At 42.0% G+C, this 72089-nt stretch overlaps 1 protein-coding gene across 1 annotated transcript; it reads left to right on the top strand.

Moving 5' to 3' along the window:
- Positions 1-30294: 30294 nt before the first annotated feature.
- LOC124622225 (para-nitrobenzyl esterase-like) lies at positions 30295-71309 on the top strand. Its single transcript, XM_047147878.1, has 10 exons — positions 30295-30408; positions 31892-32026; positions 35299-35581; positions 41789-41974; positions 46865-47085; positions 49183-49348; positions 54032-54210; positions 62289-62412; positions 66417-66537; positions 71094-71309. Exons 1-10 carry the CDS (start codon positions 30325-30327, stop codon positions 71242-71244), a joined length of 1650 nt encoding a protein of 549 aa, XP_047003834.1. The 5' UTR covers positions 30295-30324; the 3' UTR covers positions 71245-71309.
- The last annotated feature ends 780 nt before the right edge of the window (positions 71310-72089 follow it).

Genomic DNA, 72089 nt, shown 5'->3' with positions numbered 1-72089 from the left:
ACGTCTACCTTTTGAGTCAGTGTGGCGAAGTCCGATTTTATCTCAATTCTGAAAGCTGCACTGTCTGTCATTAATTGTGTGAATTTTTCGTCATTATCTTGCTTAATATTGGATATGCCTTCCAAAATTGAATTCAGTATAGCGGCAAAATTTTGATTGCAAAATGAGCTTGCCCCCGCCGCGTCATTAGACGTGACGTGGTCTCTCAGGTTTGGTTCTGAATTGCTCCTTTCGGCGTTTGTGTGTGTGTGTGTGTGTGTGTGTGTGTGTGTGTGTGTGTAGCGGGTTATTTTGATGTGTTTGCGTGTCTGTATTAATTTCTTTGTCTGAATGTGTCTGTGTATCCATATTTGCATTACTTGATTGTTGTTCCATTGTGTACTGGTGTCGAGTTTTTACCATATCGTGAATAAATTGTGTGCAAGAAAAAAATTGTTTAAACTCGTAGTGTGAAAAAGTACTGCCTATGTGTGTGTTTAAATGACTGAGAATGATTGAGAGATGACTTTAAAGATCGGAAGTAGCATACGTGTTAATGGTGATTAGCCATGTTGCTTGAATCTTGTACAATGTCGACCATATTGTGCAATGTAACTTGCGTATTGTTGGATCGGAATGTAATCGTCTGAATAATGAGATTTCGTGGAATTTGGAAAAAATTACTGAATGAAAACTGAATATTGAATTTAATGCTGAGAAAAATAATTTTGAATGAAAAATGTGCTTGGAATCAATTGTGGATGCGCGAGTGCTGCGTCTTACCGTACGTGTCGTCTTGATGCGAAGATTGCATTTCCAGTCCAAATTGTCTCCAAATTTTATTCGTTTTCTTCAATATTCTCGTCACATAGGTTGTTGCCGGTCAGGATGTACATGAAAAAGAACAATTAGTTGTAGTACAATAATGAGTCCTGGCACACAGTCGCCAGTTTAACAAATAAAAATAAAATAATAACATATAATAATAATAATAAATTGTAATAATAATAATAATAATAGTAATTGTTTGTTTGGATAGGTAATTGAGAGATTAAAATTTACCCCGTGAATTTATCGAGCTTCGTACGTCCGAAGATGTACGGAACGTAGCCAGGGCTCATTATATATTTTTTTGTAGACAAAGTTTGATATCTGACCTCAGCTTCAATCATGACAATGGAGTGACTAAAACTACTAAAACAGAGAAAAGCATACGAGTAAAAAAAAAAAAAAAAAAAAAAACATGTATTCGTTTCGACATGTACATTACGATATGAATGACACTTACGTAAAATTCTAGGTGAATAATTGCAGATAATTCGCAAATAAGAGCGACTTATTAATTCTGCGCCGCTTTTCTGCAAATAAGTATCAATATGGCTACTGTGGAGCCACACAAAATATTACGTCCATCTAGGACAACGAATGATGTAAGTGTGTAGATGCCTACTGGCTGCGACAAGAGAGCGATGTTAATTCCTTTTTTTGCTTTCTCTTGTCTTAAAAAATCGATACCTATAATCTAAGTTAAGTAAATTAAATATCGTCTGTGCTCGAGTGCAAATGGTTCCTTAAAATAACAACAAGTGCACTGCTACTGGTCGAGTGTGCGAGACTATGAATCACTATGACTGGTCGCGGCACTTGGTGGTCATAGTTGCAACTAGACAGTGGCGCTGTGACTCTTGGAAATCGTGCACCCGTAATCTGGACATTAATGCTACCGAGTTCGGTACTCGTGCGGTAATTTGTTTCCTTCTTATAACGTGTTAAAAAGGGATAGTTTAATTATAACCACCCAGTAAAAGAAGTAAATGTCGTGTGACTAGTGCCTACCGTCGTGTAGACCGATCGCCGGGTGGAAGCCTTTCGATTTGACGCCACTTCGGCGACTTGCGCGTCGACGGGGATGAAATTATGATGATTAGGACAACACAACCCCCAGTCCCTGAGCGGAGAAAATTTCCGACCCAACCGGGAATCGAAACCGGGCCCGTATGGTTAACGTTCTGTCGCGCTGACCACTCAGCGACGGGGGGCAGACACCACCCGCTGCATATGTAGAAACTAAAATATGATGACTAGACTAGTTTCAGTTGTCAGTGCAACCACCCTCAAACCGTGCTCATATGAGAGGGAAGCTGAAAAAAAACTAGATGTACTAGTAAATAACTATGTTATACAGTATATTGCACCTCTGCATATTACGATCATTACTGGCACATGCACTATTTGTTCAACTTGCGCCTCATATGAGCATGTTCTTGGTTGCACTGAAACCAATGTAGTCGCATTTTAATTTCTATATATGTACGTGATCTGGACAATTAAAGCATCCTGATGATTATGCGAGAAATGTTTATAACAAGTAAATAAAGATCAATGAACAGGGATGTGTGCCAATTAGAACAGTAATGGACAGAAAAAGTTTGTTGCTTTACCTTCCTAAGGTATTTTTATTACTAAAATTTCTCTGATTTTCAAAAAAATTAGGTATGCGCTCCTCATTTTCAATTGAAGATAGGTTCCATAAATTACTAATTAATAATATACAGAAATTTAATTTTTTGCAAGAGTCAGTTGTTTACGGATTACAGCGTGCCGACTGTAACGTTGTTTGTGTGGGACAGACATGGAGAAAATTCGAAAAAGGTAACGTGAGCGTGTTGCGCTGGATAGGAGGGATGTTGCTAATAGATCAAACGTGGGGCACATTTGATTGGCACGAACCATGCTCCTCCTAATTTGACATCGTAGCTTAAATTGCTACATAGGGGAGAAACAAGCAGATATCTCGTTTCCTTGAGGAGATGGAGATTTTCTGATATTTGAAATCTTGTAATTGCACGTTGGTTACCGAGTAGAAGGTGACGTTAGGTGCTCATTTCTGAGCCACTTTGACAGCCACCTAACACACGGCAAGAAAATCAGCAACGAGACGGAATACTAGCTTGTTTGTTTTTTTCCCCTATATTGTTATTTCATATACTTGCCCAATGTGGGCAGGAATGGGTTGGCAGTGACACAATGCGCTGCTTTTCAACCAAGATACTACATATAACAACAAAGAGGATAGAAGGTGAAGTTTATTCGTGTGAGGGGTAAAGAATAGGAGTTAAAATATACAAAAAAGGGGTATTTTCATGAGGCACGTTTACATAAAATCCACATTAATTAAAATGCCACTAGATGAAGATGTAGCACATAAACAATGGCGCCACGAAGAGCACAATTAGAAAAGGCGTTCGCATGAATGAGAGCGACACGGGACGACGACACTGAACACAGACTGCACTGATGTTATATACATGGTGAGCATAAGAACACTAGAATGTAATTGGAATGAAATCTGAAAGACCTGCCAAGGGAGGCGAGGTTAGAGTGGAGGAAGAGATGTAAGATATTAGGGGGGTTGGCAGAAGAGGGGGGAGGCAGGAAGGGGCAGAAAGGCGGGAATCAGTAGCATACCAACGGACCAGAGACAGGGAGGGTGGGGACAGAACAGCCAAGGATAGAGCACAAGGACTGAGAGAGGAAAAGTGAGAAGACAGTGGTGATAGGAGGGACGAAATAGCAGTGGGGGAGGGTAGGAGAAGGAGCCCAAGGAGCAGCGTCAGAGTTTGAAGGACGGATGAATATCAGTGTGAAGCATATTATCTAGGATGGGAAGATGTTGGAAGTTCCTTTGGGAAAGGAGGTGGAGTGTGTGGAGATGGAGAGAGGGTGGGAAATATCGGTAGCGGCGCGGCAGCAGGCGCTGAGTGGAGAGGGAAGGAGATATCAGGGGCTGAGTGTGAACAAGGCGACAACTTGTGTAGAGGATATCGCTGTGTTCAAGGAAAAGGAGGGGCTGTGGGAAGGGGACAATGTCATAGAGGGTTCTAATGGCGGACATGGCAGAGCACATGGCATTCAAGGATTTGAAGGTCCTTATAGAATTTAGGAGGGGCAGAGATCCAGGCAACTGTGCTGTAGCAAAGGATGGGGGTGATCAGGGATTTGTAGGTATGAAGGATGGTGGAAAGATTACATCCCAATGTCGAGCCAGACGGGAGTTTCAGGAGGCGGAGTCTACTGCTGGCTTTGCATTGGATGGTAAGGAGATCGAGAGTCCAGGTGAGGTGACGTTCAAGGATGAGGCCGTGGTGTTTCAAGATGGGGAGTATTTGAATAGAGTGGTCATAGATGGTGAGGTAGCAATCATGGAGCCAGAAGAAGGCTGTGGTACATCCTATAATGTTTGCCTGGGTTTTGGAAGGACGATTCGAAGGAACCACTGGTTGCAGCAAATGGTAAAGTGGTTTAAATAGGCTTGGAAGGAGCGATGGGACCATTGAAGGGTAGAACAGAGGGCAAGAAAGGCAGTATCATCGACATATTGAAGGTGATGGATGGATGGGGGTGGTTTTGGCATCTCAGTAGTCTACCGGAGAAACAGGGGAGGAGAAGGGACAGGGCCATGGGACACACATGTGTTATGTTAGAAGACACTGGAATTGGTATTATGAGTGGTGACATAGGAAAGACGGCGAGAGAGGCAGGAGGCAGTGAGATGGATGAAGTTGATAGGAAGGGTGTAAGTCTGGTGCTTAAAAAGGAGCCCAGGATGCCAAACATGATCACAGACGTTCTGGAGGTTAAGGGAAACAAAAATACCACAGCGACGGGAGTTATGTTGGAGGGAGACGAGATGGGTAAGGTTACGGAACTGGTTGTCGGTGGAGAAGGGGGTCGGAAACAACACGCGATAAGAGGGAGTAAGTGGTGCTTTTGTTCTTTATAGGTCCCCTAACTCTGACATCAGACATTTCTGGTCAAACTAGAGAGGATTCTTGATTTACTTTATAGGAAGTACCAGAAAATAGTTAACTGTGGTGAGCTCAATATTAATTTTATATATGACTGTGCAAGAAAAAGTATGTTGGTAGATCTCCTAAATTCGTATGATCTGATGCAGAATGTTTATTTTTTCAACTAGGGTGCAGGGGAAAAGTAGCACAGCCATAGAAAATATTTTTATTCATTTTTCATTACTAGATGGACATTCAGTTAGTAAAAGAGGAAATGGACTTTCAGCCCCTGATGCACAAATTATAACACTAACAGGCTTTTGTACTAAAAAAACTGTTACATACAATTATAAACTATCTAGGAAAGTAAATCCAACGGCAGTAGCCGGCCAGTGAGGCCGTGCGGTTCTAAGCGCGTCAGTTTGGAACCGCGTCACCGCTATGGTCGCAGGTTCGAATCCTGCCTCGGGCATGGATGTGTGTGATGTCCTTAGGTTGGTTAGGTTTAAGTAGTTCTAAGTTGTAGGGGACTGATGACCTCAGTAGTTAAGTCCCATAGTGCTCAGAGCCATTTTTGAACCAACGGCAGTAGAGAGTTCTTTAAACCTCGTCAAGGAACAAAAGTGGCAGGATGTTTATAGTGCCGATGACATAGATGACAAATATAACGTTTTCCTTAAAACATTTCTCACGCTCTTTGAGAGTTACTTTCCATTAGAACGTTCTAACGAGATACTAGCAGTAAAAGGCAGATTGGGTGGCTGACTAGCGGAATAAGGATATCATGTAGAACGAAGTGGGAATTACATCAAAATGTTGGAAGTAGTCACAATCAAGCTACAGCAGCCAGTTACAAACTGTACTGTAAGGTGCTTAAAAATGTTATCAAGAAGGCAAAGAGTTTGTGGTACGCAAATAGAATAGCTAATTTACAGGATAAAATTAAAACCATATGGTCAATTGTGAAGGAAGTGTCTGGTCAGCAGCACAAGGTCGACAATATAAAGTCAGTTAGTAGTAAAAATATTTCTGTTACTGATAAATCAGATATATGTACAGTATTTAAGAATCATTTACTGAGCATTGCTGGTGAATTAAATAAAAATTTTGTTTCTACAGGGAATCATATAACTCTCTTGGCAAATGCCATACCGAGATTGATGTCCGAAACATTCTTCTGTGACACAGACAAGGGGGAGATTGAGTCAAGAATTAAATCCTTGAAGACTAAGGAGTCTCATGGATATGATAGAGTGCCTAGCAGAATATTAAAGTACTGTGTTGCGCATGTTAGCCCTGTATTTAGCCATATTTCTAATTTTTCCTTTAGAGACGATCAGTGTCCTGAATGATTAAAGTACTCAGTAATAAGGACGCTTCATACAAAATGGTTCAAATGGCTCTGAGCACTATGGGACTCAACTGCTAAGGTCATTAGTCCCCTAGAACTCAGAACTAGATAAACCTAACTAACCTAAGGACATCACAAACATCCATGCCCGAGGCAGGATTCGAACCTGCGACCGTAGCGGTCTTGCGGTGCCAGACTGCAGCGCCTTTAACCGCACGGCCACTTCGGCCGGCCGACGCTTCATACAAAGGGAGAAAGGGATCATGTAGACAATTTTAGACCTATTTCTATGCCATCAGTGTTTGTTAAAATTATTGAAAAGACTGTGTATGTATGGATAATTTATCATTTTTATCACAAACGTTGATATCAAATGTACAGTTTGGCTTCAGAAGTCGTTTAACAACTGAAATTGCTATATTTTCTTTTCTCTGTGAGGTACTGGATGGATTAAACAAAAGGTTTCGAACGCTAGGCGTATTGATTTACATAAGGCCTTTGATTGTGATGATCACAAAATATTGCTTCATAAGTTGGACAATTACGGAATATGGGGAGTAGCTCACAATGGGTTCACCTCTTACTTTAGCAACAGACAGCAGAAGGTCATTATTCACAGTGTTCAGAATGCCTGTGGTGTGGGGTCTGAGTGGGGTACAATCAAATGGGGGAGGGGGTACCCAGCGATTAGTGTTGAGGTCACTCCTGTTCCTTATTTATATAAATGATATGCTCTCTAGCATTATGGGTAACTCTAAAATATTTCTGTTTTTACTTGGTAATAAAGGATGTTGTGTGGGCTCGGTTTCAAATAGCGCAGTTCATGACAGAAGTTCAGTTTCCAACACACAATTCGACAAAACCCGACGTCTCAATTTCACAGAATGGGCATGAGATTGGTGAAACTGAATAGTTCAAATTTCTAGGTGTTCAGATAGATAGTAAACTGTCGTGGAAAGCCCACGTTCAGGATCTTTTTCAAACACTTAATGCTGTCATTTTTACTATTCGAATGGTATCTGAAGTGAGTGATTGTCCGACACGAAAATTAATCTACTTTACTTGTTTTCATTCGCTTATGTGTATGGCATTATATTTTGGGGTTACTCTTCCCATTTCAAAAGAATATTTTTGGCTCAGAAACGGGCGGTTCGGGCAATAAGTGGAGTAATTTCGCAAATCTTTTGTCGACCCCTGTTTAGTAGTCTGGGTATTTTGACATTGGCCTCCCAATATATGTATTCTTTACTGTCATTTCTTGTTAACAATATCAGCTTATTCCTAAGAATAAGTAACTCAGTTACTACTCGACAGAAATCAGACCTACATTTGGATCGGACTTCTTTAACTCTTGTGCAGAAAGGTGTGCAGTATACTGCTGCATCCATTTTCAATAAGCTACCACTAGAATTACAAAGTCTTAGCAATAATCCACGCGCTTTCAAATCGAAACTGAAGAGTTTCCTCATGGGTCACTCTTTCTATTCTGTCGAGGAGTTCCTTGAAACATTAAGCTGATTCTTCTGTTGTATTGTTGATTTCGTTTACGTAAACTTTACTTTTCTTGGGTTCATAAACATTTTATTTTCATCTGTTATTACTTTTACGTTGTTATTTCAGTTACTGACACGTTCCATGACCTTGGAGATTCGCTTCTCAATACAGTCATACAGAACTTGACGTGTAAATAAATAAACAAATAAAATGGATACTGCAGGAGAGGATGGACTCTAAGACCTTACTGAACACGCAGGTGAGGCATATGGGGCGATAGGAGTAGATGTTGGAAGGGGGCTTGTTAGTTTAAAGAACAACAGAATGTGGGAAGTCTTCCACAGATCAGCGTAAAGGCCAGTGGAGAGTATGGTGTTGTAAAAGGTGGCAAGGGTGGCGAGGAAGAAGAGAGGGCATTCCTTGAGCTGGCAGTAGGTGATGCAATCGTGACCAAGGGTGGTGTTGCATTTGGAGCAGAGGATGAGTTTAATGGCCGGCCACAGTGGCCGAGCGGATCTAGGCGCTTCTGTCCGGAACCGCGCGACTGCTACGGTCGCAGGTTCGAATCCTTCCTCGGGCATGGATTAGTGTGATGTCCTTAGGTTAGCTAGGTTTAAGTAGTTCTAAGTTTTAGGGAACTGATGACCTCAGATGTTAAGTCCCATAGTGCTCAGAGCCATTTGAACCATTTTTTTGATAAGTTTGTCTTGTACTGTGATGGGAATGTACAGTTCTGAAGGCGGTAACTGGTCCAAGTACTAGAAGCTCAGAGAAAGTCTCTGGAAAGTGTTATTGGTGCAGTCAAGGACATCAGGGAAGAGGAAATAATCAAACTGAGGATCATTGGGTATGGAGAAGACTTCAGAGAGGTGGGAAGCAAAATGGTTAGCTTTACTGAGGTTGTCAGGTAAGGGGCACTTGTCATGGAGGATGGGGTAATGCAGGGCGGGATGGCTACCAATAAGGCGGTAGAAGGAGTTGACCGGGAGCGTGACATTGACTCGTGTGCATATATGGCGTCAGTCTCAGCGTTTCTTTGCTGTCAGAAGGTTTCGAAGTCTCAATGTTTCTTCGCTATCAAAAGGTTTCAAACATGTCTTTGTAATTGACGGTGGTAAAAAAGTGTGTCCCAGTCAGAGTGTGGTGGACGGAATAGTAGAGCCGGTGGGATTCACAGAGAACGAGTACAGTCTGTGGAGGAAGGTTAGGACTGTGGAAGTGGGTAAGTTTAGTCGGAATGTGGGTCACCACAGCATCAGAGACTGTGTCCTGGAGGAAGGACAAGGCGTGAGTGATGTCGTCAGGACCGTGAAAGGGTATGGGTTGCCTTCCAAAGACCTGAGTGTTGATGGTTTCCTAGCAGGCATTCCAGTCAGCACGGTGGTAGTCTTGAACGACCTTGTGAGGGGCGACAGGGTGAGAAGCCAGGGAGGACGATGCGCAAAGGAGATGGTGAGAAGCACATGGAGGTGGTCACTTCCAAAGGGACTGAGGACTTCCATGGTGTCTGCAGCTCGTGGTCTAGTGGCTAGAGTGGCTGCCTCTGGATCACGGGATCCAGGGTTCGATTCCCAGCTGGGATGGGGACTTTCCCTACCTGGAGACTGGGTGTTTGTGTTGTCATAATCCCATCATCATAGCGAGATTGGGAATGGAAAGATTGGGAACTTGTATGGGCGCTGATGACCATGCTGTTGAGCACCCCCAAATCAATGTCGCCATCATCATCATCATCATTATCATCCATTTCCATGGAGATACACTCAAGGAGTTTGGGGTACATGAGAACAACATTGCAGGTTGTGTTACTTTAAGGACAGGAATGCTGAGGGAGGGGGACAAGGTCGCCTTGGAGGGTGGAAAGGAACTGATGCCAGCACTGGCGGGTGGCAGGGTCATGGATGTGGCAATCACATAGGTGAAGAAGTTGCAGCCAATATGGGAGAGGAATTCATAGGGTATGGGAACAGCAGGACAGACATGTATGGTGGCACAGTTGCGGGTGAGGGTAGGGATTAAAAAGCTGAGAATCAAATGTTTGGTAGGATCATTAAGAAGGGGCTGTGCCAGACGGTGATAAACTTAAGGAGGCCTATAGTGATAGGTGTTGGAATTAGCAGTACGGTAAAGCACATGGGAGAGGTGTAGACAATATGGTAAGGATGGTGGAAGATTACATTGAGGATGAAAGCGTCAACCTGGTGCTGGGACAGGCTATGCAAGAACAGGGGCTTACTGCCAGGGAAGGAGCAGCTATTTGGATAAGGAAGGTGATACTGTCGTCGTGCCAGGAAGGAGAGAGAGGAAGGAGTGGGTGGGCGAGAAAGGCTTGGACGAGGGTGTCGAGGCAGGTAAAGATGAAGATAGATGGCGTAGGTGTTCAGGTGGAAAACGGAGCAGGCAGTCAGGAAGATCTGCTTGAGAATGCGTGGACACTAGAAGGTGGAAGGTGTGGATATTTTGAAGGCCAATGGTAAGGAACCAGATGATGTCTTCGGCTGCGGTCGATGGGCGGAGGGAATAGTTGGGGTAGAGGGGTTAATCAAAGTGATGAATGGGAACGGTGAGCTCTGGTTTGGTTGGGGGGGGGGGTGGGATTGCCTTACATATAGAGGAATAGGTGGGGTAGACTTCATTACATGTATTACAGGAAGGATAGGGGGCAAGTTTTTGACAGTGTTCGAGGAAATGAGAGGCTTTGCAGTATGGATAGGTGAGAGATTTTTACAGGCAGAGGTAAGGTGATCGTTATAGACTAGGAACTTTTGGCACTGGTAAGACTCGGAAGGAGAGCGGAGAGGGTCACCAGGTTGGCGGCGCTTATAAATAAGGGCTCTCTGCATGAGTGGATGGTCGGTGGAGCGGGATTTGGTGAAGAAAAGCATAAGGAAGGTGGGTCCGGAGTCATTGTAGATGCGGTAGGCGTTTAGTTGCGCCAACACGTCCGCTTCCGTGACCGTAGGACTGAACTTCGTGATCATAGCGGTAAGGAATATTAGCCGGTATCACGCTCTTATACACTGCAAAACGCTGTTTCACTCGGTGCGCATTTTGGCAATCCTCTTCTTCAGTAATTTTTGCTATGAGGTTTTTAACACGTTCCCTAACAACAAATGGTGGATATTAGTTTATTTTTGAGCAATATTTGTAATATATATTTAGCATATGTATATCTATTCATTGAAGTTACCAGAGATCTCGCTTTGTCGTAATTGAAATTTAACGTCACTTGCTCACATGAAAAATAGTGATATTACAGGTCTGGTAGATTATATGGCAGACTATTGTATTTTTGTTAATGTTTTTTTATTACTTTTTAAATGTCCCATACAAATTTACGCTGATAATGCCAATCATTAGGTTGGTCAACTCTTAGAGTATGATAAGAGAGGCGGTTACGACTCAGTGTACACCGTTAATGTTTTAATATGCAATCAAGGTTTTTGGAAATGTAAAAAGGCTGTTTCTGACGTTAACTTTTCTGTATTTGTTTTTAAGAAATTACTATGTGCTTTCACGTCAGGTATATTCCCATAAAAATTTTGTCTTGTACTTTACGTCAGAGGGTGTAACTTTATTGTATTTTTCTATTATGCCTGTACCGCGTTTTTATAGTTTTGCTATAGCTTCTGACGGGAAAAAGTCGTCATGCGATTTTATCTTTTTGTTTAAGTTTTGGTTTTTCTGTTGATGGTATTTGATGTCTGCGTGGTTGTACGCTTTGGAATATAGAAGGCATTATGATGCTTGTTTTTGCAATACTGAGCGTAGTTAGTTGGCTGTGTAAACAACAAGGCTCACTGTACGTTGGATCGGCAGCTGCTAAGGTTTCAAAATTTTCTGTAAATTTAAAATTATTGTATGCAGTAAAAGTGAAGATATCTGTTGGAAGTAATCATCACAGTACATGTTGCATCACGTAGAAGATGTTGTGTTAATATGATGTTAGCCTACAAGGTTCGAATAATTTAGTATGAACGAATATCTGTATATTTGTATATATTTTCTGCTTCTGTAGTTTTTGAGGGCGGTTACAAACAGGGCCACATTTATGTTAAGATCTTCATGTCTGACGGTTCTTGTGTACTTTTGGTACTGAAGATGATCACACAGTGACTGAAATCGATCTGTAAAATAAAGGATTTCAATATTTACAATCGATGCTGCCATTTATCGAAAATATATGGACGTGGTGCACACGGTTAACACTGGACACAACAAGTATCTTTAAAGGTTATCTACGCTGCAAGAAACATCGCTTTCCAGAGGCTTTCAGTTGAGGTGTGATGAAACGATTGTAATCAAGCACCTCCCTCGTCATGCTCACTATTTCTAGGTAAAAGGTTGACTGGAAGTTGATCGTTATCGACTCACTTGTTCGGTGCATGAGAACCAAAGGCATTTAATGACGCAGATTTGTTTGTACTCGCTTTTGAGCTTGTCGCAGTTATCAACACGTTATCGCAGCAACCGTGGAAGATGAGATTAGCAGTAAATGTCATCTGTACCATGCTGGTGGCGACTGCTTGGAGACAAATGAAGCCACATCGTCCTTCCATAATGACGGTTGAACGATATAAACTAGTGATAATGCACTCAGTTGAGAATGAGTAACAAACACATGACAAGGATTTGAAAATATTTTTATTAGCTTAACTTTACTCTCACGGGTTTAATATAGTATTTTAGTGAGTAGTGTGACAAGGGTCTTTTTCACCTGATGTTTTACGTATATCTTATATGTTTATTGCATACCGTCCTCTTGTATGACATACTACTGTAATAAAGACGTTGTGGCTCTGTCTCACGTTACAGCAGACATACATGCTCGAAAAGAAAATGGTGGGATAATGAACTCAGACTACGCAGTACTCGCTTGAACTTACAAAATTGCGATCTCTATTATTATAAGATTGTGTTAAAATATTTTACCTTCGTAAGAAACATTGCGTTGAGTAGAGCTTATTTTTCGGATTACATTGTTAACAGAAGGGCATTTTATTCCTAACTATGAAGGTGCTTCAGAGTTAATTTTACGTATGATAAGAGAACATATAACTAATGGAAACGACATAAATGCTTTTAAAAATACTTTTTACCATTAACACACGTTATTTTCTTGCTAAAAAGATGCTAGAAAATTAGATGAAGTAGATTGCTTACACCAATTCCATTCATGTAAATGATAATACGTGTTTCTGAAATTTCATCAAGACAAACGTATCGTATTACTGTGAGTCATATGATTTACTGTTTCTGTAATATGATACTATTAACGTTAAATGATTTTAATTTAACTTTCTCAGTGAAAATGATGTCTAAGTGCCGGTATAAGGTCGAAATCAGTGGAATTTGTCGTAAATAGTAAATGGTTTCATGTTGAAAGGAACTGAGTCATAAGAACAGTGATAAATCCAGTGGAGCAACGTTTCAGAATTCAAAACAGATTTATAATGGAGCAGAAAAGGGGCATCAGTACCCCTTGTTCGAAATTGGAGGAAGGTAAGAAGAAACTGCATACGTCCATGACAGAGAAATTATAATGGAAAGTAGCAGTTGGGGCAATGGGGAGAAGCGAAGATTGGTTCGACATACCACCAAGGATAAAGACTCCCAGTTTTATATCATATTGAGGACAATTATGGAGCAATCAACACATAATCATTGGCGATGCTACAGTCCTTCTTCGATGATGATATAGCAGCATCAATTACATCTGTGGATTTTTGGCACCCATTTGGCAGATGGGGAATTTTGTTACCCAGATTAAAATTTCAAGGATTCAAAATATTCAATTATTCACTAGAAAATTTTTGTAGCTAGACCGATAGCTTCTCATTAAATAATTGAGAAGTGTAGGTACCATCGTGTGACCTCTTGGAGCCGCATAATTACCTTCTTATACTAAGCCAGCATTGGCGGCCGAAGACTTCCGGCATAAGAAGTCAGCCTCATTCTGCCAACGGCCTTGTCAAAGAGGGCGGAGGAGCGGATAGAGGTTCAGGGCACTCCCTTGTCCTAGGGGTGGGAAATTGCCCCTAAAGGTGGAAGAATCAGCAATGATCAACGACATGAGGCAATGGAAACCACTGCATTAAAGACACGTAACGTGTATCCACAGGACATGTGGCCTGTAATTGAAGAAGTGTCATGATGATCTCTCCATTGGCAAAAGATTCCGGAATAGTCCCCCATTCGGATCTCCGGGAGGGGACTGCCAAGGGGGAGGATACCATGAGAAAAACATTGAACAATCAACGAAAGGATAACTTTCTACGAGTCGGGGCGTGCAATGTCAGAAGCTTGAACGTGGTAGGGAAACTAGAAAATCTGAAAATGGAAATGCAAAGGCTCAATACAGATATAGTAGGGGTCAGTGAAAAGAAGTGGAAGGAAGACAAGGATTTCTGGTCAGATGAGTATCGGGTAATATCAACAGCAGCAGAAAATGGTATAACAGGTGTAGGATTCGTTATGAAGAGGAAGGTAGGGCAGAGGGTGTGTTACTGTGAACAGTTCAGTGACCAGGTTGTTCTAATCAGAATCGACAGCAGACCAACACCGACAACGATAGTTCAGGTATACATGCCGACGTCGCAAGCTGGGGATGAACAGATAGAGAAAGTGTATGAGGATATTGAAAGGGTAATGCAGTATGTAAAGGGGGACGAAAATCTAATAGTCATGAGCGACCGGAATGCAGTTGTAGGGGAAGGAGTAGAAGAAAAGATTACAGGAGAATATGGGCTTGGGACAAGGAATGAAAGAGGAGAAAGACTAATTGAGTTCTGTAACAAGTTTCAGCTAGTAATAGCGAATACCCTGTTCAAGAATCACAAGAGGAGGACGTATACTTGGAAGAGGCTGGAGATACGGGAAGATTTCAATTAGATTACATTATGGTCAGACAGAGATTCCGAAATCAGATACTGGATTGTAAGGCGACCCAGGAGCAGATATAGACTCAGATCACAATATAGTAGTGATGAAGAGTAGGCTGAAGTTCAAGACATTAGTCAGGAAGAATCAATACGCAAAGAAGTGGGCTACGGTAGTACTAAGGAATGACGAGATACGTTTGAAGTTCTCTAACGCTCTAGATACAGCAATAAGGAATAGCGCAGTAGGCAGTACAGTTGAAGAGGAATGGACATCTCTAAAAAGGGCCATCACAGAAGTTGGGAAGGAAAAGATAGGTACAAAGAAGGTACCTGTGAAGAAACCATGAGTAACAGAAGACATACTTCAGTTGATTGATGAAAGGAGGAAGTACAAACATGTTCCGGGAAAATCAGGAATACAGAAATACAAGTCGCTGAGGAATGAAATAAATAGGAAGTGCAGGGAAGCTAAGACGAAATGGCTGCAGGAAAAATGTGAAGACATCGAAAAAGATATGATTGTCGGAAGAACAGACTCAGCATACAGGAAAGAAATAACAACCTTTGGTGACATTAAAAGCAACGGTGGTAACATTAAGAGTGCAACGGGAATTCCACTGTTAAATGCAGAGGAGAGAGCAGATAGGTGGAAAGAATACATTGAAAGCCTCTATGAGGGTGAAGATTTGTCTGATGTGATAGAAGAAGAAACAGGAGTCGATTTAGAAGAGATAGGGGATCCAGTATTAGAATCGGAATTTAATAGAGCTTTGGAGGACTTACGGTCAAATAAGGCAGAAGGGATATATAACATTCCATCAGAATTTCTAAAATCTTTGGTGGAAGTGGCAACAAAACGACTATTCACGTTGGTGTGTAGAATATATGAGTCTGGCGACATACCATCTGACTTTCTGAAAAGCATCATCCACACAATTCCGAAGACGGCAAGAGCTGACAAGTGCGAGAATTATCGCACCATCAGCTTAACAGCTCATGCATCGAAGCTGCTTACAAGAATAATATACAGAAGAATGGAAAAGAAAATTGAGAATGCGCTAGATGACGATCAGTTTGGCTTTAGGGAAAGTAAAGGGACGAGAGAGGCAATTCTAACGTTACGGCTAATAATGGAAGCAAGGCTAAAGAAAAATCAAGACACTTTCATAGGATTTGTCGACCTGGAAAAAGCGTTCGACAATATAAAATGGTGCAAGCTGTAGGAGATTCTGAAAAAAGTAGGGGTAAGCTATAGGGAGAGGCGGGTCATGTACAATATGTACAACAACCAAGAGGGAATAATAAGAGTGGACGATCAAGAACGAAGTGCTCGTATTAAGAAGGTGTATGACAAGGCTGTAGCCTTTCGCCCCTACTCTTCAATCTGTACATCGAGGAAGCAATGATGGAAATAAAAGAAAGGTTCAGGAGTGGAATTAAAATGCAAGGTGAAAGGATATCAATGATACGATTCGCTGATGACATTGCTATCCTGAGTGAAAGTGAAGAAGAATTAAATGATCTGCTGAACGGAATGAACAGTCTAATGAGTACACAGTATGGTTTGAGACTAAATCGGAGAAAGACGAAGGTAATGAGAAGTAGTAGAAATGAGAACAGCGAGGAACTTAACATCAGGATTGATGGTCACGAAGTCAATGAAGTTAAGGAATTCTGCTACCTAGGCAGTAAAATAACCAATGACGGACGGAGCAAGGAGGACATCAAAAGGAGACTCGCTATGGCAAAAAAGGCATTTCTGGCCAAGAGAAGTCTACTAATATCAAATACCGGCCTTAATTTGAGGAAGAAATTTCTGAGGATGTACGTCTGGGGTACAGCATTGTATGGTAGTGAAACACGGACTGTGGGAAAACCGGAACAGAAGAGAATCGAAGCATTTGAGAAGTGGTACTATAGACGAATGTTGAAAATTAGGTGGACTGATAAGGTAAGGAATGAGGAGGTTCTATGCAGAATCGGAGAGGAAAGGAATATGTGGAAAACACTGATAAGGAGAAGGGACCGGATGATAGGACATCTGCTAAGGCATGAGGGAATGACTTCCATGGTACTAGAGGGAGCTGTAGAGGGCAAAAACTGTAGAGGAAGACAGAGATTGGAATACGTCAAGCAAATAATTGAGGCCGTAGGTTGCAAATGCTACTCTGAGGTGAAGAGGTTAGTACAGGAAAGGAATTCGTGGCGGGCCGCATCAAACCAGTCAGTAGACTGATGACCAAAAAAAAACTAAGCCAGATATGCTACATAGGGACTGCTGTTTCTGAAACAGCAGAAAGGTGCTGTAAGTTTTCAGTTACTAGTTAGTCTTAGGTAAAATTACTTAACTAATAAGTACTCCAACTAAAGATGATTGTCTTCCAGGTTTAGCGGAAGACTATTATCTCAAGAAAACAATTAATTCAAATTATAACTTCTCATGACATAACAATTACCCTAGTATCCCCTGCTACCCTAATGGAGCCATGTTCGACAATTGCTCATTGTCCCATCCTTTTGCGATCGTGTGTAGGTTGTCCACGAACGTCAAAATATCTTCTCTTGACTTACGCAATAAAGAAGGAGCTAATGTGGCGGGTTTAGCGTCTAGGATGGGTAGAGAAACAGTAGGAGAGGATTCTTCCCTTCTCATCTTCCACAACCTGTGTAGTTCGTTATGCAATTGTAAACTGTCTGCTCGCTTTTGAACGGCTTGATCAAGTAAGTGTGGGATCCATTCCTGACCAGACACCTCACCACCTTTATTACCAGACACCCTCTTGCTCAGAATGTATTTCTACCTGAAGCCAAACGGGAAACCATTACAATCAGAATACCGTCAAGCGAAGAGAGAGGGAAAAAAACGATCCTACAAGCGAACGCAACGATTACAAAAAGGCTCAAATGGCTCTGTCACTATGCGACTTAACTTCGGAGGTCATCAGTCGCCCAGAACTTAGAACTAATTAAACCTAACTAACCTAAGGACATCACACACATCCACGCCCGAGGCAGGATTCGAACCTGCGACAGTAGCAGTCGCTCGGTTCCAGACTGTAGTGCCTAGAACCGCACGGCCACTCCGGCCGGCGCAACGATTACAATCGGCAGTCAACTGCACCATTATAATGAATACTGTTGCTGGCCCAGCCATTGGTGGTCTTTAGCTTTCATGTCTCCGATGTTGGACTTAAAATCTAGCCCTCACTAGTTCTTCTGAACCAAATGTATTGGAGTCGACGGTGCTCGGTAACGTCGACCACTTTGGAGGGGGAGGGGGTTCAGAAGCAGACATAGCAGGGCGACCACTATCACCCTCTCACCGTAAGCGAGCAAGATATCCAATGGGAGCAGGATCAAATCCACTGAGGTTGGAACTGATTCGCTTCTTTGGTTCAGCGTATGTCACAGACAGGATGCTCACGTCCAGCAGACCAGAGTGAGCGTCGAACCCATGGTCCTTGGAAGCGGTGGCTCCCAGGATCCTAATCACAGGCGTAAACAGTGCAATGTTGCCCGGAATGGTGGGGTCTTCGTAGGCAGTCACACGGTGCGGCTGACTCTCAGTCAGTGATGCAGGTGCGACAACTATATGATGTTGCTGGCCTACATGGTGAAGGCTTGTGACGAAGACGTTGTAATCCAGGGAGCCAACTCCAGCCCCTGATGTCTCGCTGTCAGACCGGGTGACGAATATACTAAGCAGGTCGGCAGCTAGAAGGGTCGAAATTTCACCCTTGGTCCATCGGATCTGATGCTGGATCTTACGCCAGCCAATCCTGTAGGATGACGAGCGATTGTGACTGCACCAGTGGATGGTGATAGAGCGGCAATGCTTCTCTGGACCACAATATTCGCCGACTTGAAGCGCTTCGCTTGCTGGGCGGCCAGTGCTCACACACGCCAGGCCGAGGCGTGTCGACACGCAGTTGTCCCCAGGCGTCACCTGCCTCCACTGTTGCAACGTTACAGGAGCGATGATATACCGATAACGGTCATGAAGGTGAAGCCTTAGCCAGGTCTGCAATCAGCTCGGTTACTGGAGCGGTGAGTTGCTCCAGCTAGCGGCTCAACGTTTATTCCCTCTTTAAAGAACTCTTACCCCAAATTAATTGCTGCTGTTGAACCTGTGACTGTCTGGACTATGACTGTATACTTTATATACTGTTCATACTGCACACAGTTTTCGGATACCTGTTTACAACAAGCACTATTTCACTTTATTGTTTGTACAGGCAGGCAACTTTCCTGGGCTCGCAGGTACTGATGAATCAGTTGTTATATGTACACTGATCAAATTACTAAATAATTACAGATTCTCCTTTGGGTTTTCCCAGTTTTCTTGTCACCTATAATGATGAAGGCAAAAGAATTGGCAGAAGTTCTTAATTTAAGGAGTCGACACTGATACTCTCTGCGATACTGCCTGTATCAGAGTATTAGTTCCACTGAAATGCGAAAACTCTGAATTGTTATCGCTTGGTGCAGGAAGGAGAGAAGTTATGAGTCCAAAATTTTGTTTAGCTATTTTAGCTTCTCACTCGGCAGTATCTAGAAAGAAGCATAATCGGGTAAGTAAAGCAGTGAATATGTCAGCATCTTCCTCACATCTACTACGGCCTACTCGCGTAGGGAAGGGCATGTGAAACTTCAGATGGAATTCGCACGCGTTGCTGTCTTACCTTTACCTTTATTTTTTAGTACCTCACCTCGTTCGAGGTAGATGCTGGCACCTGAGACGGAGTCCGGGCGTTTTTGGCGGACGGACCCAATCCACTTGCACCATGCATCAGTGGCTGCAGCATCAAACAAACTCTGGACATCTCGAGCACCTAATGAGGTCCCTGACACAGTGTTGTAAATTTCTTTATTTTACCCTTAGTAATGTACAGCTTGGTTAGCATCCTCCATTGTCCATTGTGGAATTCAGGTAGCCTGTTTTCCTCGTTTTACGAACTCTCTTGCCTCTCCAGGGCTTTTGTATTTGTCTTCCATACCTGAGACCACTCGTGCCTTACTTTTTTTAGGACCCATACTCGTTGCACCAATACCGTTGCTGTTCAATTAAAAAAGTCCACGTGACGAGATTAAGCGCTCTATTTCGAATATAGGCTCCATATTGTCTTAGGGGCTAACATTAGATGCTTCCATGCCCAGCGGCCAATCTCGCTGCAAAAATAATAGTACCCTGCGATCCTTTCGTCAAACGTTATCGAAGTCTAAGCACGTAACATGAATGTAAAATACAAGATGCATTAAGATAAATGTTAATCAAAATCGTAAAAACGATTAAGGTATAGTGAGTAATTGATATAGCCAGCATCAAAACGTTTATATTGCAATGATGTGATAGTTCATTCGAACAGTTAATAAAGCACACACAAATTAAAATGGTGGTTCCACAAATATTGTTTAGCCATGAAACAAAATTACAAAAATTAACAAATCAAGTAAAGTTTGTATGATTGTGTGTCTAAAATTGTAGCAGGTTCCCCAGTTATTACTTAAACAACTAGGGTCAGTGAAAAAGTTACATTTCGTCTAATACACATAAAATACTTTCCACCTCACAAATAATTAAAGGTCTTCTACTATTGTGTAGATGCAGTGCTGTCTGTAACTTCTGAATTCGTAGTAACCGTCATAGGTTAGGTTAGGTTAGGTTAGTGTTTAACGTCCCGTCGACAACGAGGTCATTAGAGACGGAGCGCAAGCTCGGGATAGGGAAGGATTGGGAAGGAAACCGGCCGTGCCCTTTCAAAGGAACCATCCCGGCATTTGCCTGAAACGATTTAGGGAAATCACGGAAAACCTAAATCAGGATGGCTGGAGACGGGATTGAACCGTCGTCCTCCCGAATGCGAGTCCAGTGTGAGTAACCGTCATAATTAATATTTATTCCCTGATCGGTTAGCAAAGTTTAAGGTGTTCAAAACACCGAAATACAATGATTAACCACAGCATGAGTCACGATTTCTGCTTGCTGATTTGGTACAGGCATCGTGAATATATAGTGTGAAAAGTAACCAAGAAGAGTAAAAGTACCGATTTGAAATTGGTATTTGCGCGATTGGTCCAGGAATATCCAACGGTTGGTTAGCCTCGGTTAATCTCTGCATTGGAACCTGCTGATAGACGAGCACCGTCCTTTTTGTGTAGGGTACACAGTTCTTCACGTATAGCTCCTTGTGCAAGTTGCGCATTCGCCACCAGTAGTTCTCTGCCATACATCCCTTTCCCTACGAAGATACAATCGTGGACCTGCCTCAATACCTCTTCGCATTAACTTGCTGGTATGACTAAACGTCTTGCATTCTTCGTCAGTCTATGTAGTATCCCATCGTCAGCACAGAACTGTGTTTGCGTTGAGAAACGCTGAAAGTTTAAGCCAGTGCCCTGGGGCTTTCGCCATTCGTAACTGGTAACACTGTCTACTGTATACACCTTCCGACTGACGCCATAGGCGTTGCCGTGAGTTTTCTATAGCCCACACAAATTCATTAAGACATAACATCCACAGGGTCAGGTAGCTAGTCAGGTTCTTCAAGCCCATAAGCCGTTTTAATGCTGAATGCAAACGAAGAGTGGCACAACGACGACGTGGTCAGCCGTTACCGCAGTGCTGGCAACCACAACACAGAACTTTTGCAGACAAGGGTTGATCCATTGTTCTTTGCTTTGTGTTGTTCGTGTTGCTGCACATTACAGGCCTTTTCACTCTTTTGAAGGTATCTTAACGGAAACAAGGGTAATTTGGAAACAACGTGAGTAAATCATAATTACATTATTATCAAAATACTCATACAATATCCCTGAAGAACCACAGCAATTTTTCTCTTCCTTAAAACGCGCTGTTAGCAAGTTTCGCTTCTCAGAGTGTCTCACCATTATGATCGACGTACTAAGTTGTTTTTATAAGGAATTCTTCATTTCAACCGGATTTTTCATGAACACGTGTTCTATTCACCCGGCGCCAGTGCAGAACTAAGGCATTCTGCAACTCAAGCAACAGCGCACCAACTGAAGATTCCTACTGGATCTCGTGAACGAGAAGAACAATTTGTGTCTAAAATGATCTGTCAGTGATTAATTTATGTCGATTCCTACAGAGGACTCGTTTTTTGTTCAGAAAATGTTAACGTCATAAGACAGAGAGTCTAAACACATGTCGGATAAGGAAGATACGCAAATCGGTCATTTAGTTTTCAAAGCAACCATCCTTTCGCTTTAATGGATTTAGGATAAGTACGTAAACCGTAAATGATGGTGACGTGATAGAGATTTGAACTCCAGTCCTCCGGCTTACTCTGTGTCTGGCAATGACGGAATATGAATAGCGTTATTTGCAGCAGTGACATTCATTAAACCTGAATGTCAGTTAAAAGCAATGATGAACTGTACTTACGTATCCAGGACATCTCTTCAGGGTTCTTTCCTCAACAACACGTTGGTCGATCGACGATCACGTTTCTCGAAACAGAGACTCTGGCCAAATGTAAAGAACACCAGTGGCAAGAGACAGTCAATATCTTCACTGCGCGATACAATGGTAACGCTACCGATGACAGTGCCAATAAAGTGGACTTACTAATTAAGATTTTCTGAAAGTCCTTCACCGAACGAAACGAAGTCAATATTCGAGGATTCGAATCGAGAACAACTGCTAACCCTAGCAACTCAGGAGTAGATATCCTCAGGGTACTGAAGCAACCTAATCACTTAGTAAAAGGAATCCTTCCGGTACAGACTGCACAATGAGGTGACAAAAGTTACGGGATACCTCCTAATATCGTTCCGCACCTCATTTTGACCGGCTTAGTGCAGCAGCTTCACGTGCTATGGATTCAACAACTCGTTGGAATTCCCCTGCAGAACTATCGAGCCACGCTTGCCTATAGCCGTCCATAATTGCGAAATTGTTGCCAGTGTAGGATTTTGTGCACGAAATGACCTCTCGATTACGTCACATAAATGTTCTATCGGACTCATGACTGGCGATCTGGGTGGCGAAATTATTCGCTCGAATTATCTACAATGTTCTTCAAACCAAGCGCAAGCAACTGTGTTCCGGTGACATGACATATTGTTATCCATAAGAATTCAATTATTCTTTGGGAACATAAAATCCATGAACGGCTGCAAATGGTCTCCAAACAGCCGTAAATATCCTAAAAAGTCATTGATCGGTTCAGTTGAAGCAGAGGACCCAGTGCATTCCACGTAAACACAGCCCACATCATTATGGAGCCACCACCAGCTTCCACAGTGCTCTGCTGACAACAGTGCCTTGCTGGCTTAGTGGTGTCTGCGCCACACTCGGACCCTGAAATCGGCTCTTACCAACTGAAGTCGGGACTCATCTGAGCAGGCCACAGTTTTCCAACCGTCTATCGTTCCAGCCGATATGCCCACGAGTCGAGCAGAGTCGCTGCAGGAGACGTGCTGCTGTTAGTACAAAAGCAACTCGCGTCGGTCGTGCACTGTCATGCGTTGATTTCTGTTGTTAAGTGAAGGCCGTCGGCCACTGCGTTGTCCGTGCTGAGAGAAATGTCGTATTCTCGGCACGCTTTTGACACTGTGGATATCGGAATACTGATTTCCTTACCGATATCTGAAATGGAATGCCCCACGCGTCTAGTGCCAACTACCATTCCGAGTTCAAAGTCATAATTCCCGTAGTGCGGCCATAACCACGTAGGAAACCTTTTCACGTGAACTACCAGGGTACAAATGACAGATCCGCCCATTCATTGGCGTTTTATTCCTTGTGTAAGCGATATTTATTCCATTTGTATACGTGCACATCACTATCCCCTGACCTTTCTTACCTCCGCGTGCGACTCAGAACAGCGTAGTAGAAAGAATTCGCACAACGTGTTGATACGAAGCTTTGCGGGCGTAAAATCCTCAATCTCGTCTTGTTAGATGCAAAAAATTTCTCCTAAATAACAGACCCTTAGAAAATTTCGTGTACTTTGTCATGAGAAAACAAAAGGTAGTCAATGAAATAGGTTCAGACACAATCAGTGAACTTAGACATTATGTTAAGAATTGTAATCAAGACAGGAAATGGTGGCGTCAATGTGGTATTTCCAAGCTAACTTATCTGCAGATGATAAGGAACATGGAAAGACGTGTGTCACAGAGTGTACTACTCGAGATAAGGCGATCTATGTAACTACAAAAGCTGTTGCGATACAGTGACCTTAGGATAGGCAGTGAGACATCCACAGAAAATTAGATGTGAAACTAACTTGAGCATTACTTACTTGAGTAGAACTAAAAAGTGTTATAGGAGGACCAATGATCTGCGTAACGCACAAGCGACAGTTGCTTAAGTAATATAATGCCCTGTGTTTTAATCGTTCCCGAAACACTGACGACTTAGCAACTTAATTTATGCAGTCTCACCATACTTCACAGATACACTTGTAGACAGCCTGCTTTCAGGCTTGGCTCTTGGCGGTTACAAAACCATACAGTGATTTACTCAGCGCATCAGTTTACATAAACGTGACAAAAAATAGCCCAGGCTCTTTCGAGTTCTGGTACAAATAAGGAAAAATACATGCTTGAGGTATAATTTAAGCGGAAATCGAGAAATTTAGTATATTTTATCGTTTACTTCGAATTTTAGTTTCGTATTACACGCTTGGGCAGCAATGAGACCTTACATAACGTTGTTTGATATTGAATTAAAATTCATGTTTTGCTATTAGATTTAAATTTTAGGCACAACATCTACACGCACAGTCATAAAAATATAAACTTCTACGGAATAGAAAATCTGTAGTACTAATTACTCATTTTACAAGAAAATTCCCATCAGTGAATATCGAAGTGAACGTATGATACCTTGATGCTGAGGCCGCTACTCATGTTGTATGGTAACTATTTCAGATCGGCGCAAAGTCTGATATAAACATCAGGTTACAATCAAAGCTAGGAGCACTGATAAAAAATTCTCTGATCACAAAATATTCTTGGAAGCTATCACATATGATTTGGAATATAAATGTTCAAAAATGTGCCAGTACAGTTATAGAAGATTACAGTAATTCGTGGTCGGTACGTATCGACATGACTCTTACGTTCCCACAAATATTATTGTAGTAACTTTCATATCTGTGGGCTAATTAATCAGCCAAAAATTGAGCTTACAATAGGCATTACAGTTCCAATGCACACTACTAACAGTTTTGTTATGGTAGCGAATGGTAATTCTAACCCCCTATTTTGTGGCCAACAGAATGAAGACAGCATGTTATCACATCATAAGCTGATAATCGCGTTTTCAATATATCATTTTCTTCCATGTTTGACCGTTCCGTACAATTTATTTTCAACCAGCTTCCCAATGAGATGGAGACTAAATATTAAGCGTAGCTCAGAGCTGGATGACAACGTAGTATTAACTCGCTTTCTTGTCTGATGTGTCCTGGACTAAACTTTGTGTAATAGCACTTTTTCCATCTTTTCATTCACAGGAAGAACGATTCCTAGTAATCTCGGTGTGCACTAAAACCTCTAATTTTTATCTTAACAACCTTTTCGCATGATGTACGTAGGAGGAAGCAATAGATTGGTTGTGTCAGGCCAAGAAAAACTGAAATAAACCAGAAATTTACCACATATCTCTTTTATAATATCATCAAAATGTTTGAAATCGATTAAAAACTTCCGCACTACCCTGAATAAAATGAAGGAAACAATTACTTACATAAAATGAATTTTTAACATACCACGTTTTTACATTGGCCTAAAAATGTAAAACAATTTCTAGTAAACGCAAACAGATTCCTAATCATATACCGACAGTCCTCAAAATTTGTGATCTTCAATTCGTAATATCTATGAAAATGTTTAAGATTTTTTCTTTCTTTTTTTAAAAATAATCAGTTATAACCACTGATAAAAGGCCCCAAGCCACCAGCAAGAAATCAGTCATAAATACAAAATTGCAACATAATAAGGTAAGACATTTCTTAATTAATGCATTTTGTCTAGGAATAATTAAAAGAATTACTCTCCTAAAACTTTCAGAACAAATCCCAACTTATGGCTCATAAAAGGATTTGTATATATGTAAATTAATTTCAAAATTAATCAGACTAGCCTTTGATGGGAGCATCTGCGACTGCAATTACTAATTACCAAATGATAATTCCAAACATTCAATTTTCAGAACAGACTAAACATAAAAGTTAAGCGCCAACAGTTATGATCCAGCAAGGTTTTCTTTTAGATTCATGGAATGAATATAAAATGAAAGTTATGGCAAAATAATTAGAAAAACATCTCACACATTGACCACTAACGAAAAAAAGCACAAAGTTTCCTAATATTAGCACAATGACTACAGGCTGAAATAATCTCACTTAGAAAATCTGAAGGTTAATCATAAATCTGATAATATTACCCATTTCAGGAGAGACAAAAAATGTTTGGCGGAAAATATGGACATAAGAGCTTGTAAATAAGAGCGTAGGCTAAACAAACTTAACAAATACGGCGCTAGCGTGAATAGCTCTACTAAGGTAATGTAGGGCAGCCACAAATAATCCCGAGAAACACCATACTAATGCATTACAGTAACAGGTCCCCACAGCCAACCACCACCTCAACAACAGACCCGAAACTTGTAAAACTAAGAGCCGTTAATCGCCATTGAAATGAAACATAGCTAAAATATGCAAGTTAAGGAAATATAATTCGCCCACACCTTTATAACTTAATGATATAAATCCGTTAAATCTGCCATAATAATCAAACAGTAACGTTACTCAAACTTTCACAGAGCAAAAACCGTTTAATAACACTAAACAGTAAAATGATGGTTTTCTATTCGTCTCCCCCAAAAACAACTTAACTGAATAAGTGAAATTATTAATCTCAGAAAGTTAGTTCTAATAGAAAAACAGTCAATAAGTCACCTAGGCTATACAGCCCAACTTGTATGTGCCAAATTGAAAATTCTGTGAGAAGCTTACCTCTAGGGGGCGGTAGTTAATTGCTACCATTTACAAGTAGAGCTCTCTTCTATGACACATAGGCAGAATGATCTTATACACAATTTGAACAGCATGCGTTAGTTCGACATATTTCCTTAAAATAATTAAAAAATTAAATAATAAATACAAGAAAATATTCCAAGACGTTAAAACAACTACTTAATAAACCAGATTTACCACAGAGCTCATGAGTAAAATAGCACTAGTTACCGAATTTCATTAAACACTAGGGTAACAACAAACGACCTGACGGCTCACAGGAAAATAACACTGATTTGAAAGCCACCAGGTTTAAAGCTTGTGGCCGGCCGCTGTGACCGAGTGGTTCTAGACTACGGTAGCAGGTTCGAATCCTGTCTCGGGCATGGATGTGTGTAATGTCCTTAGGTTCGTTAGGTTTAAGTAGTTCTAAGTCTAGGGGACTGATGACCTCAGATGTTAAGTCCCATAGTGCTTAGAGCCATTTGAACAATTTTAAAGCTTGTGGCGTAAACAAGTTAAGCCGGCCAGGTTGGCCGAGCGGTTCTATGCGCTACAGTCTGGAACCGCGTGACCACTACGGTGGGAGGCTAGAATCCTGCCTCGGGTGTGGATGTGTGTGATGTCCTTAGGTTAGTTAGGTTTAAGTAGTTCTAAGTTCTAGGGGACCGATGACCTCAGATGTTAAGTCCCATAGTGCTCAGACCCATTTTAACCATTTGAGCCATTCGTAAACAAGTTATAGTGCAAGCAGCCACCTTTACATGTGCGGAACAAGCACTAACTATTAAATGGATCAAACTCAAACAGACCAGTTGTAGTTAACAATAATTACAATGGGTGAAAAATTTTTGAGAGAGCCATAAAGCGAGAGTCTTAGAGGCGGGCATATCACCGTGCGAGTGATACCAACCATTGCTGCATCAAGAAATCGTTATTCCATAATATCAGCTCAATGCAAAACACCAGCATCCAAAAGCACGCAGCATGGACATAAGGGAAAAGCATACTGAAGGGAGTGGTGAAAACTTCGCTGGAGCCATTAATGGCTCACTCGTAACCAATTGGCCTCCGTGCAAATAGGGCCAACGGCCCACGCAGCTGACGGGCCGACCACTGTCTGTGTTTCCCCCTCGCCAAGTACTCATACACTTCCCAACTCCACACGCTCTGGTTTGTTTTCAAGACTCCGACAGCTATAACACACAAGAAGCTAAGGGAAATTCATGCCACCTAGCGGGGAGGCAGCAAATTCTGGGGAAAGAAAAGATGTAATGAAGTCACCACGGCTCATACATACAGGGTGACAATTATTGAACTATATGAAAAAAAGTAGAAATTACAAAATATTGCGTGCACAAACTTTATTCAACATGTAAACGTCAGCCGGCCGAAGTGGCCGTGCGGTTAAAGGCGCTGTAGTCTGGAACCGCAAGACCGCTACGGTTGTAGGTTCGAATCCTGCCTCGGGCATGGATGTTTGTGATGTCCTTAGGTTAGTTAGGTTTAATTAGTTCTAAGTTCTAGGGGACTAATGACCTCAGCAGTTGAGTCCCATAGTGCTCAGAGCCATTTGAACCATTTTTTTGTAAACGTCACTACAGATTTCGGATATGCCTTATGACAGATTCGATATGCCTACCATCATTGGCGATGATGTGGCGCAGGCGAATAGCGAAATTCTATATAACGCGCGAAAGTGTCGGAACCTCAAAGCTGTCGATGATATCCTGAATGGCTGTTTTCACCTCATCAAAGGTCTTGCGGTTATTGCCGTACACCTTGTCTTTAATGCAGCCCCACAAAAAAGAGCAGCATGTATTCAGATCCAGAGAATATGGCGGCCAATCGAGGTCCGTGCCACTGGCCTCTGGGTACGCCACAGCCAGTATGCGGTCCCCGTAGTGCTCCACGAGGACATCAAATATTCTCATGCTTCGATGGGGTCGAGCTCCGTCTTGCATGAAACCCGTCGAAATCAGGGTCATTTTGGAGAATGGGGATGAAATCATCTTAATAACCTTCGCGTACCGTTCGGTAGTCACCGTGCCATCAAGGAATATCGCACCGATTATTCCGTGACTTGACATTGCACATCACACAGTCACCCGTTGAAGGTAAAGAGACTTCGCGATAGCGAAATGCAGATTACCAGTTCCCCAGATGCGCCAGTTTTGCTTATTGACGAACCAGTCCATATGTACTGGGGCTTCGTCGCTAAAACAAACCATGCATGAACATACTAATTCCTCTCAAGCCCCACGGCCAACCAAGCAGTGTGAACGTCCTAACGCAAACAGTTCAGAAGTTATGACTATTTTATCTCATATAGTTCAATAATTGTCACCTTATGTGTGTGTGTGTGTGGTGTGTGTGTGTGTGTGACTTGAGGAACGAAATGAAGACATGAACCTGTGACCGGAAACGCCATCCAGCGACGCTAAGAGCGATCATATTTGTATGTATATATAGGGTTTTTCACCATTCGTGCTACACACTTCTAGAGATTGTAGAGGAGACGTAATAGATAAAGTTTTACACGTTCAGAAAGGTCATACAGCGACGCTACAGAGCGTCAAAATTATAGACGTCGGTGCCTGTAAATGTATATATGTACAGGGTGATTCCGTGATAATATTATAAATTTTCAAGGATGATGAAGACTGATAAATATGTGTATCTGAGGTAAGGGTTCCTGATTTGAAACCGAACAAGTCGAAAATTATAAGCGATAACCTTTCTGGCGTCTCTGACAGTGGGATACATGTATTAGTACTACCGTTGCTAAAATTGTAGGGTATGCAACTTTCAGAAGTGGTAGTACGGACGAAGTCAAGAAAAAATGGGGCTCCAAAAATGCATACATTAAGAGCTAGGAACACTTGTTCAATAGTGGAGATGCTCATAACTCGTCAATTATGCGTTTTAGAGCGTATGTTCAATAGACATTTTTTTCTTGTCTTGGTCCATACTACCAGCTCTAAAAGTTGCGTATCCTACATGCTTAGCAACAACTGTACTGGTAGATGCATTCCACTGTCTGAGATACCAGAATGATTTTCGCTTGTAACTTTCAACTCGTTCGTTTCCGGGCCAAGGAAACTTACCTCAAATTGGTACATTTAATCTCTATCATCTTTGAAAGTTTGTAACATCGTCAAGGAATCACCCTATATGTACATACTTTTACAGGGTCCGGTGCCTATAATTTTGATTCTTCTTAGCTTCGGTGAAAGACGTTTGCAGACATGAGTTTTTATGTAAAACTTTATCTACTAAGTGCCTCTACAACCTCTAGAAGTGTGTAACATCAATTGTGAAACACCCTGTGCAGTATAATAACGTGATGTTGTTACAAAATTTGAGGGATGACGAAGTACGATATATGTATCAATTTGAGGTAAGGGACCCTGGCCCGGAAACAAACGAGTCGTAAGATAAAAGCGAAAACCGTTCTGATGCATCTTACAGTGGAATACATGTACTCCTGTAGCTAAGACTGTGGGGTAGGAAATTTTCAGTGGCGGTAGAATGGACTAAAATAAGAAAAAAGGCCAGTAAACATGGACTCTAAAATGAATATCTGTATCAGTCCCGTGTGTGACTAATACTGCGTGTGTTACGAGGTACACAGCCTTATCATATTTTGGAGCGCGATCCTTTACTGGTGATAAGATACAGACATTATTTGTGATGCAATGTGTTCCTTTGAACCACCCGAGGGATACTTGAACTACAGTTAATTATCGCCTTTCATTACGGATCAAATGATAAATAACTCCGCTCATATCTGTGGGTATATATATTGCCGGGACGGTTGCTGCCGCTCAGAGCTAAACATGCATTCTGCTGCATTGCTGCTAGTCGCTGCTGCCTTCTACACGAAGGTAGTGGCTGTCCCACGCCTTCCCATCGTTCAGGAGGTACGGTAATCGACATCGAAGGAAGCAAAGTTAAAATTGCAGGTAGCTAATTGGTAAGAGACATAGGTGCACTTCAGACTGTTACCTTACTTTCCGAATGCGAAGGGCACTAAATACTTTCCAGATATTACGCAGCTTTTGTAGAATTATCCTATGATGAAATCAGTCTTCTGGTTTACAGACTCGCATAGATTTGATATGTATAGGACTCTAGATCTGTCTGCAATCGCAAATGATGTTGTCATTGTAATTCCGTTTCACCATGGTGTTCCTGCAGTCCTCAACCTATTGAGGTGTACTTCCACCCCTTCAGCTGAGTTGTCACCACGTCTGACAGCCGCGCAGCGGACTCGGCTTCTATTCTCGGCTAGGTCGGAGATGTTCTTCACACGATGACTGGGTGTTGTGTTGTCATAACATCATTTCATCATCACCGACGCGCAAGTCGCCCAATATGGCATCAAATGAGAATATTTAAGGCAGAACTTCCCTATGAAGGGACTCTCGGTCAGTGATGCCAGACGATTATTTCATTTCGTTTCACCAAGTGTATGGTAAATGGCGAAAGTCGGACGTTTTTTTTCCTTAGGTGACAAAATCTATATTCCAGCAACATCGAATATGTGTCAGGATTGAATATCGTGGGTGTGATTCTACGCGTGAAACTCTTCCTTACATAGGGAGCTTTGAAGTGGTGGCTGTGTGTGAGTTCAGTAGGATTGGACATCTGGCTCTTCCACCCTTCCCAGAGGGAGCTGTTTCAACATTTAATGGAAAAATGTCAGTAATGTGATAGTGTCATTGAAGTAAGTTTCAAACAGATTGTCACAGTTCTTTCAGTTTCACTGAGTGCGACACTGACATGCTTTTCGTGGTCTTATGCTTTCGAAAATAGTTTTGAATATTCATTCAACAGCAGCAAAACTTATGTTCACTGCAGTTATCTGCAAATGAACTGGATTGACTCCCCACTTAGTTCCGAAGACAACAATGCCTTATGAAATCACTAAGAAAACCGTTCTAGGTGTCTCCTGAAGTGGTTGGGAGAAACCAAAAACTGTTTTACTTGAAGTCTGCTCCTCTCCAAATGCAGACTGTACATTAACTACGCTATATCCATACTCAGACATTACTCCCTTCTCTGAACAGTTAGTTCCCTAAAATTTCATTAAAGTAACATAATGTTGCCTTTCTGAGGGATAACGTTCTCTTTCTCAGGGACTTTTCTATTTTTTGTAGGTGGTGTACAGAATCAAGTAAGAGCCCCTTGAATTTCCTTTTCTTCCCTCCTTAGGGTAGTTAATAATGATAGTGGTAGAAACTGTCACCGGCAGTGGTATATGAAATAATGCCGATAAATTCTCTTAATGGTGATATATTTAGCCACAGTTAGTGCTACATGTGAGTCTCGTTGATGCTTTCTTCAAATGTGTAATGTGTGTGTATGTGTATGTGTAGATGGTAATTTGAGAACTTGTTTTAGGGAGATGACGTATTCGTGACTGTAGAAAACGGTGCCTTGAGGGGTGTGGTGGCCACATCACTGAACGGCGCTCTCTACAACCAGTTCCGAGGCATACCTTATGCCACGCCACCTCTGGGAGATCTTCGATTCCGTGTGAGTAACACATATGAGAGTCTTAAAACGGGTTATCATCCTATACTTGTAATCACTTTATTTAAGTAATAACATAACCTGTTCCAAACCCATATGACACATAGCGAGGTCATACTGCCTTATAGGAACAATTTATCTTAGGCTTGAAACTGAGAATACAAATAGTCGTAGCGGGGATATCAATGCTACTTGTTATAACTATTTTTAACAATGTGTTACCACTGTTTAAAAACTTTAAATCGATCATCTTATTTCTATATTTACGTATGAATGTGTAACAAAAATGTAAACTGGCTTGTTCCAAATCATTGCGATTAGTTGTACAAATTATCCATGAATCATAAAACCCCATAAAAACACATTTCTTTCCTTAATTTGATAGGTTTCTGTCGTTTGAGGTTATTTTCGTAGATACGAGGGTAGTCCCAAAAGTAAGATCTCCTATTTTTTAATAAGTACAGAAGTCTGTTTGTGTGGCTGTTGGTCACACTTTTATGAAGTGTACTTCACGCGCTGTGTGTAAACATGCGCATGCCGCGCTGAGGCGCCGAGTCTTGTCTTGGCAGCCGTTGAGGACGGAGCTCCCGTTGGATGTTACCACCAAGTGCGGGTTGAGCGCAGTTATTCGGTTTTTGAACGCAAAGGGCACTGTGCCGATTGAAATCCATCGCCAGTTGACGGAAGTGTATGGTGAATCGTGCATGGATGTCAAAAATGTTCGTAAGTGATGTAGAGAGTTTGCAGCTGGTCGGACCGAAATTCACGACGAACAAAGGAGAGGGAGACCGTTAATTTCTGAGGAGATAGTGTTGAACGTTGAGCAAAGCATGAGTGAAGATCGGTGGATCACACTGGATGATCTCTGCACGTTGGTTCCTGAGGTTCCCCGAAGTACCACTCAAAGAATTTTAACGGAAACATTGAACTACCGGAAGGTGTTTGATGCGTGCCGTGCGAGCTGACTGAGGACGACATGTGGCAACGAGTTGATGCTTCCCTCGCATTTCTTCACCGCCTTGCAGCCGAACAGGACAACTTTCTGGACTCAATTGTCGCGTGTGGCGAAAGCTGGGCATACCACTTTATATCTGCTCGCGAGCGTTACACTGCGTATTTAAAGCAAACCTGATATGTGTCCTCATAGTGGTACTATTGGCACCACTCTTATGCGACTGGCGCAAAATTTGAATAGTGCAACCGATCGTGTTGTATGGGTATCTGCATGTGGTGTGGACGACGAAATAAAATACAATCTCTCTCATCAATCCGCCGAAAATCAAAGTTCTAAATGGTTCACAAGTGCTAGATCAGCTCGGAGACCCCACGTGCTGCTGCACGAAAAGATTTACCCATACATTACATAGCACAATCACTTCAATGGGCCCCCTTGAATGTGGGTGGACTACAAGTTTGGCTACGTTTCGTCTATGGCGCGCCAATCGCATTCCTCGCAATGTACCCAATGTTCCACAAAAGTATTTAATATAAATTCAGGCAGGATTCGCTACGCAAAACTCATGGTCAAACCCCCGTATTTTTTAAAGTTTCATAAATTCGAGTTTATTTCCAATAAGAACATAGAATAATTGAAAGTCACACTTCACAATAAATTAATTTGAGAGCCTGACTCAATTTCTTAAGATCTTGGAGGCGGTTTAATAAACTACTATTAATTGCTGGAGTTATCTTTAGAAAACTATTAAATTTCCGCCGTATCTCAACTATAAATTCCACAACGGCTACATATTGAAGCCTGACAAGCGCGGCTTGTTCACACGCAACCCGAAAAACACCAAGTCCATCAAATGCGAAAAAATTTCTATGTCTGAAAGTAGGAACTCTGAATAATTCACACACGCGAACCAGCAGCTATTTCACAGCTTATCTGATAAAACGTCCTCCTAACACAGTCTGACCGCCTGCAGAGGCGACCGATCCTGAGCTCCTAAAACGGCGCTGTTCACCCAGGAACATGGGTCAGGCGCCACTGAAGTCAGTTAAAACACTAAATATGAAAGTTGCTGAAACTCTTAATTTAACCTTTTATACACATATGATACATCAAATCACAGGGAAATTTTCCGAGATATATTATCAGTTTTCTGTTATCTGCCATAGTTTATTTATAAACAACAATTTCTATAGTTTTCTTCTATTTCCGGATTTATAAGTGTAAGTATTCAGAAACAATTTAAATTAAACATTAATTAATCTGGTATATATGTCAAGTTTACGGTATCGCCGCTAGTTTTAATGTTTCTCTGTTTATTAAGAAAAGCTGTTTTCAATTGCACGAAATCCACTTTTCAGTCTCTCATTTAAATGCATTAATAATTTCAGTGAATCGACTATCACAGTCCAATACAGTTCTACGTGATCTAACCATAGACACCTCGTTTGTCGCAACTGCATAATGCGTTGCCGAGACATTCACTTTTACATTTCAGGAATTATTTATAACATTTAACTTGCCATATCTTATAAACTAATGCGGCTATCGAAGGAGGATTCTCACATGCGTAATTTTCCACTTCAAATGAGGCTATTGGCTCATCAGTGATAGATATGGCTCAGTCTTTATTAATTCTGGGGTAAGCTTTAATTTTGCACTCGACGCGAAACACAGTCACGAGAAACGAGGAGCCACTGGGCTGCCCAACGGACAGGTGTTCCGAGTCACGGGGTCGCCCTAGCGGCCAGTGGAAGTGCCGAGTTAACCCACTATGTGGAGCATAGTGTGAAACTTGCCCTCTGCGTGCTCCTGACAATCTAATTTCAGTTGTCAACACGGATTTGGCCCGATCCCAACCGCCGCCTGTGCGTCTGCGGTCGCGTGTTTGTGACTGAATAAAGTCTCTCTTCCCTTTAAAATACACTGTAGTGTTAAAATAGACACTAACTTTCAGATGTAGAAATACGTCTACCAACTTTCGTCTATGTCGCATAACTTCTTCTTGGTGTTATTTTTTTCTGTCAGTGTCCTAAGCAGATGGTCGTACCGTTTTGGCTCGTCGGTATGTCTTACTTCGCCACTATCGCTTGAAAATAAATATATCTTTACCATAATCTGTAAGCTGTGTGATCTGATTCAAGCGACGGCCTGGAGTCCACAATTCAACGCTTGAAAAAAATCAAGCGAATAAACCTTGAACTTTTTCTTGCTTTACGATATTTAAGTCAATTAATACTGCAATTTTTGCAAAAACACATCTTCCATTAAACAGACACTGGTAATTTGAGCCACTCCTTGCCTCGTGTGTTGACGTCCACAGGCCCCGCAGCCTGCGACCTCCTGGTCCGGAGTTCGAGACGCGCTGTCCTTCGCGGAGAAGTGTGCCCAGCCATCGACTCTCGGCTTGCTACCCGTTGCCGGAACCGAAGACTGCCTCTACCTCAATGTGTACGCGCCGGCTACGGGGAGCGGTCCTTTCCCCGTCATGGTTTACATCCATGGCGGTGCTTTCATAACTGGGTCGTCTTCCAGAGGCACTCCAGACTATTTTGTGGAGAAGGGCGTTGTATTGGTGACAACCACCTATCGTCTCGGTGCTCTTGGTGAGTTAATCCTTTCGTTTACGCTTTTAAGGAGTGAAGTCATGATTTAGGCGTTAAATTTCGATGGTATTACCATAAATCAGTTAGCAATTTATTGCCTGGTTTGATGCCGAATCAAATCATATCGCTATCAAAATTTAAATATTAGAATCTATTTGTAAAAAAAAAAAAAAAAAAAAAAAAAAAACTATTACTGTTTGGAAGAACGGAATTATTGGAATATTGCCGAACCATCAGTTTGATAATCCATGGCGGTAAAACACTGACACAAACGTTTTTACAGAAGAATGGAGTTATTGTCAATATCTGCCCTCATGGAAGATCAGTTTGGATTCAGGAAAAAATGTAAGGAAACGCGAAGCAGTACTGTCGGATTTACCTAGAACATAAGTGAAAGGCAAACCTACGCTTACAGCATAGATTTAGCTAAAGATTCGGGAACTGTTGACTGGAACGCATCCTTTGAAACTGCGAAGGCAGCAGCGATAGAATACAGGGTGGGAAATGATGCCTACAATTTATATAGAAGTAAAACTGCAGTTATCAGAGTAGGAGGACATGAAAGAGAAACAATCGTTGATAATGCAGAGGGCCAGGGTTTTGGCTAATTCTAGCTGTTATGCAGTCTGTACATTGAATAAGAGGTAAAATAATCCGAGGACGGATTCGGAAAGGAATTTAACCCTAAACAGAAGAAATTACAACTTTTGGATTTACCGACTGCATTGTGGTTCTATCAGAAACGGCAAAAGACTTTGAGAATAGTTGAGAGGAAGGGATTCTTGAAAAGAGATTGTAAGATGAATACCAACAAAAGTAAAAAAAAAAAAGGGATTGAATGTACTCGTGTTAAATCAGGTGACGGGGAAGGACTTAGATTTCAACGAGTTTTGCCCTTTGGGCAGCAAAATAATTGACTCAGGTCAAGGTAGAGGCTGCATAAAATGCAGACTGGCAGTATATAGAGACTCGTACGGAAAAGAGAAATTTGTTAACAGCAAATGTAAGTTTAAGTATTTGGAACAATTTTATGAAGGTATTTAGATGTATTGTTGTCTCCTGCAACGTGAAACGTGGACGACGACAGTTCACACAAGAAGAGAACGTAAGTTTTTAACATTTGGTTCTAATAAAAAATGCTGAATATTAGATGGTTCAAAATGGCTCTGAGCACTATGGAACTTAACATCTGAGATCATCAGTCCGCTAGAACTTAGAACTACTTAAACCTAACTAACCTAAGGACATCACACACATCCATGCCTGAGGCAGGATTAGAACCTGCGACCGTAGCGGTCGCGCGGTTCCAGACTGAAGCGCCTAGAACCGCACGGCCACACCGGCCGGCTCATAAACTAGTGTCGTGAGCTACGTCAAACCGGTATTTGGACTGAAGACCACAACAAAACAAAACCATTGACACTGGAGATCGCTTTATGCTATCACCGTTTGGTAAGAAAACTACATTTCTCCATATATTTCGGATGTACTTGTACCCTGACGTATAACACGCATTCGTACCTAGACTTCGGGGTGTACCAGCCTACACCGGAACTTATCATTCAAAGCAACATTTCCTAATTTTCGACCGTCCAGTGGCGGTGTCTGCTCTAATGGCGAACTCGGTGCTCCGTGGCTTGTGTGCAGGGCATTGAAGGCCAGGTCCCGAAAAGAAAGGCGATGTCACGCGTCTATCCTACGCGACACTCGTCAGTCACGGTGACTACCGGTTAAATTGTGAAGCATATACAGAACTATTATATTTCCTGTGCAGAATTCTCACTTTTTCTCTCTATCTCTCTCACTCATTCGCTCACTCCAACAATACAGCTATGTCTAATTCAGTTGCTCATGAGTGCGTGCTATTGAATTACACTTCTATAGCTTACATGTACGACATAGAAATCAAGTGACATGAGATAATCGCAGCGTACGCCTATTTATAAGAGAGGTAATATATGAACGCATCTGTAAAGTTGAACATTATCGTTAACGTTCGTCTTTAGTAGGATATATTCTGAGCTCCAGTAGACTGCTGCGCCAACATGAAAGCCAATTCATGACAATAAATCAAACACTTATTAGGATCATTTAAAGTTGGTTCACTATAGCGCCATTTTCGGATTTGCGTGAGACAACGGCTTAAATACAAAAACTGAAAACAATGGTGGATTAAAACAAAGAACTTAGTATCAACTGGAGACGATATTCATTAATTAACTAATTAGGAGATATCATTCATGTGAAACATCTAACAAGTAATGCCTTACAAGGCATGCCTAGGCCTCACATGCATAGAGGTCACTTGCGGTGATGTCCTGAAGTCTCCACACTAGAAACTGCTAAATTGTCAGCCTCTATATCAGCAAATTTCTTTGTTAAGATAGGCTATAATTTTATTAGGATTTATTAATATTATACGTAAGAATGTGTATCGACGTCTACTTACCGTGATACAAATCTTTTCGAAATACCGAGCCTCACTAATGTGGCTAATATGTACTGCATATTATATTGCGTTGCAATGGCACACATTTTCTCAGAGTCGCTCTAAAGAGATGTTTACTGTGTTATTAATTACCTATACTTAAGTGTAACAGGAACTGAACGTAATTGTAATGCATTTGTGAAGAACAAGAAACAAAATAATAACCACAGAGCGCAAACGCTGGCAAAGTCAGGTTACATAACCGTATTTCACATAGTAGCGTAACGTCATATCCGGCAGAATGCAGCAAACAAGATGAAAAAAAAAATACGTTTGCTCATGAGCGTCAAAAATATACAGGCCTCATGTACACTTTCATAACCACTTAAATCTAATTACTTAGCACAGTAATAGGAATGAACAATGCAGACTACGCAAATGCAATGCAGATGCACAACACTGTTTTCAGATTCAAGTAAAAGCTGCTAGGAGCGATACTCTGTGCGAAATAGTATGCAGATACGACTATGTTACTAGACTCTTCAGTTCAACAGCTTCAGTTCTTAGAATAGCCCATACACCTCATTATGAGGGTCCTTCAATAAGTAATGCCCCACTTTATATTCTCAGAACATATTTATTGCTAAGAGTCAGAATTTGATCACAATATACATGAACATTTCTGGTCCATGTACTACTTGCCTACGTAGTCTCCATCACGTTCTATGGCCGTAAGCGAACGTTGTGGAAGAACATGTATTCCCTGCTGGAAAAAGCTCTTGTCCTGTACGCGTAGCCATGTTTTCACTGCACGACTGACACTCTCGCCATCTTCAAAGCATGTTCCCCGTAGAGAACGTTTAAGCGGCGGTCGGCACGAGTAATGGCATGCGCACGATTCAGCATGTCTGGAGCAGTGGATGTGACAAGACGTCCCGAGCGAGGCTGATCATGGAGCTCTGTTTCTGCATTTCCTGAGGCTGTAACTTTCCTTACCCATCGCCCAACTGTACTATCAACTGCAGCATCGCCATACACTGCACACAAATGTTTATGCATGTTCACGACTATTTCTTTCTCTGCACACGAGAATTCAATAACAACATGTTGCTTGTAAAATGAGCCTTATGTAGACCTCATTTTGACGCTGTACTACAGCTCTGACATCTGCCAGAACGGTTCGAAACTTCACCGGCACCCAGAACAAACAGCAAATGTGAAGCACCAACAAGGACGTTTGTCTATGTATATTAATGGCTTTTTTTGTAAAAAAAAGTGGGGTATTGCTTATTGAACGACCCTTGTGTTATCCTGCACAGAGGAACTGGCTGCAGGCATAGTTAAAACAGCGTGCACTGAATTGCAACGTTAATTTTGAAAGTTTGTTATGTTCTTGGATTATCTATATTTGAAACCCTGTACTGAGAGTAGCCCTATTCGTAGCTTTAGCACACCGTCGACCTTTGCTCTCCTCATTCGTGTATTGCACTCATTGTTTCTCTCGTATACAATTAGTATTTCGAAACTTCGACAATGCCTTAGACAAAATTTGAGATGTTCACAATATTTTTAGATAGAAAATATTTCGTCCAAGATAGATTGTTCAGCAAAGACTCCTCAACTGGCCTCTTACTCACAGTGAACATTGCTCAATTAACCAAAAACAAATGCGAAACAAATGTGATAACAATTTATCCGCGGGACCCTCAGCGGTAGTGACCAAATGGAAACGAAGCCTGATATTGTGGAATGTAATAAAATTGAAAACGCAAATACAAATGCAAAAGGATTATTTTGCGTATCCTTTGTTCACTGCAAATGCTCACTGTTTTCCTTTTTCCTCCGTGGAAGTACAAGTCTACGAAATCCACCTTGACTTCTACGAGTATCTGCACAAGTAAAAGCAGCACAACATGACATTCTGCAGAACGAATGACAAATGTCAAAACGCATCCATACCAATGTTACCGTGTTTACTTCAGAACGGTACTGGCTTCGCGCAGAATACTTCCTTACATGGACTTCGATGACATCGTTCTCAGAAAGAGACATCACGGACTGTTCTGTCCTCCTACATTTTCTTCATGATGTTGTAATCGTGCATTTACTGGTTTAGTTCTAGTTAGTAGCAACATTTTTACTTTCATTTGCTTTCCATGTTTATTAGAAATGGAAGTGTTAGTTAACATACACTTAATCACAATTTTTTTATGAAAATAGCAGCTTTTATTTTTAATTACTGGTCATATGAGTATGTGAATTTTCAGGTCAGATTAAAGCTTGATGCTAGAGTGTGAAACGTCAAATACAAGAAAAGAAATACAGTTTTTTATTTCTTAAGATTGTTTGGTATTATTGATGTACATTTTTTGTTTTTCTTTTAATTTATAACAAGGTATTAATAAGATATTTCTTTTGTCTATATCAAATTTTAATTTATTCTCTTAGGAGCAGTAAAGAAAAAGATATAGCTATTTTTAAAAGAAAGTATTTGCTTAATATCGTTTCTATTTGATAATGTATATAGAATTTGATTAAAAGTAAAAAACGAGAACTGAACCAGATACTTCCGTCACATAACGTTGACACTAAGCATTCAACTACCGGTGTTATGTTCGTATTTTTTAAATACAGGGTGATTCAAAAAGAATACCACAACTTTAAAAATGTGTATTTAATGAAAGAAACATAATATAACCTTCTGTTATACATCATTACAAAGAGTATTTAGAAAGGTTTTTTTTTCACTCAAAAACAAGTTCAGAGATGTTCAATATGGCCCCCTCCAGACACTCGAGCAATATCAACCCGATACTCCAACTCGTTCCACATTCTCTGTAGCATATCAGGCGTAACAGTTTGGATAGCTGCTGTTATTTCTCGTTTCAAATCATCAATGGTGGCTGGGAGAGGTGGCCGAAACACCATATCCTTAACATACCCCCATAAGAAAAAATCGCAGGGGGTAAGATCAGGGCTTCTTGGAGGCCAGTGATGAAGTGCTCTGTCACGGGATGCCTGGCGGCCGATCCAATTTCAGACGATAAGGTTACATAACTAACCTCTTTCGTAGGATTCTCCATACAGTTGATTGTGGAATTTGCAGCTCTCTGCTAGCTCTGCGAGTCGATTTTCCTGGGCTGCGAACAAATGCTTGCTGGATGCGTGCTACATTTTCATCACTCGTTCTCGGCCGTCCAGAACTTTTCCCTTTGCACAAACACCCATTCTCTGTAAACTGTTTATACCAACGTTTAATACACCACCTATCAGGAGGTTTAACACCATACTTCGTTCGAAATGCACGCTGAACAACTGTCGTCGATTCACTTCTGCCGTACTCATAACACAAAAAGCTTTCTGTTGAGCGGTCGCCATCTTAGCATCAACTGACGCTGACGCCTAGTCAACAGCGTCTCAAGCGAACAAATGTACAACTAAATGAAACTTTATAGCTCCCTTAATTCGCCGACAGATAGTGCTTAGCTCTGCCTTTTGTCGTTGCAGAGTTTTAAATTCCTAAAGTTGTGGTATTCTTTTTGAATCACCCTGTATTTTAAGTATCAAAGGCGGTTTTTAGGCTTTTTAGAGTTGCGGGCATTAACTTCCAAACGTTTCGATAGCCGTAGCCCATATATGCTAGACTCTTTTTCTCATAACAAAAAAATTAGAAACTGAATGTTAAGGCGTTTGTATGTACGATAAACGAGGCGATTACGTCTAACAGTCCACATGTTTCAAGAAATCGTATTTGGTAATTTTGTGTCGGCGTGTGGCAGGTTTCCTGAGCCTGCAGAACACCGACATCCCAGGCAACGCGGGGCTCAAAGACCAGGTGCTGTCTTTGCAATGGGTGCAGAGGAACATCGCGGCCTTCGGCGGGGACCCCAGCAAGGTCGTCATCTTCGGGGAGAGCGCGGGTGGCGCCGCCACATCACACCTCTTCCTCTCGCCGGCGACAGGGGGTGAGCACTCTTAAGCTGCCAAGAGCTAAAACTATGTGTATTCATTTAGGAATTAGAAGACCGGTAATCGGATATATTAGCATGTTTGAGAAATTAATGCACATCTTTCAGGTTCTTGCAACCTCTTTGGAGCATTACATTAAAACCTTCTAGATGTACTGACGTCACCTCTTATGAAATACATAAAACAATGAAATACTAAATTGGCTGACCTTCGGTCATTTTGCAGCAGCCTTCTTTAGGTATAGACGAGCTATGAATGGATGCTTCAATATATCGCATTTTTGAACGTTTCATAACACCACTGACGTCACATTTCTTAAAAATTTATTGGGCCTGAAATACTACTGGTCTGTGTTAGTAGAGAGTAACGGGATACATGCTAGACTATTCATAGATAACACAGTTTGCTACTAATTGGTAGCGAACTAGGAATCAGCGTCGAGCTTCCGTGGGAGGGGGGAGCATGCAGTATTCTTCCCCAAGAATTAGTTACGAAGAAAAGAATTGTAAGCAGTGTGTCCCTTTTCCGTTAGGACTGCTTGTGTGAAATTCCAGACTTCAGTGCTACCTAGTGGAGAGTTGTGGCATTACGATCCTTGAAGTTTCAACAACAGCCGTGTAGAACTTCTTCTAGCTTCATTGCAGCCGGAGTACTGCCACGAATCTAATGGTACGTGTCCGACATCTGTCGGAAAACACCAATAGACCAGTGAGCCAGCATCAAGTTTTTTGGGTCCTCCATCCTTTGTTGGCAAGAATTCAACGAATTTGACCCTAATACTGAGATTCAACTTCCTGGTTGCACCTCCACGACAACGCTCTGGACCGCGAAGTGAACCGCTGGGAGCTGTTCTATTATTTCATTTTCTGTACCTGGCTTCCCTTGAACCTTGTAGATCTTATTGTTTTACTGTCGTATCCGTTGCCTCTTTCAGTTCTCGTTTGTTACTATTTTTCTCACTGATGCGGTGGGTTCTGGGGTTGGCGTGTGTAAAATATGAGTCGGATGATGGTGGGATTTAGCGTACAAGTACTGCTTGCTAGGTGGTTTTCCGACAGGCGTTGAGTGCCTATTTGCCGTTGCGAATTCTATGGATTTCCATGGGCCGAGTAGCACCGTTTCTTTCTCGTTCTAGCTTGAACTGCACTGTTTTTATGCAGTCTGTTAATATGCTCATGGAACTCCGATTCTCCATGGCCAACCGACGAATGCGTCCAGGTATGTCGGTTATTTTAATGTTTCAGATTTCCTAGTTTTATAACATGGCATGGTAGTACAGTGTGTTTATTTTAACTGAATACTTTGAAATATCTCGAAAACTCTACATCGGATCAAAAAGAAGTTATAATTCCAATTTGTTTGTCTCGGAGAGGGACATCCAATGATACTATACTCGAATCCCCACCCCACACCATGCGTTGGTGGCGGGGTCAACTTTGAACATTTTAGTCGGAGCTCCTGATTTTTAATGCAGATTACGATTCCACGGCGAAATCTACATCCGTTTTGCTTGAAGCATTTTCTCCGTTTCGTCACAGATGGCGCCATGATCGGAGTAATAGATATGGTTACACAATCATAATTTACGACATGCTACTCAATGGCCCTTCAATACTCAATGACCCGTAGGACCCCACCTCCTTGTTGCAAGGTTATGACAGGCCAGAATTTCATAACTACTAATTGCAAGCCCCATTAGCAACGTTGTATTCCTCCGACGCATCGAACAGGGAACTAATCAACTCTCCACTGTGATCGTGGCTCGAGGCGAACGCTATTTTACTTTTCCAGTTAGAGTAAGTGTACAAACGTAGTACCGCCAACTTCAATACACTTAGTGATCCGCTTTTCAAATGACCGTACACAGGACTGAAGCATATCTGCGGGAATGTCAGCACAGGCGTTTCTGATGTTCTCCACCATGTCTTCACGGCCCGTTGGCACTTGTTGGTAGGCCATACCTTTTAAACATCCGCACAGAAAGAAATAAAACCCGGCCACCCTCTGGGATATCTAACAGGGCTACACCTGCCGATCCATTGACCAACGTAAACACGGTCTAATACCTAACGTTCTTCAGTTGCGTAATGCGCCGGGAAATCGTCAAGCTGAAATCATATACGCTGTCGAACGTCCAGGGTGACATCCTTCAGTAGTGCCGATAGTTCCTGCTACAAAAAATTTCGATATTTGTGTGCAGTCAACAAGTTATGGTTCCGTGAGTTTGTTCCCCATGGTGTCACGATACGTTAACCGACCAAGGCTGTTGCTGGCCAACTTGCCGTAACCACTGGGAATCGTCCACATTCCAGTTATGCCGGTTAACGCTACCATGGTTTTTGAATGTAGACTCATCGGAAATTAGTACCCCAACAAAGAAAGTGAGAGTCGTTTGTATTTGTTGACATGCCCGTTCGCAACACTACCCGGTGATGGAAACCGGCGCCATGAAGTTAATGATGCAGTGACACGGAGTGTTCTGGCGTAACCAAAAACGCCGGAACGAAGATGCGAAACGAAAGACCAGAGAAGGCTGCACATAAACGCAGCTGCTGTTAGCCTCGGCCGCACAAGATCAGCCCGAGTCTGCAACGTGATCAGTGCTACGCTGTCAGTATCGAGTGTTTCTTTAGTCTCTGTGTGTAGCAAGAAATGTTCTGTTTTCACGTCACCTCTCGCTAGCAACATTTGCTGTAAAGAAAGATAAATATTGTCAGTTCGCTTTCTGGAAATAAAACTACTAATGTTATTTGTTTGAAATTGTTGAATAGCATTCCGAGAACGGTGCATACCGTCGGCACACTATCAGCGACGAGTGGGAAAGACCCCACCCGGGGTATAGATGATTCCTACCTACGGACATACCGGAATCGCGGTGTAATTGCCGGGCTCTTATCTGACAGTTGTGAAGCACTTCAGTTATTTCATTAGCTTCTCCTGTAACACGTTTCCTTCGTTTCCTTCTGCTGGTCTGTACGCTGCCATCAGACACAAAGGCGCTCACAACCTTGTAAGAGAACTAACGAGAGACTGCTTTCTCTGGAAAACGTTCGGCCTGATTTCCATAAATCAGAATCGTTGCTATTTTTTCTTGTTTGGTTGCAACATTCATAGTCCACTTGCTCCACTGTTCTGTAAATGATAGGTAGGTGTGCAGGTACTGAACAATGTAGAAGAATTATAATGCTTTGAACCGCGCTCTGCTCCAGTCTGCATAACACGCGAGCTCCGGTCGCAGTGTACTGCCGTAGTTCGCTGCACGACCACGGTGGAGCTCCGAGTAATCACGTGTTCGATATCTCGAAGGAATACAATGTTGGAGTGCGGTTTTCAATTAAAAGTTGCGAAATACTGGCCTGTCCTACTCTCGCTGCATGGAGGTAGGGTCCCACGTGACACTGGATATTCAAGGCCCATTGAGTTGCATGTTGTAAATTATAAATTATCTCTTTTATCCACAATTATTGGTTGATGATTGTAGTTTTATCTTCTCGTAGTCGCCAGTCCTTGGTTTCCCCTTTGAAGGTGCATCTGAAAGCTCACTCCTTGGGCAGATTAACCTTATGCTTATGAAAACTTCTGAAGTAAACTAAGCAAACTCGGTGCCTTTCACAGTTTCTTACTCTTTTCTGTCGTAGAGCGTCCAAGTTGTTTTCACTGTAACCAGTCTCGAGCGCGTCACACTTAACAAATGCGATGTTAATTCACCACTACCATAAATCGCTTTCATAACATCACTCTGTAATCTTCACAGTATTACTTTTGCTTGTATCGTGCTAAGGCCAATGAAAAGAAATCAGTAACTTTAAGACTTTCCTAGCCAGGTACTACAATGTTGAATATCTTCATTGTGTTGTTGTGCTTCCGCTCTCTTGGACGCCTCCTGCCACAAAGCACACCACCTTCCAGGCTCGAGCTGTACCACGACATTCGTAACCTATCCAAACCACCTCTTGGTGGTACAATCTGAGGACACTATCTCTCGAAATGAAACGAGCTGTTATACGGAGTGAAACAGGCATCATATGTTCTCGTATGCGCGTGTATTGGGACCACGGGATCATTTCACGTCTAGTTACTCTAGTTTAGGATTTGCATAATTGCCCTAGATCATTTATAGTGAATGCTGAGGGGAGGGGTTTTAGGTACATCCTTATTTTAGTTGATGTGGAAGCTTACTACTCGCAAAATGTAGGTATTTGCGCGTAATTGCTGCCTCGATACAAATTTCATTTTAAAGCGTTATCTCATGTAGTCAGTCTGGAACATGTTATATAAATTGAAGAGGGAGGAGGCTGAAAGGAAAGGAAATAGAAGGAAATAATGTGGTCAGGGCTTTGTGCGGAATCAGCGGCAACGAGTAACAGCACATGTTAGACCAGGACACGAACGCTGGATCTCCTACTTACTAGGCAGCCGCGGTAAGCACTGCGCTACACAGACACAGTATTTGTCACAAATGCTCCGACTACCTCGGCACGCTCCCCGGCCGAATCTCACTCCCAACCTGCCCCACCTACCGCAGTCCCCGTATATGTCCTCCATGCTCGCTAGTCTGAGATCTCGCAGGAGGTTTAACGTAACTGTGCATCCGCACTGCAGGTGGAACATTCCTGCCCATCGAGGCGAATCATTTATATGAATGCGTGGTGTCAGTTCTTTTGGACGTGTTCGAAAAACAGAAACCACCACCCATTCTTACAATCTGGAAGAGTGTCGTTCACGAAATGTCGGAATGTGTGTCAAAATAATGGCTTGACACTTTATTTTCTTTTTACGAATGTGCTATACAATCAGTATATCACTGTAGATAAATAATTTTATTCGGAATTCGGACATTGTGGGAGCGGTTTAGCTCTAATGTTAAAGGTTAACTTTCTCGGCAGGTCTCTTCAGCGGTGTGATCATGGAGAGTGGAGTAGCGACGACCCCCTGGGCACTGACAGAGAAACCCCGCGAGAGGGCGTACCGGATGGCGGAGGCGCTCGGCTTCCAGGCGCAGAGCGATAACCACACTGACGACGACGACGCGCGGCTGGCTGCCTTCCTTCACGCCGCCAACTACACAGACATCGCCGGTGACTCCAATATCGCTCTCTCTGATTTCGTAAGTGCTCCAGTTGTTAGTGCATAACATATTTTCTGTGTAATTTCATCACCTAATTAGACCTGAAATATCGATACAGGCAAATTGTACGAATCAATCAATTCCTATTGTAAAAGATTTTAATTGGACTAAAATTAATGCTCAGCTAATGGCTCCATTTGTCTGTGTAAGGTACGGATTTTACGTGCAGAAACATTCAAACAAACATGTTTTATTGGAGGTTTATGTAGTGCGCCATCTCTACACATCAAACTTACACGAATCGGTTCAAATTATCAAGTGAAAACGAATTTTTATCTTCCAACAATCGTTATCTGCTGTCGAGAAACAATGATTAAATGTAGAGCTAGATGTAGCCCTCTTCTTCTCGGTAGCTTTTCAAGGGCGCCACTTATATATTTTGAACATGTACGAATCGGTTCAAACTTTGCACTAAAGTAGATAAATGAAGAAAGTCAAAACGAAACTTTTTGTCTAATAATATTTACCCGTTGTCGAGATACAATGGTTTAAATTCGAGCTAAACATAGCACACAAGATTAGTTCTCATGTGAATTGAATGTGTGGAATCGGTTAGAAGTGAATGAAACAAATGAAAACGTATTAGTGGGATAAAACTGAAAACTCTGTTTCAAAATTCTAGTTTCATTCGGATTTTAAGTGCAAAAAATACATTTTTTGTTATTTTTTTTACGCGCGCCAACAGGTTTTTCTGAGAGGTGTTTGAAGCACGTCACTTCAATGTTTCAAACTTGTGCGAATCGGTACGAATCCTGTAAGAAGGTAGAGAAATACATGTAATCAACGGTCGTCCTGTTGTTTTGTTAAAGCCTTAACCATTGGCACAAAGTTCGAAAGACAATAAAAAACCTATAGCGAGTCAGTCATCGCCAGAATCAACAAAAGTCTACATCGATTGCAAGCTATGGAGGGCTAATGTCAGAATTATGGTAGATTGAGAGTTGGGAACCAGTTTGAAAAACCTTGACGTATTCACACTTTTTTACGAGTTAACCTTATATTTCCCCAAGACAGTGAACTCTCTGAGCTGCACCGTTTTAGTACACCTGAATCTTGCAGTTTGTAGGCTACAGTCTCTGATCCTGTGCCCAGAAATTCAGAAGATTCGTCAGCCATAGTAAAGAATACATAACATCATGTGGCGGAAGTGCATAAAATGTTACCTTAAATTTTTTTCTAGGGGAATAAAATTTCTGAGGCTGGATTTGTTCCTGGTGGGAAGCTAAAACAATTTTTGATTTATATGTGGGGGGAGTTGATTTTTTTCCCCGACGGGACCATTTCTCCCCTGTATTCACCCCCTATTACATATATGATGAGCGGTGTGACACATAGGAAGTATTTGGAAGTATTTGGAAGAGGGTGTCCTTCTGTAATATGAAGTATCCCAGAGTGGGGACGCATGCATCCTAAACTTTAATGAGACCATATGCCATCTAGCACGACATGACAAATGCCATGATGGATGACATGATAGCATGTGCCATGTCAGATGACGTAACATCACGTGTAATGGACATGGTGCATTACATTACATGACGACGATGTTAATACTAAGAGGTAAAAAAAGTGCATATCTGTCAAGATGTTTTGATTTAAATGTCTCCAAAGCTGCCAGATATGTCCAAAAGCTAGTTCCCTTCTTGTACATCCCTAACTCTGCCCACGACTTAATCGTTTTTTTTTTTTTGTGCTACGATAGGGGCATTTTTCATTCTGTGCTTCGTTATTCCAGCATCTGACAACTCTACGTCATGTTGCGCCATATATCTTTTTGTCCTCACCGTTGTATATTGCCACTGACCCTGCAGACCAACTATACGCTACCACGCTGTCCTTCCCACTACACAATGGCGGTAATGGGGGTGGGGGAGCGTCCAGAACATCACTGTCTGCCACGCAGCTTTCTCTCTTCTCCAAGCTTGCTTCATGCAAAGAAGTTGTAACCTAGTTCTCGTAGTACTGTACCATTCTGTACTACCTTTCATCTTTACATTTTAACACAGGCAATCTTGTGTAGAGGAACGAATCGCTAACATATGTTGTATTATCATTAACTCTGATTTCACTGTGCAGGAGAAGCGGTGCCCAGGGCAGATAGCTTTCGCGCCCGTCGTGGAGCCAGCATCAGACTCTGCAGTGATCACCGAGCCTCCAGTTGACATCATCAGAGCCGGCAGCTACAACCAGGTCCCCATCATACTGGGCGTCACTTCCGGAGAAGGAATTGTCGGACTCCTCAGTACGTAACAAAATCTGACTCCACTTCCGTCACTTTCAATCATGTGACTCACTTGCAACTTTTTTTGTAGGTTCAATTTGAACATCGTTCTATTTGTCCTTTTTGGTACGCAGGTAAATTCAACGTCATGTGGGTCAGGTTCTCTATGCCTTAGAATGTGTGAATACAGCACATTCTAGTACAAACCTTAGACACTCGTTCATATTACGTCAAGCATATTAGTCGTTGAAGTTTGAAACTGCTCTTTAGCTCGAATATAAATAAACCGGGTTCATCAGATGACAGTGGACGTGGGCGATGCGGCTGGCTGGGATGCCACGTACACACGCAATAATACTATGGTTGATTGCGGACTGCAATTGAAAAAAACATTCACTTCCAAAACTGTTGTCTCAATCTTCTTCATCAGTGGGTCGTGGCAGTAAGACCATTAGATTTAGTCATCGTGATGAGTACGTCAATACCGTCTTGGCAGTAAGTCAAGTGGATTTAGTCATCGTCCACTAACGGATGCCCTACAGTAGTCTAGTGATTGATTTTCACTGACGTCTGCTGGGTCGCTAGAACTGATATAGAATTTAACGAAATAATAAGATACACGGTGTATATTTCACAAAACGTTCATTTCCCTTACATATTTTCTATCACTTCCTTTGTGCTCTACCATCGTCATCCCGCTCTTGTGGTGTATTTCGGTTTACAACATCCCTTTTTAGTGGCAGTACATCTGCCAGAAATCACATTTTATTTTTCTTTGTGACATGCCACTAACTTGAATTTTGTGTGTTTAGAAACGTGACATTGCTTCCTGTGTTTTGAAGGCAACTTTAAGCGTCTTGTCAAGGAAAATCGAATCTTAAACGTGATTGACTGCTTCCATGAAGAAAGGTGGGTTAAAATGTCCAAACGATAGCCCACACGCCACTATTGAAACGCATCGCCGTTCATATTATTGAAGTCATCGGTTTATGAACTATCAAATAGCATTTCAAAAAGTACGTATATCGTTAAGAGAAGCTTCACTGTCTCCGTAGGTAAAAACGAAATTTCGAGTATTAACCCACAGCAAAATATGCGCGCATTTGCGGGCTGTATTTAACCCATTCTTTTATCTCAAACCGAACACGAAACGCTGTGAGAGCTGTGGCTTCTACTGTGGCTGAAAGTGATGTGATAAATAGTGTATGGGTTTGACGTAGCGGGCGAGGACCAATTTAAGCGCGACACACCGTAGTGTACCGCCGCTACATGTGGCCTTTACAGTAGCACCACTGCAGTAAAGCGATCAACAAACGTCTATTTCACCTGCTTTGATGTTTAAATGATTAACATTCCAGTAGGCAGGAGTAACGCCATCGACATTTTGCTATAAGAATAAATTACGCAGCAAATTTCTGTATCCACTACGTCTACATGACTACTCTGCACTTCACACGTAAGTGCATGGCAAAAGATATATCGAACCACTTTCACAGTGTTTCTCTACCGTCTCATTCTCGAACAACACACAAGATAAACCAACATTTAAACCATATAGAGTAAGCTCTGATTTATTTTATTTTGTTACGATAGTCATTTCTCTCTATGAGGTGTGCGTGAACAAGATATTTTCGCATTCGGAGAAGAAAAGTGGAGACTTTTGCGGAAAGATCTCACCGCAACGAAAAACGACGTTTGTTTAAATGACTGCTATTGGAACTCGAGTATCATACCCGTGGCATCCTTTCCTCTATCTCGCGAGCCGCCCTTCTTTGAAGTTTTTCGATGTTCTCCGTCAATCCTACTTGGTAAGGACATTACCGCACAGCAACACTCGAGCAGAGGACGGACAATAGTACTGCAGGCAGTCTCTTTAGTTGATTTGTTGCATGTTGTAAGTGCAATAAAGTAATAAAACGTGATCTTTGGTCCGCTTTTCTCACAACATTATCTGTGTGGATGTTCGAATTTACGGTGCTCGTAATTGTTATCTCCAGTTATTTAGTTGTATTGACAGCCTTTAGATTTGTGTGATTTGTTGTACGACTGAAATTTAACGGATTCATTTCAATACTCATGTGAATGATCTCATACTTTTCATTATTTAGTGTTCATTGCCACTATTCGCACCACACAGATAACCTGTCGAAATCTTTTTCCAGTTAGTTTTTATTTTGTGATGACTTTATAAGTCTGTAAATGACAGAATCACCAGCAAATAATCTAACAGGGCTTCTCAGATTGTCTCTTAAACTATTTATGTAGATTACGAACAGCAGAGGCCCTGTAACTCTTCTTTGGGGAAAGCCAGAAATCACTTTTGTTTTACTCGATGGCTTGTCGTCAGTTACTGCTAACTGTGACCTTTTCGACAGAAAACAGCTCCAATCGTACATCTGACTCGATACTCCATAGGGACGCAATTTGATTACAAGGCGCTTTTGAGGAAAGGTATCAAACGCCTTCTGGAAATCTAGAAATATGGAATGAATTTGAGATTCGTTGTCGATAGCACTCATTACTTAATGGGAATAAAGAGCTAGTTGCGTTGCGTAAGAACGATATTTTCTGAATCCGTGCCGACGGTGTAATAGATCTTTTTTCGATTTGTGTTCCAAACACCTACTGCAAATTAGCGTCTCATTCGGAAAAGGAATTTGAAGGTTGGTGTTTGTGAGACATTCGTGTTATGCGTTGTGTAAGAAACAGAAACGTCTGTTAGCATTTGCGTCCTGCCCTGCCGAGGCGGCCGATTATTATTCTGCCACACTGCTGCTGTCACTACGGGTTCCAACATTTGCTGTGATCGTCGCAGTACACAAACTCAGATTCACCGATAAATAAACTGGAGCTACATGTGAGATGCAGGAACCGCCTCAGCTCACTCATGCCCATGTTTCACAATTATACTGACGTTACTGGAAGTCCCATGAATCATCAAATAATAGATTGCGAATATTACTGTTTCGTCAGTAATCGATGTGATTAGACTTTTGCTAAGTATTACTGAAAGCTTTCTGTGAAAATTACGTACGATAATTATTTCCAAAAGCCACTCACAAGGGAAACATGCAATGTGTAATAGCAACAAACATACTTTACCTTTTTTAGGGAGTACACATTGATCACAAGGCAATTGTATTAGAAGTGCTCAATGAAGTACAAAGGACAACTATAACAAATACTAAGATTTATATGTTCAGTTACCGAAATAAAGTGACAATAGTGTCTTATCTGAAGGAAGAACTCAAAATATTCAATTCTGGGATGGAGCATGTAGAAGAACCGCGCCCAAAGCATAGAAAAATAGTTGACCAAGAAGTGGATAAATATGTACCTAGTTGAACAGTTCGTCATGGGCCTTTATGTCACAGTATCTGCGCAGATAAAGTGACTACAACACAACAGGTGTGAAGCAAAGCATGAGGTAATTCTTATTTTCAAACCTTTGGCTGTAAAATGGTCGGTATGTGAACCTTTCAAAGGCTACCGTGGCAGAATATTACCGAAACACCTCTCACAAATCTTGGCAAATTCAGATTATATTAAAAGCTGTTACTGACACCAGAGAAAGTGTTCAGGTAGTCATACATGACACGGGAACAGAAACTGAATGTAGCAAACCAAAACAGAAACCCTAAACCCAGTTTTGTAATGCCAATTCACAAGAATGATCCAGGAGTAAGATTTCCAAAGATGAGTGACATGGAAATTTGTATCAGTGGCGCAGAAAAACAGCTAAAATAGCTGAAACTGAAGAAGACCCCGAGGTCCAGTGGAATCCTTGTTTTATTTCGTACAGAACTTTCATCTGAGTAAACTCCACTTTTAAGCACAATATGCAGTAGACCTCTCCAACAAAAACTGTGCTTTTGGTTGGAAGTCATTACAGGTCACACGTATTTACATGATGGGCAATAGAAGTCATCGACAAACCTATCCTCCAAAGTCCTTGACAAACATTTTTTGCCGGCCGCTGTGGCCGAGCGGTTCTAGGCGCTTCAGTCCGGAACCGCGCTGCTGCTACGGTTGCAGGTTCGAATCCTGCCTGGGGCATGGATGTGTGTGATGTCCTTGGTTAGTTAGGTTTATGTAGTTAAGTCTAGGGGACAGATGACCTCAGATGTTAAGACCCATAGTGCTTAGAGCTATTTGAACCATTTTTGAACACCTGGGTGTCTTCGCCTCAAGCAACGAGTCTAAACATAGTAGCCGTCAGTCCCCATTTCGCCACAGCACCAGTCAGCAACCTTACCTTAGATTCAGTTGCGGTGAAATGTTTCCCATTTGCGTACCCAAGCAGCTAATATACGACTTGCCAGTTTGACGTTCGTTGCATGCCATCATCACGGTGTTGCCATTTTAATGGCTAGAAGTGTAATTAATTACCAAGAAACATGGACCTAAACGTCTGACCATTGAAGTTTTTCAGTCATCATAACATTAAACGGTGTAAGTATAGGCGTATTCTACCATAAGAATTTTAATGAACAAGTCTGCTTCTCCCTGTACGCAGATGAGAGATTTGTTGCGAACGTCAGCTGATGATAAGTACTACATACTAGCGTGTCCTAAAACAGACGTGAAATCGTGGTGTACGTTTCATTAGCGAGCAGAACGCCCTAGGTGCACCTTACTTGGAATTGTAGCGGTGTCATTCTCTCTGAAGCTGGCTTTTACTGGAGAGGTCTTTGTGTGTTCCAGTGTCTCCATTGCTGACAGAAGCGGGGGAAGCTGATATGAAGGAGAACTTCACGATGCTGATCGGCTCCCAGCTGCCGCTGCCCACGGAGGAACAGCGGACTCGTGCGGCGGAACAGCTGGAGCAATTCTACTTCGGGGACGAGGGCTTCTCCATGGATCAGATGCAGGCAGTGGTTGATGTAATTATAACACATTCTCTTATGGCAGAGGATAGTTGCCATATCGTGCCGAGTTGGTTGCAGTCTGGGTCTCCTATATAAGGGGGGATCAAAAAGTTTCCATTTGAGGGCATTGCTGCATCCTGTATGCAATGTATCGCGACTCCAATGCGCTTGTATAAGCACCGATATGCAGGCAAGGCATTATTGAGGCATTCTTGTCATTCCGACGTCCTTGCGGCAACTGCAGAAACTTGAGCTGTGGAAACGTTGTTACTAAATGCGTCCAAACAAAACCAACATGCTGTTATTCTTGCCTTGGCTGTCCGAAGGACAAACACTGGCAGACATCCATCGGAGAATGACGAGTCAGGGTTATTAAGCCTCTCCCAGAGGCTTGGACGACATCCTCTATGACCTCAAGCCGCGAGGAAATCATTGTAACTAGGCTGCTGCTTGGACACTGCCTATTTAGCCATCGCCATTTGTTAAGTGGTGCTTCCCCGCAACTTCGTACACATTGCGCTCAACTTTTGACGGTCCGCCATTTCCTGACGGAATGCCCTTCTCTTGACCGCTTACGTTCTCGTTTGTGTTCGCCGTGTGAGTTATCGGCCGTTTCAGCGAACGACGGGTAGGCTGTCGATCGCGTTTTACTTTTATTCCGTCGTAGCAACATGACGAAAGCAATTTAATTTTTAGTTCTGGACCTCCGCTTCTATATGGCGTACTTTATAGACCTTTCTCCAGGTCTCTGTTTTCAGCTGTCTTTGTCTTCCGTCTATTGGGATAGATGTGTAGTCGTTTTTAACTCCTCTCTGTTTTCGAGTTCTACAGTTTTGACATGGGCGCCTATGACGCTAGTCCTTTTTGTGCACTAAAACAAAACAACAACAACAGCTCGTGTGTCGAAAACCACCGTTGTGGAATGGTGCGCCAGGTTCCGTGCTACATCTCCATTACGTCTACATCGATACTGCGCAATCCACCATAAGGCTCGTGGCGAAGGTACCCCTTACCACTATTAGTCTTTTCCTTTCCTGTTCCACACGCAAATAGAATATAAGAAAAACGACTGTCTGTGTGCCTCCGTATGACCCCTTATTTCTCGTGTCTTATCTTCGCTCCAGGCAAATGCCGGGATGGTTCCTCTGAAAGGGCACGGCCGACTTCCTTCCCCATCCTTCCCTAATCCGATGAGACCGATGACCACGCTGTCTGGTCTCCTTCCCCAAACCAACCAACCAACCAATCTTATCTTCGTGGTCATTACGCGCAATGTATGTCCGAGGCAACAGAATCCTTCTGTAGTCAGTTAAAAATGGACGTTCTCTAAATTTTCTCAATAGAATGTTTCCTTCACTCCAGGGATTCCCATTTGAGTTCCCGAAGTAACTCCATAACACTTGCGTGTCGTTCGAATCTACCAGCAACAAATCTAGCAGCCTGCCTCTGAATTGATTCTATGTCCTTGTTTAATCCGACCTGGCACAGATTCCAAACACTCGAGCATTGTTCTTTATATATATATATATATATATAAGTCTTCTGACTGGTTTGATGCGGCCCGCCACGAATTCCTCTCCTGTGCTGACCGCTTCATCTCAGAGTAGCACTTGCAACCTACGTCCTCAATTATTTGCTGGATGCATTCCAATCTCTGTCTTGCTCTACAGTTTCTGGCCTCTACAGCTCCCTCTAGTATCATGGAAGTCATTCCCTCATGTCTTAACAGATGTCCTATCATTCTGCCCCTTTTCCATATCAGTGTGTTCCACATATTCCTTTCTTCTCCGATTCTGCGCAGAACCTCCTCATTCCTTACCTTATCAGTCGACCTAATTTTCAAAATTCGTCTGTAGCACCATATTTCAAATGCTTTGATTCTCTTCTGTTCCGGTTTTCCCACAGTCCATGTTTCACTACCATACAGTGATGTATTCCAGACGTACATTCTCAAAAGTTTCTTCCTCAAATTAAGGCTGATATTTGATATTAGTAGACTTCTCTTGGCCCGGAATGCCCTTTTTGCCATTGCTAGCTGCTTTTGATCTCCTCCTCGCTCGGTCCGTCATTGGTTATTTTACTGCCTAGCTAGCAGAATTCCTTAATTGAATCTACTTCGTGACCATCAATCCTGATGTTAAGTTTCTCGCTCTCCTCATTTCTACTACTTCTCATTACCTTGTCTTTCTTCGATTTACTCCCAATCACTATTCTGCACTCATCAAACTGTTCATTCCGTTCAGCAGATAATGTAATTCTTCTTCATTTTCACTCAGGATAGCAACGTCATCAGCGATTCGTATCACTGATTTCCTTTCACCTTGAATTTTAATTCCACTCCTGAACCTTTCTTTTATTTCCATCATTGCTTTCTCGATTACAGATTGAACAATATGGGCGAAATACTACATCCTTGTCTTACACACTTTTTAATAAGAGCACTTCGTTCTTGATCGTCCACTCTTATTATTCACTCTTGGCTGTTGTACATATTGTATATGACCCGTCTCTCCCTATAGCTTATCCCTACTTTTCTCATAATTTCGAATATCTTGCACCATTTTACATTGTCGAACACTTTTTCCAGTTCGAGAAATCCTATGACAGTGTCTTGATTTTTCTTTAGTCTTGCTTCCATTATTAACGTCACAATTGCCATTCTCGTGCCATTATCTTTCTTAAAGCCAAATTGATCGTCATCTAGCGCATCTTCAATTTTCTTTTCCATTCATTTGTATATTATTCTCGTTAGCAACTTGGATGTATGAGCTGTTAAGCTGATTGCGTGATAATTCTCGCACTTGTCAGTTCTACCTGTCTTCGGAATTGTGTGGATGATGCTTTTCCGAAAGTCAGATGGTATGTCGCCAGAGTCATACATTCCACACACCTACGTGAATAGTCGTTTTGTTGCCACTTCCCCCAATGATTTTAGAAATTCTGATGGAATGTTATCTATCCCTACTGCTTTATTCTATGTTAAGTCCTCCAAAGCTCTGTTAAATTCTGATTCTAGTACTCGATCCCCTATCTCTCCTAGATCGACTCCTGTTTCTTCTTCTATCACATCAGACAAATCTTCCCCCTCACAGAGGGTTTCAATGTATTCTTTCCACCTGTCTGTTCTCTCCTCTGCATTAAACAGTGGAATTCCCGTTGCACTCTTAATGTTATCACCCTTGATTTTAATGTCATCAAAGGTTGTTTTGACTTTCCTGTATGCTGAGTCTGTCCTTCCGACAATCGTTTCTTTTTGGATGTCTTCACATTTTTCATGCAGCCATTTCATCTTAGCTTCTCTACACTTCCTATTTATTTCATTCCTCAACGACTTGAATCTCTCTATTCCTGAGTTTCCCGGAACATTTTTCTACTTCCTCCTGTCGTCGATCAATTGAAGTATTTCTTCTGTTACCCATGGTTTCGGCGCAGTTACATTCCTTGTACGTTTTCCTTCCCAGATTCTGTTTTGGCCCTTTTTAGGAATATCCATTCCTCTTCAATTGTACTGGCTACTGAACTATTCCTCATTGCTGTATCTGTAGCCTTAGAGAACTTCAAATATATCTCGTCATTTCTTAGTACTTCCGTATGCCACTTCTTTGCGTATTGATTCTTCCTGACTCTTGTCTTAAACTTCAGCCTAGTCTTCATCACTACTATATTGTGGTATGAGTCTATGTCTGCTCCTAGGTACGCCTTACAATCCAGTATCTGATTTCGGAATCTCTGTCTGATATGATGTAATGTAACTGAAATCTTCCCGTATCACCCGACCTTTTCCAAGTATACGTCCTTCTCTTGTGATTCTTGAACGGAGAATTCGCTATTACTAGCCGAAACTTGTTACAAAACTCCATTAGTCTTTCTCCTCTCACATTCCTTTTCCCAAGCCCACATTCTCCTGTAACCTTTTCTTCTACTCCTTCCCCTCGCAGTCCCCTCGTGAAGATCTGAATGGGGGACTATTTCGGAATCTTTTGCCAATGGAGAGATCATCATGACAATTCTTCAATTACAGGCCACATGTCTTGTGGATACTTGTTATGTGTCTTTAATGTAGTGGTTTCCATTGCCTTCTGGATCTACAAGTCGTTGATCATTGCTGATTCTTTCGCCTTTTAGGAGCAGTTTCCCACCCCAAGGACAAGAGAGTTCCCTGAACCTCTGTCCGCTCCTCCGCCCTCTTCGATAAGGCCGTTGGCAGGATGAGGGGTGACTTCTTATGCAGGAAGTCTTTGGTCACCAATGTTGATTATTAATCAAAGTTTAAGCAGCGGCGGGATTTGAACCCGGGACCGTAGGCGTTTAGCTCATGAACCAAAGACGCTACCCCCTCCTTTTTTTGTTCGTTAATGTTCTTTGTATTTGTTCGGGGCGGACGTCCCATGACGCTAGTTCAAGATCACCGTTGATCCATTAACTCAGTTTTTTTGTTACAGAGGGCAGCTAACCCTCTGACCGGGCACGCAGAGCTACCGTGCCCGATTTTTTTTTTTTTTCCGTTGTGTTCGGTCGTTGCGGGAGCTCTCTGACCGTACACAGTGAGCTATTGTACCGTCTGTCCTAGACCATAGGTGCTTCCGTGTGACACCCAATTTTTTGTGTCTTATCTTCGCGGTCGTTACGGGCAATGTATGTTAGAGGCAACAGAATCGCTCTGCTGTCAGTTTCAGATGCCGGTTCTCTATATTTTCTCAATAGTGTTTCTCGAAAAAAATGCCACCTTCCCTCCAGGGATTCCCATTTAATTTCCCGAAGCAGCTCCATCACACTTGCGTGTTGTTCCAAGCTACCAGTAACAAATCTAGCAACCCGTCTCTGTCTTGCCTCTATGTCTTCCTTTAATCCGACCTGGTACGGATCCCAAACAATCTGTGGTCAAGAGTAGGTAGCATTAGCGTCCTGTAATGGATCTCCTTTACAGATGAACCACACTTTCCTAGAATTCTCACAATAACCCGAAGTCGACCATTTGCCTTTCCTACAGCAGACCTGTCATTCATGCTCCATTTCATATCGCTTTGCTGGTCGCGTTCCCCATAACTCGCGTCCAGGTGCCACAAATGCCGCAAAGTAGAAGTTACGTCAACTCAGGTGGGAGACATTCCAGCATCCGCCCTGTAGTCGTGATGTCTCCTCATGCAATCATCACACCTTCGAGCCCTTAGAGCCCTTGAAGGGTCGATCATTCCTGTCGGACGCGCATGTGCAGTAGACAGTTATGGACTTCTTCACATCGCAGGACACTGTGTTTTAGCAAACGGGTCTCTCCAGCCTGGTGCGTCGGTGGGATAATGGCCTCATTGCCCACCGTGATTTTGCCTGATTAGCATACCGATTCTGTGCTGTACTGTCTTCGAATGGAAGCTTTTTGATCGCTCCTTATAATTCTCCAAAGCTGAATTGGATGGCACGATCGGTTCGCCAATAAGCATTACGCATAATCGAGTGGCACGGATTTGACACAAATGATAATTGCTCCGTTGCGATCTTAGGAGTCTGGGAAACAAGTCATTGTAGTTTCATGATGATAATTTATTCATTCATTTGCGGTGAAGTGTGACAGGACAGGAAGCGGTTCATCTACATCTACATCTACATCCATACTCCGCAAGCCGCCTGACGGTGTGTGGCGGAGGGTACCGTGAGTACCTCTATCGGTTCTCCCTTCTATTCCAGTCTCGTATTGTTCGTGGAAAGAAGGATTGTCGGTATGCTTCTGTGTGGGCTCTAATCTCTCTAATTTTATCCTCATGGTCTCTTCGCGAGATGTACGTAGGAGGGAGCAATATACTGCTTGACTCTTCGGTGAAGGTATGTTCTCGAAACATTAACAAAAGCCCGTACCGAGCTACTGAGCGTCTCTCCTGCAGAGTCGTCCACTGGAGTTTATCTGTAATCTCAGTAACGCTTTCACGATTACTAAATGATCCTGTAACGAAGTGCGCTGCTCTCTGTTGGATCTCCTCTATCTCTTCTATCAACCCTATCTGGTACGGATCCCACACTGCTGAGCAGTATTCAAGCAGTGGGCGAACAAGCGTACTGTAACCTACTTCCTTTGTTTTCGGATTGCATTTCCTTAGGATTCTTTCAATGAATCTCAGTCTGGTATCTGCTTTACCAACGATCAACTTTATATGATCATTCCATTTTAAATCACTCCTAATGCGTACTCCCAGATAATTTATGGAATTAACTGCTTCCAGTTGCTGATCTGCTATTTTGTAGCTAAATGATAAGGGATCTATCTTTCTATGAATTCGCAGCACATTACACTCGTCTACATTGAGATTCAATTGCCATTCCCTGCACCATGCGTCAATTCGCTGCAGATCCTCCTGCATTTCAGTACAATGTTCCATTGTTAAAACCTCTCGATATACCACAGCATCATCCGCAAAAAGCCTCAGTGAACTTCCGATGTCATCCACAAGGTCATTTATGTATATTGTGAATAGCAACGGTCCTATGACACTCCCCTGCGGCACACCCGAAATCACTCTTACTTCGGAAGACCTCTCTCCATTGAGAATGACATGCTGCGTTCTGTTATCTAGGAACTCTTCAATCCAATCACACAATTGGTCTGATAGTCCATATGCTCTTACTTTGTTCATTAAACGACTGTGGGGAACTGTATCGAACGCCTTGCGGAAGTCAAGAAACACGGCATCTACCTGTGAACTCGTGTCTATGGCCCTCTGAGTCTCGTGGACGAATAGCGCGAGTTGGGTTTCACACGACCGTCTTTTTCGAAATCCTTGCTGATTCCTACAGAGTAGATTTCTAGTTTCCAGAAAAGTCATTATACTCAAACATAATACGTGTTCCAAAATTCTACAACTGGTCGACGTTAGAGATATAGGTCTATAGTTCTGCACATCTGTTCGACGTCCCTTCTTGAAAACGGGGATGACCTGTGCCCTTTTCCAATCGTTTGGAACGCTACGCTCTTCTAGAGACCTACGGTACACCGCTGCAAGAAGGGGGGCAAGTTCCTTCGCGTACTCTGTGTCGCGGTTGGCGACTCGTGTGTCGTAATCTTCCTCTTTAATTCTGTTGTAGTGAAGGAGTATCGTAGTAGGAGTGTAGAACAATATTCCTGTGTAGAACAACGTTCCTGCTTTCTTTAATCCATAATTTTTAATGTTAGGTATTACAGAAAAGGCGGTGTGTGAGAGAAACTTCCTACACGAGTTACTGTTACTTAGGTGTCTAAAAGTCTTTTGTTACTAGACGCTTAAAATACTCGTGGCTGCCTAACACCCAATGTTTTGTGAACTCTCAGAGTTTTCGTGTTTGAGGTTTTTAGGAAAATAAATAATGCTGCGTCCTGCTAAAGTCATCAATCCTAACCAGTCAAGTTTTATACCAGAACATTCACTTCCTGGGAAGTTAGAACTTTGAAAGCGTCTGATTGTGACGAGGAATAATCTCTTTGTGTAGTCTTTAACGCTTTTCTTGATGGAACAAAAGTTTTCTTGCGAATGATATTTTCATACGCTGAAGAGTCGTTTATACAGACAGGTGATCGGTATTTCAATATAAGTACGAATATCGTTTACCGAACTCCGACAGCACAGCAATGGGCTACCAGGATTTTCTTCTCTATGTTCTCATTACCTATGCAATCGTAACACAACAAACAGCAGTACAGGATTTTGGTGAAGAATGATTGGATCTGTCAAAAGCCGCCACCATTTTAGTAGTTATTAGCCTACGTTATGGTTTTTGGTGGTCCATTTATTAGGCAAAGAAGTTGCCTATCACCGTAGCACACGTTTGAGGATTCGCCATATTTCGCGTCGAGTAACCGGAGGAACGTCCCTCACAGTCATCACAGACTTCAGAATCGCATCAATTCCGTCGCGACTACCATCATGCAGATCACACAATTGCAATCGGAAAACCGTTGTTTCTGTAATCCTGCTATCACAAATGAAAACACATGCCAAAATTTTATGAATTAGTTGGAAGACATGACAAGGTTAGTCCGCTGAAGCGCTGTTCTGTATGATAAACTTGACTGGCGTCTCTAAATACTTCTACAGGTTAAATGTCTATTCTTACAAATTAACTATTTGCAGCTGTTATCCGACATGTACTTCATTCATCCAGCGGACTCGTTCGCTAGGGCGGTGGCGAACTCCAGCAGTATACCTATTCACTTCTATTACTTCGACTACAATGGCACCGGTTCCACGGATTACGGTAAGCGTTCGCCATTAAGCATTGCTTTTGTCTAAAAATAAATGTCCCTGGAAAGAGTGATCGTAAATTTAAATATAATGTTAATAACGTTCATGAAATTATCTAATAATTCTTAGTGTATCCACTAAACTTTTATTTCACAGAGTGTAGTCTTGAATGCCATCTTAATTTCTTTGTTGACTAAAATTCAATAACAGAAGATGTTGTTTGTTTATTTGTTAACACCACTACGTTAATAAATTTCTCGTACATATCTAGTAATATGGTTTATTACACGATATATATATATATATATATATATATATATATATATATATATATATATATATATATATATGTCAGTTTTGTTTCTTCATCACTCATAAATGGAGGCAGCTCGGATTTAACCTACATCAGTCAGCCAATAACCATACGATACAGGTGTTATAATTTATATGTGTAAGCTTCGCGTAAGTCAGTAGAACGGTGTAGCTTACGAGCTGTGGTTACGAAGGAAGAACATATTCCTTTCTTTAATCGACAACAGGCAGCAGAAAATCAGGAAAATGATAAAATTCACTACCCAAACCGTAACAGCACAATGGTCAGTAATATTTCGTATAAAGATGATTGCTTCACAATACGTTCGCCCAAAATTCAAAAAAATAAATTGTTCACGTATGATAATATCTAGATAACGTCAGTGTGAAAATATGCTATTAGTGTGTCCTTTATCAATCTCAATACAGTTAAGAAAATACGTTACTAGTGCTTGCGTTATCACATCTGAACCCAGTGAGACAAGTGATTTATCTCAAATGTATTATCTAACTAAAAGCATGGCACTTTCTGACAGAATAAACACATACTAATCTCAGATTCGCTGACTTCCCCTAGTACTCTGTTAAAAGTTCACTAAAATGCAAACGTCCTAGCTTCCTTCTCCGGGTAATTCTCTGTGAGTTAGGTAACAATAAGGGTTTTTGATTTGAAGGTCGCTGAATGAAATGGCTGCGAATAGTTCGTAGTTTTTGGAAGAAGAAACAACAAAGCAATACTTTTCACTTCGGCTGTTTCTAAGAGCTCAAGAAAAGGTAATCAGGTATATGTTCATCATTACATAAACAAAGTACTTCTCTCACCTTTACGCGGAAGAAAGTGTTTTGTAAACCAGTTTTACAATAATTCTGTGTTTACGCAGGCTAGTTTTGAGAAATGATAATATCTGAACCAGGAGAAAGTGAGCTATAATTGGACAGGTTTAAGGCAGTTTGGACAGTTTAAGTCGAGAAGGTGTGAGTCTAATTTAAGGAGTCGCAAGTTAAAGTAGCCATCTAAGGGTACCACTAAATAACCTCCGTCAGAGTATACATTCTTCTTCATCTACATTTATATTCAGCAAGCCACCTTACAGTGTGTGGCGTAGGGTATTTTGTGTCTCGGTGTCACTCCCTCCTTTCTCTGCACCAGTCGCGTATTGTTTGCGGGAAGAACAGTTGCTTATAAGCCTCCACGTGGGCTCAAATCTCTCTAATTTTATCTTTTCACGAGACATACGTAGGAAGAGGCAATATGTTGGCCAACTGTTCTAGAAACGAACGCTCTCGGGACTTCAACCGTAGACCATACCCTGGTACAGAACGCCTTTGTTGCAGCGTCTGCCATATCGTACAAAATGAAATTGTAAAGAAACGTGATGCTCTTCTTTGGGTCTTCCCTATTTCCTGAATCAGTCCTATCCCAGACTGATGAGCAATATTCAAATACTGGCCGGACGAGTGGTTCGTAAGCTATTTTCTATGTTGATGAACTACAGTTCCTGAGGATTCTTCCAATGACTCTGTCTGTCATCTGCCTTCGTAGTGAATAATGTTATATGGCCGTCACATTACAAATCACTCTGTACGCACACTCAAAGGTATTTTATGGGAGTAACTGGTTCCAGTGATGGTTCTTCAATCGTCTGATCATACAACGAAGGATGTTTCTGTCTATGTATTCGCAATGTGCTATATTTGCTTACACTGTAAGTCAGTTGCCACTTCAACAAGCATCGATTCTTTGCAGGTCTTCCGGCGTTTCGCCACAATTTTCTAGCGTTTAGAAATCTCCGTATACATGGACATCGTCCACACACAAAAAGCCTCAAGGGCAGCACACACACACACACACACACACACACACACACACACACACACATGCAATAAAAGTAACACAGAACAGTGAATAGTAATATGTTACACAAGTTTGGTCACGATGGTTACAGCAACTGTATAATGCAGGTTTAGCTTATCTGTCCAACGTTGACTACAGTTCCATGAACACAAACGAAATAATGCCCTATGAACTGATGTCAAAGAAAACTAATCTTCTGTCTTGATTTACAGTCTCTCCATACACGACAACTCTATTCACCGTTCTGTTTCGCAAACTCTTCTTGTGCGGTATATCAGTACATCACACTTCTCTCCGTTTACAATGAGTTACTGCGTTCTGTTTTCTAGAAGTTCTTCAGTCCAGCCACACTATTGGTGTGTTATTTAGTACAGTAGTGTTTTGTTCAATTGGTGGCTGTGCGGAACTGTATCGAACGCCTTCTGGAAATCAAGCAACACGTCATCTACTGTGCCTATATATACCCCATTCTGGGTCTCGTGCATGAAAAGAGCGAACTGAGTTTCAAACGATCATTGTTTTCGGAACCCATGTTGATGGCATCAGAGGAGATTTCCGGTCTCCAGAAATGTCATAATACGAGACGTAAAAGATATTTCAAGATTTTACTACAGACGAACATCAGAGATATAGGACTGTCTTTCGACGATCTTTCTTGAAAACGAGAATGACCTATGTTTTCTTTCTTTTTTTTTTTTTCAAACATTATGAAAGCTTCGCTCCTGTAAACATCTGCGGTACACAGATTCTAGCAGAGAGGCAAGTTTTTTCGCATACTCTGTGTAGAATCGAACTCTGTTGATACGATTACAGTTGCATTTCTATCCCTGTGTCACCTATTTCGATATCAAGTCATTTTTTGTTCGTCCGACAGCTTAAAGGAGGAACTACAGTGCGATCCTCCCCTGTGAAACCTGTTTCGAGAAAGACATATCTCGGCTTTTTCTGTCGTCCTCTGTTTCAGAGCCGTTATGGCCAGAATGTCTGGACAGATGGCGTCGGTCCGTCATCCGAGATTACACAGCATTCTGATTCTGTATGTTTCTCATTAAAGATTACTGAATCTTTTCATGACAATAAATGCGCCGTCGCCACTTGTATCCATCCTACCTTATCAGTAGGCGTTCCAATCAAAATGCAATATTTTGCTGTTATTTACTTCTAGTTTCAGGAGCTATTGAGCTGAGTGTGTGATAATTCTCCTACTTGTTGACTCTCGCTAACTTCAGAACTATGTGGATGATGTTTTTCCGAAAGTTTGATGTTATATCGCCGATCTCATACATTCTACACTTCTCCAATCGTTTTACAGACTCTGATGGAATGTTATCTTACCTGATCTTAAGTCTTCCAAATTTCTTTTAAATTCTGCTTCTACTACTGGATCCCCTATCTCTTCTACATCAGCTCCCATTTCTTCTTTTATCACGTCATCAGACATCTCCACCCCATAGTGGTCTTCAGTATACTCTTTCAACTAATCCGCTCTCTCCACCGTATTTAGCTGTGGAATTCCCATCGCATTCTTAATGTTACCGCCCTCCCAGATAGATTGAGAAATTAGTCTCGACGCTTCTACAATATGTAAACAGTTCGTACTCACGCTTCTATGCTACACTCAATGCACTACCTAGCGTAGTTACAAAGAAGTTTGTGAAACTTATAAAAGTTGCGTTCAGTATTCCTTTTTCAAACAATTAGAGCTGCATACTATTGTTGCCCTTTAAATGTCAGTCGACTATCAAATCGTCCCCACTTTTCCTTGCAATGCCAAAGAAAAAGAAAAAAAATTAATAGAATAAATCAATAGCATATTTCCTAGCGCCTCAACTACTTTAATCTATTTACAGGTATGGTACACGCTGGTGAAACAATCTACTTGTTTGCGCAATCAGACGCAGACCCTAATTCCAACGATGGGAAAGTGTCAAATCAGTTGACAACACTGTGGACCAATCTCCCCAAGTACGGGTAAGTATGTCATTAAAATTTGTCCTTGCTTACATTCAGAAGCCAATTACTGCTTGAAAAGAGTGTTAATGAGGCACACTTGAAATTTATCACCAACAAATGGATATAAACCGCATGAAACAAGAGCACCCAGAATACAAGGTCAGATTGCGAGGTGCCAGGATGAAGAAGAGTTTGTACCTCTTTAATTCTGGCAAATTTTGCATGAGAACTAGACATACACACGACCCCCTCCTTACCTACCACCTAATTAATTATGTGCACAATGGTAACGAAAGTAATTGATAGTGGACCCTGTTAGTTGGCAAAATTAAGAGTGCACACTCACAAAAATTTAATAAAAATAGCAACCTATTCAGTAAAAAAAGGGAATTTTATCATAATAAACGACAGGAAATGGGATTCTGCATCTATTACGATATGATATGCGGATTAAGTATTACAATGAGATTTATTGTAAATCAGAACATATAGGTACTTGATTGTCGATACAAACAACAGGTTAAACAATAGGGTATACTGAACTGTTATGAGAATAAGACTTGGCTCGAGAACAAGGGGCTCCTACTCTCTTGTGATGCAATAGATTGACGATAAAGACTGGAGATCCTAATGAGTCAAATATTACTCCCCGGATCTCAAATGCGAACATATGGAAAACAAAAGGGTGGAACTGTAGCAATGCGAGCGCGCATGATAGGTCCTACAATGTCGGAGTCGCAAAATACTGTACCAGTCCTGAAACCAGAAGCACGTCGTCGGTAGGCAGCGTTCTGACGACGTAGGCGCCGACTTCTGCTGTGCAGAAACTCTGTTTCAACCCGTGGCCTCGAATGCTGTCTGAGGCTTCTAAGTTCTGCTCGCGTGGCCGAAGCAGAGAAATTCATTGATACACGAGGATGTGTCTCCAGGATGAGATCCAGCAAAACCGCTTAAACTCGCCCTGTCGGTACAAGTGCGAAAACTCAGAGTAAGAATCTGGATCTTAATTCGTAGAATGAAACTGGAGTATGTCCGAAGTATGCTCCACAACGATTACGAAAAAGTGCGACCAAGTCGCAACACAGTCCGATTCCGACGAAGATCAGATCCCGAGAGCCTTGCACCCGTACAACGCTAGAGAGAAGCCAACGTTACTCAATTCCCTAGTAGCACCCTCGAAAAGCCGCGAATCAGCATTCAGCGCTGATTCCAAAATTCCACCGCACTATCTCAGAACATTATACGCGCCAATAGCGACCGTTCCCTTCAATTTCGTACAAGGCTTTACGACATCAAAAAATGTTCAGATGTGTGTGAAATCTTATGGGACTTAACTGCTAAGGTCATCAGTCCCTAAGCTTACACACTACTTAACCTAAATTATCCTAAGGACAGACACACACACCTATGCCCGAGGGAGGACGCGAACCTCCGCCGGGACCAGCCGCACAGTCCATGACTGCAGTGCCTAAGACCGCTCAGTTGGTCTCAGTTTAAGTTGACCAATCATGCCTCTGTTATTGAGCTGAGGGCACTGAACTTGCCGTTTGACTGGCTGTGAAAACAGCATGCCAAGACCACCGGCCATTAGGTGCCAGACAGCCGCATTTGGCAGGGCACCGTCCACAAGAATTCTCAGAATCATGAAATCAATGCATTCAGTTGGCACCAGCAGTCCTCGTTCCAGACGCACTGGAACGGTAAATACATAAACTGTGGCGACACTCAGACGGCTCACAGGATATTTCGTCCTCCACATAACAGTGGACATTCGACTGAGGTCAGTCGCACCGTCAGGTGCTCAAGCCCAATGAGTACGACCCTCTCCATATTCGCGGAAGTGCAGACTCCCCACGAAAATGCAGTGTGCCGCGTCCTCTAGTGCTCGCCTCGCAACAAGCCACACGGGGAAGTAACAGAGAAAACTAAAAGCAAGACCACATACAGCTCCCAACACGTGAAAAGTAATTTGAGCTATCAGTAAAAAAATATTGTCATCAGAATAACCTTATTCAGCCCGTTTCCACCATGAAATGACATAAAAAATTTAAAAAACTTATAAAGTGAGAGGCGGCATGGAACCTCTCAAAATGTCAATGTAACTTAATATACATGCTTACCTATGGCGGTTGGGTAAATGATAACAGCGGCAGTTCTCTGTGACAGATAGAACTGCCATCAGAGAGCAGAGTTTAGTGCTGTTACCAGACGTGGTAAGGCATATAAGTGGCGTGAATGGCGTCGGTTGTTAAATAGTCACTGCGAGGGAAACAGAGATACCGTGTACCGGTACGAGACAGCGTTATCAACATCTGACAGAGTTTTAAAGAGGCCTCGTGGTGGGTCTTCATTTCGTGGCTGGCCATTTCATGCATTATCCGAATTTGTGCGCCATTCGGATGTGACAGTGGGCACATCTGGCCATGCAATCCGAGAATAAATAATTGAATCCCTGAAATATTCTGTAACATTCTGAATCATTGGTCAGAGACAAGCTCCAGGATATAAACGAGCAGTTAAGACAATTGTTGGCGAGGTTTCCTCAGAAGAGGATATGACGGTATTATGACTTCCTTCTCGGCTCAATCAGTGCATACGTCTGCACCATGGAGGGAGCATCGTTATGCCCATACAGTCTACATCTACATATATAATCCGCTAGCCACCAAGCCGTGTGTGGCGGAGGGCACAATTCGCGCCAAAGCCATATGTCCCCCCCCCCCTCCTCCCCTCTCCGCCCCTCCCCTCTGTTCCTCTCGCGGATCGTACGAGGGAAAAACGACTGTCTGAACGCCTGTGTACGAGCTCTTATTTCCGTTATCTTTGAATGATGATCATTACGCAATTTGAAAGTTGGTGGTAGTAATATATGCTCTACATCTTCGGTGAAGATTGGATTTCGGAATTTAGTGAGCAGCCCCTTCTGTTTAGCGCGTCGTCTATCTGCAAGTGTGTCCCACTTCGAACTTTCTATGAGATTTGTAACGCTCTCGCGATGGCTAAATGTACCAGTCACGAATCTTGCCGCTCTTCTTTGGACCTTTTCAATTTTTTGAATCAGACCCAACTGGTAAGGGTCCCATACAGACGAACAACACTCTAAGACTGGACGAACTAACGTATCGTAAGCTACTTCCTTTGTTGAAGGACTGCATCGCTTCAGGATTCTACCAATAAACCGCAGTCTAGAGTTCGCCTTGCCCGTTACCTGTGTAATCTGATCATTCCATTTGAGATCATTTCGAATAGTTACACCCAGATACTTGACTGATGTTACCGATTCCAAAGACTGATCATTTATTTTGTACTCATACATTAATGGAGATTTTCGCCTTGTTATACGCAGTAGGTTACACTTACTAATATTGAGAGATAACTGCCAGTCATTACACCACGCATTTATTTTCTGCAGATCCTCATTGATTTGTTCACAACTTTCTGTGATACTAATTTCCTGTAGAATACAGCATCATCGGCAAACAGTCTAAGGCTGCTGTCAATACCATCAACCAGATTGTTTATGTAAATCGTAAAAAGCAGAGGACCTATTACGCTGCCCTGGGGCACACCTAAAGTTACTCTTGTTTCTGTTGAAGTTACCCGGTCAGGACGACATACTGCTCCCTGTCTGTTCTGTTCTTTTTAAATGTGACTCGATATTGTAATCATCGCAATAACACCAAAGACCCTTTCAATATATAAGGATTGAGGATGTTCTCTGCATAATCGGTGTAAAAAAGGAACGTATGAAAATCAGTGGCAAGAAGAGGTGACAGGATGATAGAACATGTGTTAAGAGATCAGGGCATAACCGCCAAGGACTAGAGAGAGCTGTAGACAGTAAACGCAGTTTAGCAAGACAGATATTAGAATACATCCAGCAAATAATTGGGGACAATGGGTGCATGATGAGGTCCGCATGCAACCAGTCGGAAGACTGATGACCCAAAAAAAGTTCTCTTAGACTGTAAAATTGCATTTCGTTTGTTCTTTCTCTTCTGGCGCCTTCACATTTGTCAAGCAGCATAATTTTAGTACTTGCATACGTATGCCACTTTGCGAGGCCTCGGTTGAATCTCCTGAACGTGGAACTGGTAGTCTAAAACAGTTTATAAAGAACAGGAAATCGAACATTTCATCGAATGACTTCTGACGGTCTGCTCATCCGATGAATACGACACTTTACTGTGTGTCTGTCCCAGCGTTCTCCTCTCAATGCTGGAGCACTACCACCGCCCTCCTCTCAGGCATCACTTAGTTGATATGTGCAGAGAACGCTTACTGATCGCATGGCCGTTGGCTGGTATGTAGCAGGGACAAAGACAACCATGTATTATCTTTGGTGTGAACGTTTTTACATTCTTGCGAGCTTTGGAAGATTTTGTCATTTCTTCCAAATTTGTGAAAAATAGGATTTTCTTATTTAATTTTCTCACACACCAAGTTAATCGAGTCATTTCACATACGCATAAAAATTAATTTTTATGTTGCAGTTCACTAATATAAGCGTTATTGTAGTTTCTATTGAGACGGATAAGCATATTGTATCACAAGACTGTCAATTTATTTTCCAGGGATCCTGCGCCCTCTGGAAATCCAATGGTCTGGGAAGAGTTGACGGCCAGTGCTACCAATTATCTTGATATGAAACTGGAATTTGTGACACGTCAAGACATGCTCAAGGAACGGATGGACTTCTGGAGAGAAATATTAACTTCACAATGAATGACGTGCTGTGATACATTATGTTATGTACTGTTCAACGCAAAATAAAAGATGCTTCTATTTAATATGTCATGAAAACATCAGTATCCTACTAAATGCAGCATACCGTGTCTGCTCACCACACTTCCGCCAAGTACTCGGCGGAATGTTTGTGATCATTATTTCTGGATTTGGTCTTTAACATTGCATTCGACAACAGTACCATTTACATCATGATTTCGGCACAACTCGGCAAGCTGAAGATGTTCTACGAACAAAACCAATCGTAACACAATAAATGTGTGGTACTACAGCTGCAGCTATTGTCATTAACCATAAAAATTAGTATTAGTTCAGCTGAGGTGCTCAACTTGACAATATCTATTGCATTTCATATTCTGTAACACAATTCCTGTAAAGGACTTTTAAAATGTGGCTGCTACTGTCAGTAATTTGTTACTCGTAATCCTACACTATGTGATAAGTACATTGTGTCCTCAGAGACTTTCACAGTGGTACGTAACAACAAAATGGTTCAAATGGCTCTGAGCACTATGGGACTTAACTTCTGAGGTCATCAGTCCCCTAGAACTTAGAACTAGTTAAACCTAACTAACCTAAGGACATCACACACATCCATGCCCGAGGCAGGATTCGAACCTGCGACCGTAGCGGTCGCGCGGTTCCAGACTGTAGCGCCTAGAACCGCTCGGCCACTTCGGCCGATTGGTGGTGGCGTCAACGGTCGGCGCCACGTTTGAAACTGCCCTTCCTGCTTCCCCCTAAGCTTCAAAGCCTCCGTCTTTTCTTTCGCTCGATAAACGAAGCCCGCTCACAAGCCTTATCAACTCTGTACCCCTTGTCTC

The sequence above is a fragment of the Schistocerca americana genome, chromosome 7 (assembly GCF_021461395.2).
Source record: "Schistocerca americana isolate TAMUIC-IGC-003095 chromosome 7, iqSchAmer2.1, whole genome shotgun sequence".
NCBI classification, from domain to species: Eukaryota; Metazoa; Arthropoda; class Insecta; order Orthoptera; family Acrididae; genus Schistocerca; species Schistocerca americana.
The sequence above is the reverse complement of the archived record's forward strand: the minus strand, read 5'-3'. Positions and strand labels throughout refer to the sequence as shown.

Coding starts and splice junctions, on each gene's coding strand:
- LOC124622225 (XM_047147878.1), top strand. CDS start 30,325: ATGCATTCTGCTGCATTGCTGCTAGTCGCTGCTGCCTTCTACACGAAG. Junction 35,582..41,788: donor CTATCGTCTCGGTGCTCTTG/GTGAGTTAATCC, acceptor GGCGTGTGGCAG/GTTTCCTGAGCCTGCAGAAC. Junction 47,086..49,182: donor ATATCGCTCTCTCTGATTTC/GTAAGTGCTCCA, acceptor TTCACTGTGCAG/GAGAAGCGGTGCCCAGGGCA.